The 72,089-nt window shown below is 36.9% G+C and overlaps 2 protein-coding genes across 4 annotated transcripts in view; both read left to right on the forward strand.

Annotated features, from left to right (window-relative positions):
• Window positions 1-30,546: 30,546 nt before the first annotated feature.
• On the forward strand, window positions 30,547-51,924 carry LOC107800937 (uncharacterized). Of its 2 annotated transcripts, none has more exons than XM_016624209.2 (9): window positions 30,547-30,825; window positions 47,220-47,344; window positions 47,462-47,499; window positions 48,151-48,261; window positions 48,368-48,447; window positions 49,170-49,206; window positions 50,281-50,322; window positions 51,259-51,398; window positions 51,492-51,924. In XM_016624209.2, exons 1-8 carry the CDS (start codon window positions 30,586-30,588, stop codon window positions 51,327-51,329), a joined length of 744 nt encoding a protein of 247 aa, XP_016479695.1. In that variant the 5' UTR covers window positions 30,547-30,585; the 3' UTR covers window positions 51,330-51,398; window positions 51,492-51,924. The 2 variants fall into 2 exon arrangements, with proteins under 2 accessions (XP_016479695.1, XP_016479693.1); XM_016624207.2 differs by having other exon boundaries at window positions 30,550-30,825; window positions 51,551-51,924.
• Window positions 51,925-61,251: 9,327 nt separating this feature from the next.
• Window positions 61,252-72,089, forward strand: part of LOC107800936 (uncharacterized) — an 11,205-nt gene continuing 367 nt past the window's right edge. The window contains exons 1-14 of one of the 2 annotated variants that reach the window (XM_016624206.2): window positions 61,252-61,516; window positions 62,032-62,065; window positions 62,169-62,384; window positions 62,498-62,634; window positions 62,772-62,921; window positions 64,574-64,675; window positions 67,202-67,366; window positions 67,455-67,565; window positions 68,927-69,024; window positions 69,328-69,451; window positions 69,621-69,710; window positions 70,345-70,389; window positions 71,097-71,420; window positions 72,088-72,089. The exon at window positions 72,088-72,089 is cut by the window's right edge and continues 367 nt beyond it. In XM_016624206.2, coding sequence (XP_016479692.1) covers window positions 61,481-61,516; window positions 62,032-62,065; window positions 62,169-62,384; window positions 62,498-62,634; window positions 62,772-62,921; window positions 64,574-64,675; window positions 67,202-67,366; window positions 67,455-67,565; window positions 68,927-69,024; window positions 69,328-69,451; window positions 69,621-69,710; window positions 70,345-70,389; window positions 71,097-71,420; window positions 72,088-72,089 — 1,634 coding nt within the window. In that variant the 5' untranslated portion in view covers window positions 61,252-61,480. Of the gene's footprint in view, window positions 61,517-62,031; window positions 62,066-62,150; window positions 62,385-62,497; window positions 62,635-62,771; window positions 62,922-64,573; window positions 64,676-67,201; window positions 67,367-67,454; window positions 67,566-68,926; window positions 69,025-69,327; window positions 69,452-69,620; window positions 69,711-70,344; window positions 70,390-71,096; window positions 71,421-72,087 lie in introns of both variants that reach the window. The other variant, XM_016624205.2, reaches the window with a different exon arrangement.

Here is a 72,089-nt window from a genome sequence, read left to right on the forward strand (position 1 = left end):
ATATTACACATCCTGTCGTAACATGACAAATATGGCGTTTCGGCACTGGATTCATCCGGATCTATTATTTTTTATACGAAAGATAAATTTTTAATGTGAAATTCATAAAGATTTTTAATCTAACCCTTATTTTTAAAATTACAATGAGATTAGTGTTAAAATACCTTAGAGGTCAAACCCATGAAATTAAAATTTTATATCCGTCTCAGCCACTGTACCCACAATGGCCACCCTTTCTTTGTAATTCTAAAAGCCTATTTTGTAATTGTACATTTTTTTTACGTTAATGAAATGGTATTTGTGTTGAATAAACGCAATGAAGTTAGTGAAAGCCTTGTCCTTTTCATTGTTTCCGAATATCAAATTATTCCTTAAATTTAAAGTGTGGGATTTGCTCGTATCAACTTTATTTATTTTTATCTGTGTACATAAAATTGTGACACTTACTATATATAATGACATAAAATATAGAGGTCAACCATATACTATATATTGACTAATCTCGTTGAAGAATTTGAGGGAGTCTAAAGGTAAGATGTTCAACGAACAGAAAAATAAAGAAAACAAATATAAACATGCCAACTACTTACATATAGAAAACCATTTTATACTATATTTTATTACATTTTCTTTGTTGTTCAATCAATTCAAAATCAGCAGAACATTCTTTCCATCCATAAAAATAATTCTAGTACATTTTAGTATGTCATTCTTAAATGATGAAAGTACACAAAAAGATTTTCATTTTTAAACATGCCAGCGACTAAACATTTTATTTTTTTCTTTTGCCAATTATAAAAATAAAATAAATATACCGACCACTCAATTCAAAATAAGGCAAATTGTTAGGCACAATGGCTCCCATTTAAAAAAAAGGCAAAAAGTAGACAAGTAAGAATACTAAAGTCTCATCATATTTTTCAGCTTCACTCGTAAAACTTGAAAAATACTAAAATACTCTCTTCATATTCAAAATTTCTATTAGAAAGTAAATTTTATATTGTATTTAATCAATATGAGATTTTATATTGTTCGGGGAATCTCATATGTTATCGGAGTAAAAAGTTTAAACAAGGATGTTCTATCTTTATTCAAGACTTATATCTTTTGTCACTAGATGAAGTGTAGAACATATTTTAAAAAACAATTTATAGTAACGTTTTTTTGGAAGTAAAGAAAAACAATAGAAAACTTCTTGCATAAGATTAGTGAAGGCTACCTTTAATTTGTTAATTAATTAATGCGAATGTAACTGAATAAAGGATGTTTCATATCCATTGGGTTTATAATTTTTAAGTATTACACAAATTTAAGTGAAATCCATTAAAACATTCTAATATTTTCATTTTTATATAATACACTAACACTATAAAAAGAGGGTTGCAAGTTTTGTTCTCCCTCAACAATTTATATACGTTTGGTTAATTAATGCAAATGTAACTGAATCAATGAACTTTCAAAAATAAATAAGAAAAACAACCACATAATTTTATCACTTTATACATCATTTAATCACAAAATATGGCAAGGGTTTGTGGCTTTTCAGCCATGGTGGCGGTGGTGATTATCAGCGGGGCTGTCATGGTCGGCCGTGTCCGTTGCCACGACAGTCCCGTCTCACCACTCAACCACCACCGTCGTCTTTACGGCAAAAATATCGTCGCCCCGGCGGAATGTATCTCAAGGGATTATCTCAAAAGTCTAAAGATTTTGTAGATAATTGTACTAACAACATTTCACAACCTTGTGCTCAAGAGATTGTTAAATCTCTATTTAATTATAAGAATATCACTACTAATTGTTGCCATGAGCTTGTTAAGAGTGGTCTTGAATGCCATACTACTTTGGTTAAACTTCTCGTTCGATTGCCACAGTTTAAGGAGAAATCTAACTTAATTTTGGCCAATAGTATACGTGTTTTTGGCACGTGTGTAGATACAGTTATGAAATTAATTCTCAATCAAACAATAATTTAGTTTTTTCTTTTCTTTTCCTATCATCTTTTCTTCTTTTGAGTTTCTTATTCACGATAATCATACGTGAAGGACCGTAGATCGATTGATAAAGCTTTATTAATATTATACGAATATTTCTCTCTACATTAGTTCTTTTTAAGCCTAGATTATAGTCATTTACTGTGGTAGTTTGTGTCAGATTTTGTTTCCTCAATTCTTGTTTTTTCTTTTTCAAGAAGATGTGGTACATAGTAGGAGCCATACTTTTTTCATTTAGCAAAATCGTGGATATTTTTTTTTTGGGGGTGTTCTATTTTGACTACTTTTATATATCTTTGAATAACATAGTTTGCTCTGACATGTAAAGATCTTTCTTTATATTTTACTAGTTAAGGCCTTCGATCATCTATAGGTGAGGTTGATCGAAAAAGTGAAAGCTAGCTCCCTCGGCAAATTGGGATAAAGTTAAGTCAAAATGGTTCGAATCTAAATTGATTTTCGGCTGTACACCTAATTTTTTTGGGATTGTAGTTCAATCGGTTAGAGCACTGCCCTGTCAAGGCGGAAGTTGCGGGTTCGAGCCTCGTCAGTCCCGACGGATTCAATAAATATATCAATTTAGTTTGCTCTGACATGTTTTTTTAATGAAATTATAAATCGTTTTAAAAACATATTTTGTTTGTGATCATAACATAAGTACAGTATAATTCTAGCGTTATGATGAACAACGGTAATTACATAATTATGTACTGTTTTAATATAAAATTAAATATATAGGAGCAACAAAATAGCAGTAGTACTGTTTAAGGAGGAATTTCTATTTAATAAGAAATAAAAAAAATAAAGTTGAAAAGTCACATTTGAGATGTAATTAGCCAAAAGTTTGGTATTTTAGTGAAGAAGTTATCAGCCACTCGAATAACTCAAATTTTCATGTAAAACTATTATTCATAGCAGGTTCAAAATATAATTTAGACATGCTTGGTTTTCGAGGTATTACATGTCTACTGTTCATAGAATTAACAAAGTTTAATCTTAAGCCTTCCAATTTTCTATTTAAATGTTGTTAACTTGGAAATAGGATACATAATTAGCTTGAGCTTGTGAGTTATTGGCGAGTCGTATACATTTTCTTTAGCTACTTGTGGGAAACTAAAATAACGTAATGAATTTTTAAGTTCGACAGAATCAATTCGAATTTTTAAAACACAAGAGAAGACGGTATTTTTGATAAATAAGTAAGAAGATTAATTTAAAAAATATATATTTACCATATATAATTTACACTCCTCATTCCTCAAAGTAGGATAGGAGGTCACTTTCTTAATAATTCAAATAAATAGTTCTGCTCGCATCAATTAAGATTCTTTATTAATTGAGTAGCTCATTGGTTCACCTTTGGCTCTAGTCTCTCATTTAACTCGTTACTTCGTCAATATTTCGGTCTCTTGTAAGTGTGACACACGCCTTTGCATTTTTTCCTTTCAATATAGTGAACAGAGCAAGAGACTCCAAGAAAGCAAACTGTATCATAAATACGAAAGTTTCCTTACAATAAGGGCTGGCAATTGCCAAGCTACACTAACAGTTAATTTACTTATAGTCGCAAAAGTTTTCCTACAAAGGGGCTGGCTTCACAACCCATAAGGGACGACTTGCCAAGCTACACAACTCAGAAAACTTTTGTACTATAACCAACTTTAGTTGTTATAACTCAAAAGACTTTCGTACTATAATAAGCTAACTTTCTTAGAGTATTCTTACTCTATTTTCATACATGGACCGGCCTTTCCATCCATTCGAAAGAAAGAACAAGAGGGAGATTTAGAAGGAACTCATATGTAATATATCACAAAGGTTTACAAAGGTTACAAGAATATGTAATCTGTTTAATAAAAAATAAATCTTTTGGCCAAAATCTAATTTTAGAAGAAAACGGGTTACTAATAACCAAGTTTTACTTCACTTTCACAATGATATCAAAGGAAATTAATAAGAATAACTTAGGAAATAATTGATGGACAAATTGCAAATGCAAGGTAGAGAATTTCCGGAAAGCAGAAAAGTAAAGAGTATATTTCAATATTGCCTATGATATGTCTCTACAAATAGAATTATGTGTCCTTATATAAGAATATACAATAGTAACGGTTTTACTCACATAATTTGGGTTGATTATGGGCATTAATGATATTGATTGCCCATTATCTCGGATATCTATAATTGGCGTATTTATTGCTATAAATGCCTCATATCTGTTCCGATTCCCCTTCCTTATTTATTTCCGGTTCATGTACCTTTCCTTCTTCTTATTCTTTATTCATTTCGTCCTCATTTATTCTTTGCCAACTGTTAGGCCCAATTCTTTTTTTTTTTGTACCGTCTTGTGGGTATTTCCTCCCGTGCCTTTTCTTCTTTATCAATTAAGAAAATTACTTGTTTCCATATCATTGTTCCACGTACCATGCCATGTTAGGATTCCAATATTCCACATGTAACGTTCTTTCACCACCAATACAGATAGTCCCCCCACTTTACGGAATATTCTCTACTCAATATTCGGGGAAGTGGAAAGTTTTTATGGCAGGAATTTTCTGCCGCCGTTTTTTCAAATGCAATCATACCTCCTTCTGAACCAATGCGACGCATATCACTTCCATTTAATAATCGTGCCACATGGCTTTTGCTAATTGCTTCTTCAGTTCCTCAGCGCCTTTTAATTTCCTGAAGCTTTTCTTCCATTGTCTTCTTGTCTTACACTTTTCTGTATTTTTTACTTACTCTTCTTTAGATAATTATGTCTTCAACTCATCCTCACAAAGTTGTAATTATTGACGAGTTTGTTTCTTTCAATGCCCCTACTAGAAGTAGAAGGGGTGGCAGGTTGCGTAGCCTTGGTTCTATTTCTAGACGTGGTTTCCCTTCTCAAAGTAGTGTTGCCAATCCGTCTTCTTCTAGACCTAGGGCTCCTATAATCCCAAGATCTTTTTCTAGAGATAAAGATTCAACTGAAGCTTTACGTGAATCCACTGTCGATGAAATTGTTCCTAAAGAGTTTTCCTTTGAAACTGATCGTGAATCCATGAAGAGTCAAGTTTCTTCCATGGGTTCCCTTGATCGTGTTGACTGTTACCCTACTTTGATTACTACCGGTCTTCTCGCTCTCGTTTGAAGAGAATGTTATTGGAAACCTGACTTCCCAATTTTAGTTCCTGGTGTCGACCAGAGAATAACTTCATATCAGACTGGTTATTCCTTCGTATACACATATCCCTTTACCCTAGGCTTTAAACCTCCTATTGATCCGGTGATCATTGAATTCTGCCGTTACTTCAATGTGTGCTTAGAACAAATTTATCCTATTATTTGGAGAGCTGTTGCATGCCTCCGTTATTTGACGAACTTGGCTTCTATATCTTTTACTTCCCGTCATCTGCTTCATCTTTACTCCCCTAAATTATTTCGTGAAGGAGTTTTTTCCCTTGTGGCTAGAAGTAAGAGAATATTAGTTAGCCCTGAAGATGACAGAGATCGTGACTGGTATGCCCGCTTCGTTGCTGCTCCCACTAATGCTTTGGTGGGTGAAGAAATCATGTCTTTTCCAGAAAAATGGAATTTTGCACGTAAGTACTTCTACCTTGTCTTTTTCCTTTCTCAAAGTAGATACTCATGTACTCTCGTGCCTACTTTTTCAGCAATCATGAAAGTTTTTGAGGAGATTCCTAACTTCCGTGCTTGGGTAGAGAAGTTACTATTTGTTGCCCCTATGGAGAAAAGATCTTGGAAATATCTCTCACAGAGATTCGGCTAGAAAGTTAAGACACACGATACTTTTTTCCTCTTAGTCTTTTCCTTTCCATCTTTTGCTAACTAAAAAGTTTCATACCATGCCTTTTTCCCTTTGCTAGGAATTCCTATTCGTGGCGTCAGTTTTGCTTCTGTTTTATCCACAAGACTTACAGTGAGTCTTGCTCAAGAAAGAATTTTGAGCTCTTCTTCAAAAAGAAAGGTTGATGGAGCCCGTGGCTCTGAGGGTGAAGAAGAACCAGATGAGGGTTCTTTAGTTTGCAGGCCCCTAGTCAGGAGACGCGTTATTTCCGATGATGAAGTTACCCCTCCATCAAGCTCAGTTCTCTCTAGACATTTGGACGAGCCAAAGAGTGCCCCGTTATTGATCTCTGATGAAGAAGTGAATGATCCCCCCTTGCTTCTGCTGATGGCTTCGGATGTGAGAAAGCCTTTCAACCTGTTTGAGGAGTTGCCCCTTACCTCTTTTCCAGTGTCAGTCCCGGATTATCCTCGAGTTACCTTACCTGAAGTTGCTGCTGATGCTCCCTCCGTGACTGCTTTTACTTCATATGCTATTTCAGCTGCTACTACTTCTCACATAGAAGTTGATCCTTCCATTAGCAAGAAGGTGACAAAGAAAATTGTTGTCGAGGTTCCTGAAGGTGGGAACTTATTGAAGAAGTCGGGTCAAGCCGACGTATGGTTGAAGCCTTTGCTCGGTCATATGGAGAAGGAGAATTTGGAGATTCATAGTTCGTTGACTTGGATGAACGATATTGTTCATTCATCTCTGAAGGTTCGAATTTGACTATACTCCTTCTTTCTTCTCTTTTCGTTTTATCCATAACCCCTTTTTTTATAGATCAATTTGATAGGTACTGAACTAATGAAAAGGATCATCCATGCTGACCAACAAATTATTGATTACCGCACCGAGGTTGACAATTAGAAAGAGCAATTTGAAGGTCTTCAACTAGAGAAGGAAGTGTTGGCTGAGGAGAAGGATGCCTTAGAGCAATAAATGCAAATGATCGCTGCTGAGGTAGATATTGATAAGGCTTCTTCAAGTCAAGTTGGTAAAGATAAGGATATCCTTGAGTCCTCATTTGTTGAGCAGCTTTCGAAGGCAACCGAAGAGATAAGGAGTTTGAGGGAACTCCTTAACCAGAAAGAGACTTATGCAGGAGAGTTGGTTCAAACACTTACTCAAACTCAAGAAGATCTTCGTGCCTCTACTGATAAGATTAAATTCTTGGAAAGTTCCCTTGCCCCTTTGAATATAGCTTTTGATGCTCCCAAAATAGAGAAGGAGGAGTTGATAACCGAAATTGATCAGTGGGAGAAAGACTATGAAGATCTCGAGGATAAGCTGTCACTTGACGTGAGCAGGGCTTTTTTGAATACTCGCCTCGAGACTCAAACGGAAGCCAGCCAGGAGAGTTTTGACCTTCACGCTGAGATTGCTAAAGCAAAAGAGGCAATTGAAAAAACTCAGCAAAGTCAAAGCTTTCCTTCACCTGAAGGTGAAGTTCCCGAAGATGATGGACTTGCTGGTGAAGCTAATATTCAAGCCTCTTCTTCTCAAGATGACCCCCCTCTACTCCCGTCAATGATGCTCCCGTTGCTAATGTTCCAGTAGATGATGCCTCGTAATATTTTTCGTTACTTGATTGCTTTGCTTAGAACTTTTTGGTGGGAAGTTTTTTTTTTTTGGAATGGTTGCTAGTTTACCCCTATCTTGTTCTGGGGCTTGATGACAAACAAAGACTTTGTTTTTACAAAGTTTAATATATAAATCTCGGCTTTCTTTTCCACCTATTTTGATGTCTGAGTTTTTGTTCCACTCTTTGACGTTCAATCTTGCACTAAAAAATGCTTTAACAGTTAACAAAAATTTTATAAAAGAGGGCCCTTTTATAAGCAACACGGATGAAGATGACGTCTCATCTTCATATTGGTGTAAATATATAAAAAAAAAGTAGAAAAAGAAATAATTTAAGGAAGTTTTATGCTTTGAACTTTCAAATTTTGTACATCATTCTTCATTTATGCAATACAACATTTACAACTCTTTCACAACTGCTTTATTTGTAACAAGTTTCAAAATTCTGGGTCTATTGTCCCGTAACTAATTATTGACCTTAACCTAAAAACTCATAAGAACTTGGAGTATATCTTGTATCCATCTTGTGTCCTTTTTGCGAGTTTTACACCTTCTCAAGGTTACTTCAAAGGTTTTTGATTCAGGCTTGATTTTTGGCTCTTAGGCTGATTCAGGCTTGAATTCTGACTTTTGTCTTCTTTGCCTTTTCATATATATATATATATCCCAGTGTTAGAGATCTAGTCCCCCCCAGTGTTAGAGATTTGATGTATGAAATCTCGTGCACTGGATTGTTTCTTCCTTTTGGTCCATTCCCTGAAAAGGAAATTACACACGGGACTCAGAAGTATTCATTTAGATAATTACTGCTTAACCTTTTTTCTCCATCAGAAAGGTTGTAACCTAGATCGGGAATAATTCAGTATTCCTCGTGTCTTTCGGGTCTAATATCATCATTTGGTACGGGCTAGCTTTTTGCGTATCATCTAAAATGGTTAGTATAATTAAAAAGATTAAATAAAATCATATTTGAATGTTACCTGACCATGGGTACTTCTTTTGCATATAAGTAATACTTCTTTTGCCTAGAAGTAATACTTTAAATGAATAGCATTCCAATTTGATGGTAGTACTTTGCCTTCCATGGTTTCCAACTCATATGCTCCCTTTCCAGCAATGCTTCGAATTCTATAGGGGTCCTTCCCAATTTAGACTCAATTTTCCTACATTAGTTGCTTTCGTTGATTGAAAAAACTTTTTGAGGATGAAGTCCACAATCTTGAAGTATCTAAGATGAGCTTTCTGGTTGTAGTATCGCTCGATAATTTATTTCTGAGCCGCCATTCTTATTAGAGCCGCTTCTCTCCTTTCTTCAAGTAAATCTAAATTCATTCGCATCTCTTCCTCGTTTGATTCCTCGGTTGCTTGTATATATCTTGTACTTGGTTCACCTACTTCAACTGGAATTAAGGCTTCAGCACCATAAACAAGTGAAAACTGAGTCTCTCCCGTACCTGTCTTTGCTGTCGTTCGATAAGCCCATAAGACTCCTGGTAACACTTCATGCCACTTGCCTTTTGACTCCTCTAGTCTTTTCTTCAAGTTATTAATAATAACTTTATTTGTTGATTCGGCTTGTTCATTGTCCACAAAGTGGTACGGTGTGGAAGTTATCCTTTTAATCTGCCAACTCTGAAAAACTTATGTGATTTTGTGCCTATGAATTGCCGTCCATTATCACATATGATTTCTTTTGGAACTCCGAACTGGCATATAATGTTTCGCCAAATAAAGTCCATGACTTCTTTCTCCCGCACATGTTTGAAGGCTCATGCTTTTACCTATTTGGAAAAATAATCTGGTAATACTAATAAAAACCGTACCTTTCCTTTAGCTAGTGGCAGTGGTCCCATGATATCCATCCCCCACTTCATAAAAAGCCATGGTGAAATAACCGGATGTAATAGCTCCGCTAGGCGATGCATGCTATTGCCAAATCGTTGGAATTTGTCAAACTTGGCCACAAAACTTTCCGCATCTTTGTGATGATCCAAAAATATCATCTTTAAATTTAATAAGTAATTATGTGTTCTAAGATCTCGAAAAGTACCATTTATCATTCCTCAAATTGCGTGCGTAGTCCGTAAAATTTTCTAGAAAGTTCTCATGTGAAAAATGAATTAAAAATGTAAAATAGAGCTTTAAAACTCAAGTGAGTTGACTTTGATCAATATTTTTAGCAAACGGAACCGGATCAGTGTTTGGACAGTTCCGGTAGCTCCTATCGGGATTTGAGACTTGGACGTATGTCCGGAATTTAATTTGGAGGTCCCTAGCTCAAGTTATGACCATTTAACGGAACTAGCAATTTAAAGGCTAAAGATTTTCAAGTTTGACCACGAGGTTGACTTTTTAATATAGGAGCCAGAATCCGATTCTGGAAATTTGAACAGGTCCGTTATGTCACTTATGACTTATGTGCCAAATTTTAAGTCATTCCGGATTCATTTAATATGTTTAGGCACGAGATTTGCAAATTGAAATTTTAAAACTCAAATTTCGAATCGGGGTGTGAATTGTAATTTGGATGTTGTTTGACGTGAATTGAAACCCCGAGTAAGTCCGTATTATGTTTCTGGACTTGTTGGAATATTCGAACGAGGTCCCGAGTGATTCGGATGAGTTTCGGACGAGCCACAGAGCAATTGGCACCTACTGCCCAGTGTTGGTTCTGATGTGTCGCACATGCGACATTTTGTGCGCAGGTGCATGGCCGCTCCTGCGGAATACCAGTCGCTTCTGCGACATTGGACAGCCTTGCCAATCTCTGCTTCTGCGAAGAAATGAGCGCATGTGCGAAACCGCATCCGCGATAGACAAGCCGCTTCTGCGAGGACGACCGCTTCTCCAGTCACTTGTGCGCTTCTGCGATGTCGCAGGTGCGACATTTTTGGGCGCAGATACGACCACTGGTCAAGCTGCCCTGTTCCGCAAACGCGAGCTTTGTCTCACAAATGCGAGACTGCAGGTGCGAAAATCTAGGCCGCATATGCGAAAATGCTGGGCAGAATACATAAAATCGAGTCTTAGCCATTTTTACTCATTTTTGAGTTTTAACTCTCGGATTTTGGCGATTCCAAAGGGTTATTTCACGACTTTGAATTGAGTAAGTGTTTTATAATCAAAAGTGATTATATTTTACGAATCCATGTCTATATTCATCATTTATTTCGGATTTAGATGGAAGAAATTAGATTTTTTGTAAAACTTTCCAAAAACGAAAAAATTAGATTTGAAGGTCCATTTGATATCGGAATTGAATAATTTTTATATGGTTGAACTCGTAGAGGAACGGGTGTTCGAATTTCGCGAGTTTTTCCGGGATTTAAGATGTGGGTCTCACTGTTGAATATTTTAATAAATTTCGGATTTTTATCCGGAAAATTTATAAATTCATATGGAATTAATTCCTATGGTTAGTATTGAATATATCGAATAGTTTGTGAATAGATTTGAAGCTTTCGGAGACAAATTTAAAAGGAAAAGTTGTGGTTGAATAATTGATTGAAATTTGCAATGCGAGGTAAGCGTCGTGGTTAACCTTGACTTGAGGGAATAAAACTCTTAAATTATTTGTTATGTGAGATACATGTGAACGACGTATAGGCGGGGTGACGAGTGTCTATACGTCGTCAAATTAATTGTTTGCCTGCTTACTTGAAAAATCATAAATTATTTTAAATCATAAATTAATTAATATAATAATTATTTCTCTCATATTCTTTGTCAAATATTAATTCTTGAATTTCTGCATTAATTGTTATATGCTATTTGAATTATGTGTTTCAATTGTTATTTGACATTTAGCATATTAAATATTAAACTACCTATTTTCTCTATGATTTTCATAATAAATTGTTATTTGTCATTGTTTGGTTCATAAATAAATTATAATTATTGTGTGCCTTGATGCTTAATAATTTCTCATTGGACGTGGTATTTATTGGAGTAAGTTTTATTACATTTATGAGTTGTTTAAAATTATATTGGGGGAACGGGTTGCACGCCGCAACGGAAATGAAAGTCAATATTAGGGGATCGGATTGCACGCCGCAATAGACTTATTTAAAAGTCAATATTATATATATTGGGGGATCGGATTGCACGCCGCAACAGACTTATTTAAAAGTCTAATATTTGGGGATCGGATTGCACGCCGCATCAAACTTATTTAAAAGTCTATATATATACTTGATTGAAATAAATATATGACATACTTGATTAAAATGAATATATTGGAGGAGCGGGTTGCACGCCGCAACAGAACTGAATGTGAATATATTGTGAGAGCGGGTTGCACGCTGCAACAAAACTGAATGTGAATATATTGTGAGAGCGGGTTGCACGCTGCAACAGAATTGAATGTGAATATATTGTGAGAATGGGTTACACACTGCAACAGAATTGATAGAAATGATAATTGGTTAGGACTGTTGAGTTGGCTTCAATTATTATAAATAAGTTACCTGATTTATTTCTATTATTATTGTTGTTGTTACTAATATTGCATACATGTAATGTAAGTGACCTGCCTTAGCATCGTCACTACTTCGTCGAGGTTAGACTCAGCACTTACCAGTAAATGGGGTCGGTTGTAGTGATACTACACTCTGCACTTCTTGTGCAGATTTCGGAGTTGGTCCCAGCGGCGTGCCATAGACTTGCTCGGATTTCGGCTACTCAGAGGAGACTTGAGGTATAACTGCATAGCGTCCGCAGTTCTGAATTCCCCGTCTATTTTACTTTAGCTGTGTGTTTATTTTCAGACAGCTTTATTCAGACCTTTATTTGTATTGTTCTAGAAGCTCGTGCACTTGTGACACTAATTCTGGGATGGTATTTAGACACCGTTGTTTTTATGGATTATTCACTATATTTTAAACTTTACTTCCGTATTTGTTCTTTGATTATTAATAAATTTAAAAATTATTTTAAAAATAGATAATATTATTCTAACGTTGGCTTGCCTAGCAAGTGAAATGTTAGGCGTCATCACGGTCCGAATGTGGGAATTTCAGGTCGTGACATTCTTCTTCCACTTTTGGCTAATAGTATCCTGCTCCTATTAGAGTTTTTACCAAGGACCTTCCTCCTGCGTGATTTTCACAATGTCCCTCATGGACTTCTCTCATCACATATTCTGTTTGAGAAGGTCCGAGACATCTTGCTAAAGCTCCTCCAAATATCTTTCGATAAAGGTTTCCTCGAACCAAACAGTAACATGAAGCTTTTCGTCGAAGTGACTAAGACCTTTTCTTGTATTCAAGTATAATTTTGTACTGCAGAAATTTAACAAATTCGTTTCTCCAATCCCAAGTTGAATTATTAAAATTTACCTCATTTTTATCTTGGTCGAGTGCCGAATGGAATAAATATATTACGATAGTATTTTCTCCATTCGTAACTTCGGCAACAGATGCGAGATTAGCCAGTGCATCTGCTTCTGCATTTTTCTCCCTGGGTATTTGTACGATTTTCCATGATTGGAACTGCCTGATTAATTCTCGCGCCTTTTCCAAATATTGTTGCATTCATTCCTCTCTTGCTATATAAGTCCCCTACATCTCGCTAACTATTAGCTGCGAATCACTTTTGATTATAATCCGCTCTATCCCAAGTTCTTGTGCCAGTTCCAGTCCTGCAATTATAGCTTCGTACTCTTCTTTATTGTTAGTAATGGCATTTTATTGCTTGCCTTATGATTTCTCCCGAAGGTGGGATTAGAATAATACCTAAGCCCGCTCCTTTAACATTCGAGGAGCCGTCAGTAAATAGGGTCCAAGTACCCGAATTAGATCCAGTGAATACCTGTAGTTCCTTTTCTACTTCAGGAACTATTCCTGCGTTGAAATCTGCCACAAAATCTGCTAAAACTTGAGATTTTATCGCAGTTCTAGGTCTATATACAATATCGTATTCACTAAGTTCAATAGGCCATTTAGCTAACCTACCTGACAGCTCTTGCTTATGCAATATATTTCTTAGGGGATAGGCAGTTACTACAGAGATATAATGGCATTAAAAATAAGGCCTCAACTTTTTAGATGCCATAATTAATGCTAAAGCAAGTTTTTCTAAGTGAGGGTATCGAATTTCAGCATCCAACAAAGATTTGCTAACATAATAAAATGGAGATTGTTTACCTTTATCTTCTCGTACCAGTACTGCATTTACCATTTATGTCACAACGAGATAGATGAGTAGCCTTTCTCCATCCTTTGGTTTAGCAAACAGGGGTGGATTTGACAAATATGCTTTTAAATTTTTAAGAGCTTGCTGACGTTCGTCATTCCACTCAAATTGGTTTTGCTTTTTTAATACTGAAAAGAACTTAAAACGTTTCTCCGAAGATTTTGAAATAAATCGTCCCAAAGTTGCTATCCTACGTGTCAACCTCTACACCTCTTTTTTGCTCGTGAGTATGTCGGGTATCTCCTCAATGGCTTTGATCTGTGTAGGGTTCACTTCAATACCCCGGTTAGAAACAAGAAAACCCAAAAACTTACCTGAAGCCATGCCAAAGGCATATTTTTTTGGATTTAACGTCATATTGAACTTGCGGAGAATCTGAAAAGTGTCCGAAAAATGCTGGATATGATCTCTTGCCTGTGCAGATTTGACTAGCATATCATCAATGTAGACTTCCATAGACTTTCCCATATGTTCTTAAATCATTTTTGTTACCAATATTTGGTACGTGGCTAACATTTTTTAGTCCGAAAGACATGACTTTATAATAGTAAGTCCTCATTTTTGTGATAAAAGAAGCTTTTTCTTCATCTAAAGGGTCCATCTTTATCTGCTTATATCCTGAATAGGCATCTAAAAAACTTAATAACTCATGTCCTGCAGTAGAATCAATTAATTGATCTATGTGCGGTAAAGGGAATGAATCTTTAGGACAAGCCTTATTTAAGTCAGTATAATCTACACAAACTCGCCATTTCCCATTTTTTTTGTACTACTACAATATTAGCTAGCCACTTAGGATATTTTACCTCTCGTATTTATCCAATTTTTAAAAGTTTTTGTACCTCATCCCGGATCACTTGATTTTTGAAGGATCCCTGCTTCCTTTTCTTCTGTTTGACAGGTGGATATGAAGGATCTTCATTCAGCTTGTGGGTCATCATCTCCGGTGGTATACATGTCATATCTGAATGTGATCAAGCAAAGCAATCTGCGTTAGCTTGTAAAAATTTGACAAGTTTACCTTTCATTCCCGGGCTTAGCTTTATTCCAACATAAACTTTTCTATCTGGCCACTGCTCGGAAAATGTGATAACCTCGAGTTCTTCAGTTGTTGTTTTGATGTTTTCATTCTTTTCTGGATCTTGAATGACATCAAGTCTTGAATCTACATTCGTCTGTCTTTAACCGTTTTCAGTTGAGGGTTGTGTATTTATGTCCTTAACTGAATTCTGTAGTTGCTATTTCTTATTTGCATCATCGTTCACTATGCCTGAATCCGCAACTGAATTGATATTTTTAGAAGCCTGTTGATCTCCACGGATTTGTAGAATCCCTCATTGCGAAGAAAACTTAATAATTTGATGTAAAGTAGATGGTACAACATCCATATCATGAATCCATGGCTTGCCAAGAATCATATTATAAGCCATCAACGTATCTATCACCTAGAATTTTGTATCCTTGACAACTCTTTTTGCAAATGTGGTAAGCATTATTTCCCCCTTTGTGACAATGCTTGAATTATCGAATCTAGATAAGGTACGTGCTTTCGGCAATATCTTGTCACCAGCTTGCATCTCATTTACCACTCTCAGAAGAATAATATTTACGGAGCTACCTGGATCAATCAAAACTCATTTAACATTAGTATCATGTACAGGTAAAGATATTACCAGTGCCTCATTGTGCGGGATTATCAAGCCATTTGTATCTGCATCATCAAACATTATACCGTCTTCCTCCAAAACTAGGCGAACTCGCTTCCCATGGGTGACCGTGACTTTCGATGTCTTCTTTGCAGCCACATATGTCACATCGTTGACCTCTTCTCTCCTGGTTATCACGTTAACCGTTCTTTTTGGTGACGGAGGTTTCAAAGGCTCTTGTCTATTCTTCATATAAGATTGTTTACCTTTCTCACTGAACAAGTCAGTTAAATAACCTTGTTTTTATAAATGCTCTACTTCACATTGTAATAATCTGCAATCTGTTATTTTGTGGCCATGGTCATTATGAAACTCGCACAAGAAATCTGGATTTCTTCTACTAAGGTTTGATCTCATTTCTTTAGGCCACCACACCTTATCTCCCATACTCCTTAGAAAAACTATCAACTCAGAAGTGCTACTATTGAAACTGTAATTACCAATCCTTGCATTTGTATTAGCATTACTGTCTCGAGTATCTCGCCCTTTTACGAACTTGGATGATGAACCTGCATCTCTATGCCTTGATCTAGAATCATACCGTACGTTTTCTTGTTTGGACCGTGAATCTCGTCCTGCAGGTCCCATGTAAGGTTCGTACCTATTTTTACCGAACCTTTTTTTAGATTCTGGTCGTCTCGAACTTGTTCTTTCATCACCCCTTGCCTGAGTGATCGTGTCTTCTTCTATCCGCAACTTCATGTTGTACCTATTGTACACATCATTCCATGTTGTAGCAGGGAATTCTCGTAAGCTTTCCTTAAGTCTCATCGTGGCTTCTGAGCTTTTTTCATTTAAGTTACTTGCAAATGCCATGGCTGCCCAATTATCAGGTACTCGCTGTAACATCATCCTTTCACGTTGAAATCTATCCACAAATTCCCTGAGTAGTTCAGTATCCCCTTGTTTTATTTTAAAGATGTCTTCCATCCTCTTCTCAACTTTTTGAGCTCCCGAATGTGCTTTTAAAAATGAATCTGTAAGCTCAGCAAAAGAATCAATAGAGTTTTCAGGTAAGAGAGAATACCATGTTAGTGCTCCTTTCGTGAGTGTTTCGCCAAATGTTTTGACCAACACTGATTCAATTTCTTACTTGGTTAAATCGTTGCCTTTCACGCCAGTTGTAAACGCGGTTATGTGTTCTCGTGGGTTGGTTGTTCCATCATATTTTGAAATATCAGGCATTTTAAACTTCTTAGGAATCGGCAAAGGTGCTGCACTTGGCTTCCAGGGCGATTGTGAATATTTATCAATATCCACTCCTTTAATCACGGGTGGTACGCCAGGTATTTATTCTATGCGATCATTCTGCTCTTTTAGTTGTTTCTGCAAAGTTAGTACCAAACTTTGTAAATCAAAATTATTTGGTGTACTTGACCTTCCATCCCGAGATTCACTGGGAGTTCCTCCGCTTCCTGAATTAACAAGTCCCGAGCGTGGGTTTTCTATAGTCGCAGTATTGTTTGGAGGAGGAGTTGGTGGCGTAGTTGGCAATCCACTAACAAAAGTTTGAAGGGCGTTGTTGACGTGTTCTGCGATTAATTATTTTAATGCGTCCTGTTCGGCAGTCTACTCGTCCCCTTGTTGATCATTCGTATGTGATGTTGATCTTTGAGGTGTTCCCTCTCGGGACCGTAGATGAGATTCTTGTGTTGAAGGGATTGGTGGAGTTCCTCCCTCCTGTTGGTGTCACACCCCTTTTATACCCCCAAATGATATATGTTTGTTATGGATGGTGGGTTAAAGAGTTTCTCCAATTAAAGTGACAAACTTGAATAGGGATTATTTTTATTTATAGAGCCGCCACTTGGAATTGATTTTTTGGGTGTTCCAAGTCACCTTTTATTCGAATCCCTAGTCAAAGGAAGATTTGACTCTTTAATTATTGGTCTGCAAAATGAAGTCCGAGTAAGGAATTCTGTTGACCGGGGAGAAGGTGTAAGGCATTCTCCGAGTCCCGTGGTTCTAGTACGGTCGCTTTATTGACTTAAACTTGACTTGAATATCTAAATTATTACATGTTTTAGAACCTTTTATACATTACCGCTTTTATACCGCTTTTATTATTTATGAAATTTGTCTGAACAAGTCGCGATGTCGCGCACTCGTTTGTTTTTGTGCACATTGCGAATAGCGCCACGTGAAACGCACCCGCGATTTACAACATATTTATTTTATTATTATTCAAAGTTATGGTCAGGTCACATGAAATGCACACCCGAATTTGAATTTATGTATCGCTACTATGCCACGGGAACCGTACCCATAGTCACGAGGATTTATTATTAACCGCGCCTAAAGCACACTACGGCATTCAAAGTTGTTTAATATAAACTAATTTGAGGTTATTGTGAATGGGTCAACATTAAATGTTTTTGAGATGCATAACACTCCAACACAAAAGAGATGCAAAATAACTAAAAAGAAATATTCATTGAACTAACAGAGACAAAGTAAATAAAAACAACTAGAAATGGACCTAAATACTCAAATGATCTAAACAACAAACTATAACCAACGAAACATACAAGATTTGGAAAGTATTTCCTTTACAAAAAAAAGGTAAAAATAATATATTCAAATTATGCTTTCTTTTTTACTTAAGCAAAAGAAACTACGTATTTCTATAGTGCTTTGGAAATGAAAAAGAAAGATCTGGAGAGTTTTCTAGCTTCAAATACTATATGACAAGTGTGCGATACATGAGAGTTTAAAGCTCCCATACCATCTTTTTAATACACTCACTACCATTCATATGAAACAATCAGGCTTGCTATAAACAATTTACAATCACTAAAAGACATTCATTTGATGGAAGAGACCAATAAAATATTTAATCAAAGCATAAAAAAAAGATGCATGCTAACAGAGATGCCAAGAATTAAGCAAAAAATATTAAACCTCCACCAACACAATAAAGCTATGGAATAAACTAAAGGTGAGAAAAGGACCTTTCTACTTTGGATTAAAGAAGAAAACTCAGGAAGAGTACATTGAAGAAGAGAGAACCGATATAACTCGAACGCTAACAAAGCCGTCAACCAAAGACCACAGATGGAAACCTCGAACCGGCGACCTCGAAACTCGCCGGAGAACTCGAACTAAACCAGGAGAATGAAATCGACAAACTCCATGACAGGGAATGGCGATTTGGAGTTTGTTTCCGGTTGGTGATAACCTCTCCTATGCTTTTTTGGTTTGTTCCCCTTTTCTTTGTTTCTATTTTATTTTGTATTTTTCTCTGTTCTTGTAACTTTCCCCCATCCCTACTCGTTGCTGCTCCCCCTCTCTTTTCTAAAGTGTTGTCTCTATTTGTTTCGTTCTTCTCCCCTATTCCTCCCCTGTTTTTGCCTCTTTTTTCTTTTGCAGGTTGCGGCTGTCAGGAGTCTTTGTGGAGGGGGGGTGCGTCTGCTGGTTTTCAAAACGGGGGAGGGTTCTTTGATGCTCTCCCTTTCTTTGTGTGTTATGTTTGTGTTTTATAGCTGAAAATGGGGTATTGGGTTTGTGATAGGGGACAAATATGGGGGACAAGGAGTGGGGAACAATGTAGAGTGGAGTGGGGAACAAAGTGTGGGGGGACAAGCATGGGGGACAAAGTATGGGGGACAAGCATGAGGGACAAAGTATTGGGGACAAGCATGGGGGACAAAGGAAAGTGGAGTGGGGACACGCCTGGGAAGATGGGAGCGAAAAATATTCAAACACGGTAAAAAATTAGGTGCTTACAGCATACCCCTCTTTGCTTGGAAACATTAAAAGTTTTCAGGCAAAGATAAAATTAGCCGTGTGACTAAGTTTTGACCATATCGTTACTCAAAAGAGGAAGAAAATAAAAGAAAAAGGTGCAACCGAGTCCTGGTTTTGGACTGCCTACATATCCCGGGTTATAAGGGAATCAGGTCGCGTGTAGTTCAAGGATAGTGATGGAATGATGAGCTGGAGTGTCGAGTGAGGTTCCGTCGAGGCTCCGGTCTGTGGTCTTGCTATTACATCAAAATTGAAAGAAACTAAACAAGCCTATAAACTATGAGTTACAAGATTCCTATCTATAAGTCTTTTGAAGCTTGATCTTGAATCTTGACTGGTTGTTCATGCAAACTCTGATCTGAACCTTGATGCTTGCTAGTTGTAAATGCTAGTTCATTCTTCTACGACTTCTTCTGAGCAAAACAGGAAATGTGAAGCTCGTAACTTCAGTCATGTCTTGAATAGTCCGTATCCTTTCTATCTGCTTCTGCATTTGGATTCACTTTCTTTTCCTTTTCTTTTCTTTATTTTGGATTGAGACTTTTCTTTTGTTCATCTCGAACACTGTGCCTCGAGGTAAAACCTGCTCAGACATCACAACAAACAAACGAACGAAATTTTTCTGCCCCAGTTTTCACTAGGAAAATTTCATGAGTTATTGTAACAAAATTCTAAACTACTTGTTTATTAAAAATAAAAGAACAGGAATGGTGTACCCTGAAAAGGTCATGATCCCAAAAGAATGTCTCAACTAAGTATTGGTGTACCTTATGTTGGGAAAATATGGCAAGGAAATGGGATACCCTATATTGGCAATGATATCAGGGAGTGGTGTACCATGCATTTAAGCTCAAATCAACTAGGGAATGAAGTATCCAATATTGGAGAACACAACTAGGGATTGGTGTAACCTATACTGGTAAGGAGATCAGGGATTGGTGTACCCTATACTGGTAAGGAGATCAGGGATTGGTGTACCCTATGCTGGTAAGGAAATATAATCAGGGGATTGGTGTACCCTGTATTATTGAGAAGAAAAAATGTAACCAGAAGTTAGCGCCCTGTATTACTGAAAAGGAAATGTAACCAGGGGTTGGCGCCCTGTATTACTGAAAAGCAAGTGTAACCAGTGGTTGGGGCCCTGTATTACTAAAAAAAAAATATAACCAGGGGTTGGCGCCCTGTATTACTGAAAAGAAAATGTAACCAGGGGTTGGTGCCCTGTATTACTGAAAAGGAAATGTAACCAAGGGTTGACGCCCTATATTACTGGGAAAAAGAATGTTGAATCCCCTTGGCGAAAAAGTTCTACCCGGGTTAAACTATGAAAAACAAGACTGGACAAAGAGTACTTCTACCCGGATTAAACCAAATTAAGCAAACCTGGGCGAAGAGTACTTCTACCTGGAAATATGAGATGGATCCCCCAGGCGTAAAAGTTCTACCTGGGTTAAGTTACGTAAAATATCCTGAGCAAAGAGTACTTCTACCCGGAACTATGAACTGGATCCCCCTAGGCGAAAAAGGTTCTACCTGGGTTAAGCTACGAAAAGCAACCTGAGCGAAGAGTACTTCTACCCGGAACTATGAGCTGGATCCCCCTAGGCGAAAAGGTTCTACCTGAGTTAAGCTACGAAAAGCAACCTGAGCGAAGAGTACTTCTACCCGGAACTATGAGCTGGATCCCTCTAGGCGAAATGGTTCTACCTGAGTTAAGCTACGTACAACATCCTGAGCGAAGAGTACTTCTACCCGGAACTATGAGCTGGATCCCCCTAGGCGAAAATGTTCTACCTGGGTTAAGCTACGAAAAACAAGCCTGGGCGAAGAGTACTTCTACCCGGAACTATGAGCTGGATCCCCCTAGACGAAAAGGTTCTACCTGGGTTAAGCTACGAAAAACAAGCCTGGGCGAAGAGTACCTCTACCCGGAACTATGAGCTGGATCCCCCTAGCCGAAAAGGTTCTACTTGGGTTAAGCTACGAAAAACAACCTGGGCGAAGAGTACTTCTACTCGGAACTGTGAGCTGGATCCCCCTGGCGAAAAGGTTCTACCTGGGCTAAGCTACGAAAAATGAGAGGTATGAACAGTAGTGATGCATGCTAAAAATAAAGGAAAATTGGAGATTTTAAGGAAACTCACCTTTGGTGACATCGTCCTTTAGGAATAACCATTCCGTACTGCTTTGTTCCTGCTTCAAACAAAGAAAGATTGTGAGTTTTTTTAAAAAAAAATGGTGGTCTGTGTGTGGCCTTGATGTCTTTGGCAGCTTGGCTTTGTGCCCATCTTCTTTTGATGATGATTTCAACCTGCCACTAGATGTTTCCTGAATACCACTAGCATGTCTGGCCTCAGAGAGCCTTTGACTTTTCAAACTTTTATATGACGGTTGGTCGCGTGGGACTTAACCTTTTCAACTTTGTTTTGCCTTTGTGGAATTTCACTTTCGACTTCTTTCCTCCGAAACTTTCAATTTCTGAGAATTGGGGAACCTTTAGCTTTTCAAACTTTGCCAAAACGGTTAGCCACTTGGGACTTAACCTATTCAACTTCATTTTGCCTTGTAGGCACTTTCAATTTGATTTCCTTTTTACAAGAGTTTTTGATTTCTAAGCATCAGCCGCCATGGCCAGTCGGGGTCGACTTGATGTCGCTGCCGAGTCTGGGTACCTTTTTTGCATATTAGCTTGTATCAAACGAAAGCCCTGTAAATTAGTCTTGCTATCCCTTCTTTGCCTTAGTTTTGGAACAGAGTTAGACCAAAATGGATTCGAAGAAAAACAAATAATGGAATGGACAATGAATTTAGACAAGAGGTATCCCTTTCGAGGAAGGAAAGAAGGACTTATCTGGATTACATGCAGACTTCAATGAACATGACATGCCTTGGACTGGACGCCCGATCCTTGTAAACCGTCTGACCCTTAAATATTAATCACAACTGTTGCTTCAAAATCGAGAAACCTTGCTTGGGATTGTGTCGATGCTAGTGACTGGGAGGATCCTCTTTTCGATCAGTAGTGCCCTTTGCGGGTTTTCACCAGCTGACCTCTCTCATTTCACTTCTCAGCATCGCCTTGTAGTGCACTTTGCGAGTTTTCACTACAAGACTCTCATTTTCATTTTCTCTGCTCGTCATCGCCCTATGGTGCCCGTGAGAGTTTTCACCAATAAGACTCTCTCATTTTATTTCTCTCATTTTGGTTGCATCAGATCCAAATGACTGTATCCTCCAATTCTTTAACATTCTCATTGATTGATCGAAAGGACTTGAAAAGGATTTGGGTAAAAAGGATTTGGATTGAATTACAACTTTGGAACCTTTCAGGCGAAACCACCGGTAAACCATTGTAACATCTGCCCCAGTTTCAAATTTGTTTTTTTTTTTTAGGAATGTGGATTTATATTTTGGTGTGACTGAACCCTAGAGAGAGGCTGCCTACGTATCCTTTCGGAATCAAGTCGAACGTAGTTCAAGGTAACATGAACTATTTTTTTTTTCTTTTCTTTTCAATAACTCCTTCAGGTTCCAAAGAGGGTAATCAAAGAAAGGTAACCGGCTCAATGGGTTGGCAAAAAGGGTTAATGGTGTTTGGGTAGGGAGAATGAAAGCCTTCGTCATCCCAATCAAAGAGCATTAAAGGTGCGTGAAGGGTCAAACATAGTACCTTTTTGACTGCATCAATTTCCTTTAGCTTCTTCATGATGCGGGAGGATACATCTCACAACGAGTTGCCGCACTTCAAATTTCCTAAGCCATATTTTTTTGTTGTAGGCACTAGCCATTCTTTGTTGGTACAACTGCCCGTGACAAACTGCGGCCAATCGTTTTTCATCAATTAGTGTCAATTGTTCCAATCGATTCTTGACCCAATATTTATCCTCAATCTCGGCTTCAAGAATGATCAGAAGAGAGGGAATTTCAACTTCTTCTGATTTCATTCGGACTTGGCCTAGGCCTACTATTCCAATTCTTTGTTTATTTTCTCACAAACCTTATCTTCAACACATTCTGCTTCTTGATTCATTATTTCGAGGGCTGACAACATTTTAGGATCTAAGCATGAAGTCCGCAAGCATGTCATGTCATTAAAATCTGCATTGACAGAACTGAAAAGAGAATAAGAAAGGTGACGAGATTAAGAAAAGAAACATTCAACGAAATATTAATTTCATTTGATTTGATTTTTTTTTTTTTAAAAAAAAAAATTAAAGATAGAAGGGTTTACATCAGAAAGTAAGACAATAAAGTAAAATATCCGGATCACACCCTAAGATAAATCCGAACACAGAAAGGATAGTAAGATTGGCTACCGAGACTCCCGTCTGATGGGGGACTTTCAGGCTTGGCGACCATTTTTTTGGCTTTTCTTCTATCTCGGCAATGGTTGCAATGGCCTTCAGTGTCAGATCAAATTCATCATCTTCACAGATCATTCCGACTATTAGCCCATTGGTATGAGTAGGCAGAAGATTGTTCATCATATTAGGGGCTTCTTCATCCCTAAGCATTATTGTTTTGACCTCGATGAGGTCTTCCACTGCTCTCTTAAGAGTCCAACAGTCTTCCGTATCATGTCCCACTACTCCAGAGTGGTATTCACATCTAGCATTAGCCGGTGCGAGGGGGACTCAGAGATTGGCCGGTTCAGGGCTATTGGTTGCAGTAGACCTAGCCTGACTAGTTTTAGAACAAACTTGAGTATGATTCACCAACATGGGAGAACTGATTCCATCTCGGGGGGCTTTCTTTTTTTCTTTTTCTTTTTTTCTTTTCTTTTTTTTTGAATTTGTTTTTTGATTTTTTTTCTTTCTCTTTTTGTAGTTTTTCGCTCTTTGTTTTTCTCTGTTATTTTTTGTCACACTTTTCTTTTTCACTCAATTTTTTTTTTGTTCTTTTTTTCAATTTATTTTTTCACTCAATTTATTTATGGCTATGATCGAATCCGATGGGGATTGCCTACGTATCATGACACCGCATGAATCAGATTATTACATAGTTCAGGAATACCGGGAACAAAGTACATCAGCTAACTCTTTTTTTTTCTTGTTGAAAGAAAACTTCTAAAGACAGTTTTTTTTTGTTTTGCTTTTTTTTTTGGAATCTTCGAAAGAAATACTTTTTAAAAAAAGAAAGAAAATATTTTGATTTTTTTTTGGTAATTTTAAAAAGACAGAAAATATTTTTTTGAATTTTGATTTTTTTTTTTTTTGGGAGAAAGACTTTTTTTTAAAAAAAAGGAAAAAAAATATTATTGAAATTTTGGATTTGGCGTCTCAAAGAAAGACTTCTAAAGAAGGAATTAAATAAATTTTGTTTTTTTTTTGGATTTTTTGAAAATTGGGGTCTGGAACCGATGAGGTTTGCCTATGTATCTCACATCCAGTGAGAATTAGACCAGCGTAGTTCGGTGGATCAGAAATAAAATAGATAAACTAACTCTTTTTCATGTACAATTAATCCGACAAAATTTCCTATCAAAGAAAATATTTTTAATTTTTTTTTGGATTGTTTTTTTTTTTTGAATTGGTGAAAGAAAAACTTCTAAAGAAGAAAAAAAAATATTTTTGGATTTTAATTTTTTTTTTTAAATTTCAAAAGAAAGAAAATATTTTTTTTTAGATTTTGGGAGAAATACTTTTTAAAAAAAAGGAAGAAAATATTTTTGGATTTTTAGTCTCAAAAAAAGAAACTTCTAAAGAAGTAATTAAAGGAAAATATCTTTTTGAATTTTAAAAAATTGGGGGCCGGAACCGATGAGGTTTGCCTACGTATCTCACATCTAGTGAGAATCAGACCCGCGTAGTTCGGTGAAAATTGACTATGTTTTTTTTTTAATATGAAAATTAATCTTTAAAAACCATATGCACTAAACCACATCATTTTTTCTCTCTTCGTTTAACCGATATATGCTAAAGTCGGTCGACATGCAAGCCTCCCAAATAATGCAACAAGTAGTACATAACATGACATAATGGTCTCAATAAGGTACCTGTCCTAAAACAGAACTCGGCCCATGAGTCGAGCGCTGCTAAGTCAAATGCACATGATGCAAATAAAGCGTAGTCTACTATGGATATTCATTGCTTGTGGCTTGTTCTTGTAAGTTTGTAAATCCTAAAGGAGATAGTATCTAGACCTGGCTTACCCGGGCGGACAACCCGAGCCGAGGAGCATCAAGCATTACCAGTAGTAGAACAGCACTGGCTAGCTAACGGCTCTCCCGCCTAAACATGTGTGACTAAATCCTTCACCAGAATCTGATAGGCTAACTGGCTTTATCTCAAGACAGAAATTTTGTGATGCTGGTAGGCAAACACAACATAACTAATTATCAGAAGACTCAGTGGGATGCGAGAGAGGATACAATTTATATGTACAGTTCAACAATATCAAGACACTAAAAAGTGAAAAAGTAGCACATTAGTCCCAAATAAATCACAATATATACAAAAATTAATAAAGCCAAATAAAATCAATGTACAAGCTCGAATTCTTGAAATCTCCAGCAGAGTCGCCAGAGCTGTCACACCCCTTTTATATCCCCAAATGATATATGTTTGTTATAGATGGTGGGTTAAAGAGTTTCTCCAATTAAAGTGACAAACTTGAATAGGGATTATTTTTATTTACAGAGCCGCCACTTGGAATTGATTTTTTGGGTGTTCCAAGTCACCTTTTGTTTGAATTCCTAGTCAAAGGAAGATTTGACTCTTTTATTATTGGTCTGCAAAATGAAGTCCGGGTAAGGAATTCTGTTAACCGGGGAGAAGGTGTAAGGCATTCCCTGAGTCCCGTGGTTCTAGCACGGTCGCTTTATTGACTTAAACTTGACTTGAATATCTGAATTATTATATGTTTTAGAACCTTTTATACATTACCGCTTTTATACCGCTTTTATTATTTATGAAATTTGTTTGAACAAGTCGCGATGTCGCGCACTCGTTTATTTTTGTGCACATTGCGAATAGCGCCACGTGAAACGCACCCGCGATTTACAACATGTTTATTTTATTATTATTCGAAGTTATGGTCGGGTCACATGAAATGCACACCCGAATTTAAATTTATGTATCGCTACTATGCCACAGGAACCGTACCCATAGTCGCGAGGATTTATTATTAACCGCACCTAAAGCAAACTACGGGATTCAAAGTTGTTTAATATAAACTAATTTGAGGTTATTGTGAATGGGTCAACATTAAATGTTTTTGAGATGCATAACACTCCAACACAGAAGAGATGCAAAATAACTAAAAAGAAATATTCATTGAACTAACAGAGACAAAGTAAATAAAAACACCTAGAAATGGACCTAAATACTCAAATGATCTAAACAACAAACTATAACCAACGAAACATACAAGATTTGGAAAGTATTTCCTTTACAGAAAAAAGGTAAAAATAACATATTCAAATTATGCTTTCTTTTTTACTTAAGCAAAAGAAACTACGTATTTCTATAGTGCTTTGGAAATAAACAAGAAAGATCTGGAGAGTTTTTCAGCTTAAGATACTATATGACAAGTGTGCGATACATGAGAGTTTAAAGCTCTCATACCATCTTTTTAATACACTCACTACCATTCATATGAAACAATCGGGCTTGCTATAAACAATTTACAATCACTAAAAGACATTCATTTGATGGAAGAGACCAATAAAATATTTAATCAAAGCATAAAAAAAAGATACATGCTAACAGAGATGCCAAGAATTAAGCAAAAAATATTAAATCTCCACCAACACAATAAAGCTATGGAATAAACTAAAGGTGAGAAAAGGACCTTTCTGCTTTGGATTAAAGAAGAAAACTCAGAAAGAGTACATTGAAGAAGAGAGAACCGATATAACTCGAACGCTAACAAAGCTGTCAACCAAAGACCACAGACGGAAACCTCGAACCGGCGACCTCGAAACTCGCCGGAGAACTCGAACTAAACCAGGAGAACGAAATCGACAAACTCCATGACAGGGAATGGCGATTTGGAGTTTGTTTCCGGTTGGTGATAACCTCTCCTCTGCTTTTTTGGTTTGTTTCCCTTTTCTTTGTTTCTATTTTATTTTGTATTTTTCTCTGTTCTTGTAACTTTCCCCCATCCCTACTCGTTGCTGCTCCCCCTCTCTTTTCTAAAGTGTTGTCTCTATTTGTTTTGTTCTTCTCCCCTATTCCTCCCTTGTTTTTGCCTCTTTTTTCTTTTGCAGGTTGCGGCTGTCAGGAGTCTTTGTGGAGGGGGGGTGCGTTTTTCAAAACGGGGGAGGGTTCTGTGATCCTCTCCCTTTCTTTGTGTGTTTTGTGTGTGTTTTATGGCTGAAAATGGGGTATTGGGTTTGTGATAGGGGACAAGGAGTGGGGAACAATGTAGAGTGGAGTGGGGAGCAAAGTGTGGGGGGACAAGCATGGGGGACAAAGTATGAGGGACAAGCATGGGGGACAAAGTATTGGGGACAAGCATGGGGGACAAAGGAAAGTAGAGTGGGGACACGCCTGGGAAGATGGGAGCGGAAAATATTCAAACACGGTAAAAAATTAGGTGCTCACAGTTGGTTCAGTTGGTTATTGTCGTTGGCAGTTGACATGATTGTTTGTTAGAAAAGTGAATTTGGAAGGTGAAAAGATTATCAGATTCCCGGCAACGGAACCAATTTGTTTAACCAAAAATAAGTCTTTTGGCCAAAATCTAATTTTAGAAAAAAACGGGTTACTAATAACCAAGTTTTACTTCACTTTCACAATGATATCAAAAGAAATTAATAAGAATAACTTAGGAAATAATTGATGGACAAATTGCAAAGTCAAAGTAGAGAATTTCCGAAAAGCATAAAAGTAAAGAGTATATTTCAATATTGCCTCTGATTTATCTCTACAAATAGAATTATGTGTCCTTATATAGGAATATACAATAGTAACGTTTTTACTCACTTAATTTGGGTTGATTATGGGCATTAATGATATTGATTGCCCATTATCTCGGATATCTATAACTGGCGTATTTATTGCTATAAATACCTCATATCTGTTCCAATTCCCCTTCCTTATTTACTTCCGGTTCATGTACCTTTCCTTCTTTTTATTCTTTATTCATTTCGAATTCATTTATTTTTTGCCTAACTGTTAGGCCCGATTCTCTTTTTTTTTTTGTTACCGTCTCGTGGGTATTTTCTTCCGTGCCTTCTCTTCTTTATCAATTAAGAAAATCATTTGTGGCTATATCATTGTTCCACGTACTATGCCATGTCAGGATTCCAATATTCCACGTGTAATGTTCTTTCACCACCAATACAGAATTGTCTACTCATATTAAATGACGATACTAACGATTTGTCTAGTGAAAATGAAACAATTAGTAGCGAAATTAGCCAGTTTTAATGCTTAACCACATGCTCACCATCAATGTTTTTAATTGAGGACTCTCTTCAATTACCTATAGTTGAGCCAATACCACATAATTAAAGACGAAAAAATTACTAACATGCACTGATAAGTCACTTAAACCTATTGTAGTAATTGTAACATGTTATTTATATTATTTTCAGTATTATTAAGTCATATATAATAAGAACTTAAGTCATATGCACTTGTATTACAAAACAATTTTACAATATTAGTTCAATTTAGTCGGCTACCTTAGGTTATTGTCCTATTTTTCATATTATTATATCAAACTTATTATGAAAAGTTATGTTGTATACTTACCATATTAAGTTATGTTGAATACTTACCATATTAAAGGTCAAATTTTTCTGATGGTATAAAGAATATACATTTGTCAATGCACGAGACTTAAACTCTTACTTACATACTCACTAGTAGTTGGATTTAAGGCGATTTTTTTTATAACCATGGTGTTCGGGTCAACTTGTGTGCATCTCGACTAATTTCACGGGGTACCTGTCACCTCTTACCAGCAACAAGTACCAGATAACTTTGTCCACAAAGGTTCGGATAAATAGGAAGAAATTACCTAGTATTAAGATGATTTAATGTACAAAATTCTTTAAAATATCATTATATAACGCTCATATTCAATCTTTTTACATTTACATGTCTCTTTTTAGTTTTCATTTCTTTTTTCCGCACTAGGAGGAGGGAGTGAACTAATTAATAACATCATTAAATTTAAGAGAGAAGTATTTTTGACATTAAATTGTAAGTTAATTAATTCATCAATAAGCAAACGTTACTCAAAGAAATACATTGAAAGTTGAAACAGAAAAATAAATCTCATCAATCACTCTGTATAAAATCATGCTTATATAAACACCTTCATATCAAGATCAATAAGCATCAAATCAACAAGTACAAAACATTAAAGAAAAAATGGCAAAACTCAATATTCTCTTTTCTTTTGTAGCCATTTTGATAATTTCTAGTGCAATTCCTGCCTTTTGCAAATCTAACCATCACAAAAAACATCCATCACCTCCACAAGAAGAAGATGAACATGATAAATACATCAATAGCTTACCAAAAGATTTCTTAAAATTCGTCGAAAATTGTACCAAGGAATTCCCAGTTAAATGTGGCGAAAAAGTCATAAATGCTACAAATGAAAAAGGAAATGTTGACAAAAAATGTTGTCATGATCTTGTTAAAATGGGACTCAAGTGTCACAAAGCATTAATCAAGGTTTATATTGGTTTGCCTGAGGTTAAGGACAAGATTGATCCTAAGGTTGTAAAACACAATGCTAACAAGGTTTTCAAGAAGTGTGTTGCCCTTGATAAGAAGAAGCACCATCATTCTTCCCATCCACCTTCAATTCTACCTTGAATTTTAAGCGGAGGCGACGATCAGATTTAAAATTACTGGTTCAGAGTGGACGTGATCTATTATATATTAATATTTTTAAATTTTTGTTTTGTTTTGCATATGTATAAGTTGAGCTTACTAAACTCAATCTAAATAAGTTTTTTATTTTAAAGAAAGAAACTTTTGTTGTTTATGAGTAATAAATCCACAATGAGTTGAATTATTCACATCCTAGATTGTGTAAAATTTTGAGCATTATACAATAAAAGTAATGTTTTTTTTTATCATTTGAAATTTACATGGAGAATTATCTTTATCTACAGCGAGTGACGAGTTGCATATCGAGAGAATTACTACCAACTAAGGGTGTCACATTCTAAAAACACTATTATTAATTATAATAATAATAATATTATTATTATTGTTGTTGTTGTTGGGGAAAAGGCGGACATTGGGGATTTTTGAATTTTTAGTTTGATTTTCTCATTGCAATTCAATGCTTGATTCTAGCTTTTGAAAACTTAAAATGTCGATTTCGATTTCAAAAGTACAAATAATCTTTTAGTTATATGTGAATTTTTTAGTTATATGATTCTTTCACAAGTGATCGATAAAATATATAGTAATACAAAATATCGAAAATAATATAAATACAAAAAATCTATGAGGATTTTTTTTTTTAAAATGCAAATAGAAAAGAAAATGGGCAAATCACTTGGCTAATAGTATAAAACAGAGAATCGGAAAGAAAAAACGGAAACAAAAAACAAGAGAAAATGAGCCGAGTGCTTTGTAAATCTACCTCCGCACTTATTCCTTCATTAGCTTCTTCTGCTTCTGCTCATTTCAGATTCAAACACTTTCGAACTTCTTCTTCTTCTTCTTCTTCTTCATCTTCATTTTCTCCTAGGGTTTCTCGTATGGCTACCGAAGCTTCTTCGTCTTCGTCTTCGTCATCTGCATCTCCTTCTCCTTCGTCCGCCATCGATTTTCTAACTCTTTGTCACCGCCTCAAGGTACGCACTCCGGTCTCCATTTTTTTAGTGAATTTTTTTAATGCATATGAAGTTATGATATATGTAGGATCATAGGTTGTTGTTTCCATAGAGTTGTACTCTGTGCATCAGGCGCTGTACTACGCTCTACTTGAATTATCTATTTGCTTCATATTTGCATTTGCACTATTTCAGCTATTTTAGTATGTAATCGTAGCTACTATAGTATATGCATTTGCATTTGCACAGTTATTTTAGAGTGTTGTTTACGTATCATTGTACTCTATGCTATACTTGTTGTACTGCGCTGAATGTAATCCATGCCTATTTGCTTTGAAATTGCGTTGCGCTAATTGAGTTAGTTTACTATGTAATGCAGAGGTGTTGTTATCTATGTAACACTAAGTGGGCGTTTGGACATACGAATTGTAAAATTCCGGAAAAAAGTGAAAAAATTAAGTGAAAATGGTATTTGAAAATTAGAGTTGTGTTTGGATATGAATATAATTTTGGGTTGTTTTTGAATTCTTGTGAGTGATCTGAGTGAAAATTTTGAAAAATAACCTTTTGGAGTTTTTCAAATTTTCGAAAAATTACAAAATTCATATTTAAATGAAAATTAAAAATTTTATTGCCAAACACTGATTTCGAAAAAAAGTGAAAAAAATTTCATGGCCAAATAGGCTCTTGTACCGCGCTGAATGAATGTGTTTTTAATGCATATGAAGGTATGGTATACGAGGATCATAGAGTGTTGTTTACATAGAGTTCTACTCTGTGCATCACGCGTTGTACTATGCTTTACTTGAGCTATCTTTTTTACTTCATATTTGCATTTGCACTATTTAAGTTATTTTAGTATGTAATCGTAGCAGCGTTGCACTCTATGCACTTCTTGTACCGTAGTGAATATAATCCATGTCTATTTACTTTGAAATTGCGTTACGCTAATAGAGTTATTTTAGTATGTAATTGTTGCTTCCAAATGCACACGCAAGTATACGTGGTCGTACAAGTAATAAAATGATAAGTCAAGTGTCGAACCCATAGAGACTTGTGTAACTATCCACTAGTTTCACCAAGATTATTATTCAATCAAGTATTTCAGAGTTCAAAAGTGTGATTATACTAATCAATAATTCTAACAAGTAACTAAATTATCAAGCAGCAAAATAGTTGTTGTGTATTCAGTAGAGACGAATATTCCAGAGTTATGATCGATTCACCGAATCCTATTGTGTTCTAATTAACTCTCCCTATCATACAATTCACTCATGGTTGCTAATTAATCGAATAATTGATCTCGTAGTATTCTCCCGAATTCCTACTCGCCTATTCAAAATAGATTAACGCCTATATTCCTATGGAATCAATATATTAAGAACGCATTAAGATTACAATGTTTAATTAAGCACGATGACTAGGTATATTCTTATCCCAACCACAAATCTGTCCCTACTCAGAGTTAAGATCATGCTTTCTTCATTCCTTCTCTAATCTAAACGTAGCTTTCCCAAGCATAGCATAGATAGTAAATAGAACCTAACTGTTTGTCAGACAGTTAAGCAATTAATCACATAATTGAAGAAACAATAATATATTGGTGAATTATAATCAAGGTTAAGTCAATTTTAAACAACAATATTCATGGCTAAATCACAACCCCAAAACTATGGGTTTTAGCCACTCACAATAATATCAAAACAAATTCATAAGTGTTGAATAATTGGAAATACTAAGAAAAGATGAAGAAAACTGATATATCCTCGCTCCCGGATGTTCCTCGTGTGTATTTTCCCTTCAAAGTAGCGTCTTCTCTCCCAAAATAGGCTTAGTCTTGCTTTTATACGCGTTGGGTAGGGTCTTGGGCCAAAATAACCTTCTCCCGGGCAAAGTAAGAGATGTTTCCCGTCACCAGCACCCAGGGCAGCGTGGGGAGCTAGCCCTGGTTAATTTCATAATCTGCAAAGTTCGCCACAGGTAGTGCCCCACGTTGCCTGTGGCGCTACAAACGGCCCATTTCCCAATTTTTCTCCTTTTTGGCTCTAATATCGCACCTTTCGCCCCATATTGCCTCCGGATGATTCCTACATATAAAAACATAACGAATTAGCATAAATCAATACATTTCACCTCCGAAATCCACAAAACACGAGTAAAATATGAGGCGATATACATATAAATATATATACTTTAAGCCAAATATCAACACCCCACACTTAAACTCTTGCTCGCCCTCGAACAATGTGACTATCAACCACACCCCAACAACGTACACATCTCAACTAGAGAGGAGCACTTCAATTTTTAACCATACACTCTACCCTTGACTATGACTGATACCGGCAATCAAGCATGAACATACAAATTTCACATTCTTCCCGTTTTAAACATGCCCAAGTATGACATTTCAATTCAATCAATTCAAACAACCTATCTGTCACCACCCTACCTCAAGAGCCGACTCGTTACCACTAAGCACCCTCAACTCGCACACTCACCCAACAAAAGAAGTTTATAACATTACCAATCCTTCATGAGACCATGTGCCCTCACCAACAAACAAAAGAGTGAATATAGAATAGTCCACACATTCAAGTAAGCCTTTGAACATAATTTAAGGACATCACACAATTGAACAAAATTCGCGCACTCTCACAAAGAATTTATGTGCATCCCGTGGTCACACCATAAGCTTGCCCGTAGTGTACATCTCTACTAATCTAAGCCATCCAATTCTAGGATCAATTAGGACTTTAAGGTTGTAATGTAGGCTAAGGGACAGGTAGGATATATTTAGGACTAGTAACTAACCCTCCTAAGCACTTTAATACACTACACTCACAAATTGAGCACATATTCTTCTCAACCAATTCACTCGCCACAAACCATATACAACATAACCCTTTTCCAATTAAGCACTTCTATATTCCCACTAGCACGCATTAGTAAGATTAGGAGGTGTGTGTTTCTTTACATTATTTGAACTACTAATTTTTTCCTTTTTGCAATTTTTTTTCTTTTTTTCTTTATTTTTTTTTACACACACTCCATACATTAAGGTTCATCGGCTAGTGACCCTTTTTTCACAACTTTAGTGCATCTTATGGGCCATTCCATAGTTCTACTCGAAAGCTACTCCCCAATCTTTCACCTTACTTCTTTTAGCGACTAAGTGCCTTAAGGGGTAAAGGTTCAACAATCTCAAATTAAGAACAAAGTAGGGGTACGACTTGCAATGTGGGTGCCAAAGAAAAGGTCTATAGGCTCAAAGGGGCTAGCAACGAAAATTTTATTTTTAAGTGACAAGCACATCTATGATCAAGCAAGAAACACCTACGTCATCTCCTAGACTAGCACAACTTAATGATTTCGCTTCGATTAACACACGGGGCAAATTCTAGACTGTTAAATGGATATTGGGCCTAACTCAACCCCAAAAGCTAGCTCAAGAGGTGAGGATTGCCCAAGTACATATAAGGAGACCACCCATCCCCTTCATTGTCGATGTGGGACTCAACACCCCCTCTCACGCCCAGGACTGGACATCTGGAGCGTGGACAATTATAGGGGCCCAACATCGAAAAATTGGGATGGATCCTGCTCTGATACCATGTTAAATGGACATTGGGCCTAACTCAACCTCAAAAGTTAGCTCAAGAGGTGAGGATTACTCAAGTATATACTAGCACAACTTAATGATTTTGTTTCGATTAACACACGCGGAAAGTTCTAGACTACACAGGATAGCACAGAAAATTACAAATCCTCACACACACATTGCACATGACTCAATCGAGACGGTTCTGTTCAACTCTTAAGTCAAGCAAGCACATATAATTGAGAATTTTTAAGCAATATTGCACTATGTGGCATACAAGTCAAACAACTGAGAAAATACGTCATAGAATAGGCTATTTATTTTACTCGAGCATCACAATTCAATTCAAATGTATGGGAAGACAGAGCGCATGCCCTAGCCTAATGTGTCAGCACCAAATACGCCAATAGGTATCTCAGAGCAACTCAATTTCTTCCTAACCTACTCTTAAAATATAAAGTATCTGGTTCGAGCTACACCCTTGGAAAAGAACCGGCGCTAAAAAAAAATCAAGGGATACTACCTAACTATCCTAAAATGAAAAACTTTTTGGTGTTTTTAATCGGACTTTAATCCCTCAAGAAAATGAAAAAAATTCTTTTTTATTTTTCGTTTTTGTTTTGTATTATTAGGTTAATACCCATACCCATAAAACCCGACCCATATACCCATCTATCCTAACATTATAACCCATACCCATTCCCACCACAAATTAAAATATAACTCAAATTTCCCAAAAACCCAAATACCCGTTACACTCTATCTCTCTCACGCTCTCTTTCTGCCACGATTCCCTTCCCACCTCTCTCAAGTTTTTCAAGTTTTTCTTGCTTGCTTTCGGTCTCAATCATCAAGGTACGTTCCCTCTTCTCCATTAATTTTTTTTTGTGAGTAAGTTCCCCATTTCCCCTCCAAACGCCCCAAACCCCAAGTCCCCATTAGTGTTTCTTTGGAGTTTTTTGCTATGGTGGGTGACCCTATTGTGCAATGAAATTGGTTGTGACAACTTTGTTATTGTGTTGTATACGGAGTAGTAAACTAGAATTCCCTCAACTTCGTTGAAATTTGGGAGGGCCACCATGTTCCACCATTGCTAAACTAAGTTGCACACACTTCACGCCCACAATGTGTTTGATAAAATGTTTGAATGAGTACTTTGTGCACCGGTGAAGTCTGAGTAACCGAGTGTAGTTGTATGTGATATCGAGCTAAGTGTGGGGTGTTTGGGGATGGTTGTACATAATTCGGAGTTTGGCTTTGATGTGCACATGTCGCCCACACCATGTATCTTGTATTATGTATGTTGTAGCACTTTGTAGAATTAGCTAATGTAGTGTAGCAATTGTAGAGATTAAGTACCATAGGCCACTTGCTTGCATTAAGGCTAAATCACTTCGCCATGATCGACCATTTGAATTGTGTGGCATAGTTCGTGAGTTATAATTGTGCGGCATGGGGAAGTCTTGAGTACCCGTTGCCTTGTGGTGCAACACTTGTGCGTTTTTAAACCACGATTGTGAGTATAGTACATTGAGCCTTCGGTTTTAAGTGTGAGTATAGCACATTGAGCCTTCTAGTTTTATAAAGAAAAAGAAAAAAAAATCAGAAAAATCTCGGGCTTTTCCCGATTAAAATCACCTAACTATCCTAAAATGAAAAATCATTTTGGTGTTTTTAGTCGGACTTTAATCCCTTAAGAAAATTGTCCAAAAGATCCATCATCGGGAAAAGTCCAAGCTTTTTCTGATTTTTTTTCTTTTTCTTTATAAAACTAGACCAAGTAAAAAACTACTAACAAAAAAAAATTATACAATTTATACAATTTGCATCACAAGAAGTAGTTCTCCCACCCGACACTTAGCATATGCATAATCTCCTATGCATGAAAAAAATGTAAAGCAAAGTAGGGTGAAAAGAAAACTCCATGCTAGTCGGATTCCTCCTCAGCATGCCCGCCATCCGCATCTTCGGCCTCATCATCATGATCAGCTCCCAGGGGCACCAAAGCTATGTGCCCCGTGACGTCATCACCAATCTCATCCTCCGTGTCAGAGCTTTGTAAGTGTTTACGTCCTCCGACGGGTTAACGGGACTGCCGGGTGCAATCCCCAACATCTCTTCGGAAGAACTAGACAAATCATTGCGTAGATGCATACGCTCTTCGTCTGATACCCCCATCCTGCTCATGATCACATTTAAGGAGTTATAGAGATACCTGTTGAAGTTCTCGTCCCTCTCATTCCATGCTGTCTGGGTAAGCTTAGACGTAGTCTCCAACAAAGATGTGATGTCCATCAACCCCTTAGGAGCCTCCACAACCTCATCATACACGGGGAATTCAGGCACCTCCCGGGAAAGCATATACTGCATGAGCAAGTTGCCAAAGAAGAATCTCTTGATCTGTCGCCCAAATCGTGTGTGGGCCATCTTCCCAAGCATGATCTCACCCACATTGATGGGTTGCCCAGTTATCAGAAAAATATCACGCACCCTCGAGCTCGAGTGCATTCGTTGTTGTGTTCAACTAGCATGAGTCGGGCCTGCACGAAATTATGCCAGACCTTGGCGGTCTTGTTGAAATCGAAGTGGACCATCTCAAGATGGGCATCGCCCTTAGTTCTAGTCCACTAGGCATTCGAATCAACGCCACAAAGAGTGACGTATCGCCTTATAGCTTGGTCTTTTGACAAATTTGTGTAGCCTCCGCGGGTTAGAGTTCTCAACCCCCAAAAATTCAAATAAGTCCGCCTATCCATTGGCACCTCCTTTCCACGAACACATGACATGAACAAGTCCGCATTCCAATTGGCATACAGTTCTCGCACCATGCTCAAATTTGCATGGCCGGGGCACTCGAGGAACTTATCCATCCTCATTTCTTGCAACCGGGCAAGCACGTCCGGGAAGTTCTTTTCCAAAGCTTTCATATTAATGCCCATCTCGGAGACGTACGACACAAAGATATTATGCCATTGGATGGCATCATCATGAACTAGATCCAAACGAGGCCTTGGTCTCAATGGAGCCGTCGTCGATCCGTCGGCAACTTGTTTCCCTTTCGCTTGCCTAGATGATCCTTCCCCCTGCTTGCGCTTTTGGGAGTGGGAGCAGTGGTTGAGGACTTCCCTACTCCCTTGCCCTTGTTTGCACTATCACGAGCCATATCAACCTATAACACACATAATCATGAGTGTGAGAAGGAATCAAGAAATCCGTCTTAGGTTATCGTGAGGGGCAAAGATGACCCCATGCCTAAAACCGAAGGCTCAATGTACTATACTCACAATCGTGGTTTAAAATCGCAAAGTGTTGCACTACAAGGCAATGGGTACTCAAGACTTTCCATGCCGCACAATTATAACTCACGAACTATGCCACACAATTCAAGTGGTCGATCATGGCGAAGTGATTTAGCCTTAATGCAAGCAAGTGACCTATGGTATTTAATCTCTACAATTGCTACACTACATTAGCTAATTCTACAAAGTGCTACAACATACATAATACAAGATACATGGTGTGGGTGACATGTGCACATTAAAGCCAAGCTCCGAATTATGTACAACAATCATCCCCAAACACCCCACACTTAGCTCGATATCATATACAACTACACTCGGTTACTCAGACTTCACCGGTGCACAAAGTACTCATTCAAACATTTTGTCAAACACATTGTGGGCATGAAGTGTGTGCAACTTAGTTTAGCAATGGTGGCCATCCCAAATTTCAACGAAGTGGAAGGAATTCTAGTTTACTACTCCGTATACAGCACAACAACAAAGTTGTCACAACCAATTTCATTGCACAATAGGGTCACCCACCATAGAAAGAAACACTAATGGGGTTTGGGGCGTTTGGAGGGGGAATGGGGAACTTACTCACAAAATAAAATTTATGGAGAAGAGTGAACCTACCTTGATGATTGAGGACGAAAGCAAGCAAGAAAAACTTGAGAGAGGGGGGAAGGGAATCGCGGCAGAAAGAGAGCGTGAGAGATAGAGTGTAACGGGTATTTGGGAAATTTGAGTTATGCTTTAATTTGTGGTGGGTATGGGTTATAATGTTAGGATAGATGGGTCGAGTTTTATGGGTATGTGTATTAACCTAATAAAACGAAAAAAAATTAATACTTACCTCCCAACGCCCCAAGCTAGGCCTGGCGTTGGGGGCTTCGAGTATTCTGTAGGCGCTGTTTTGGCAATTTATCAGTTTTTTTTTAATAGATCCCCCAAGCACTTTATATATCCAATTTACATGCCCACACCATTCTACCTATAATTTCTATGTCTACAAAGAAAATACAAGCTCTAGTCTAATCTAACTAAAAATTTAAAAAGCTAAACTATGAAAGCAATAAAAATTGAGTTGCCTTCCAACAAGCGCATGATTTAACATCGCAGCACGATGCAAGACCTCGCTTACTCATCAACGAGTACTACTTTGGTCTTCTCACGATCAATGATTCCTCCCCAATAGAGCTCGACTCTGTGTCCATTCACTAAAAAAAAATTTTCACCATTTAAAGCGCGCAGCTCAGTTGCATCATAAGGAGTGACTCTCACCACCTCAAATGGACCTGAACACCTCGATTTTAACTTCACAGGAAACAACTTGAGTCTAGAATTGAACAATTGTACCTGTTGGCCCGGTTCGAAGTGGCGTAGCTTGATACGCTTGTCATGACATCTTTTCGTTTTCTCTTTGTAAAGCTTAGCATTTTCATAAGCGTGCAGCCTGAACTCATTCAACTGCATGAGTTTCTTCTCCCCCGCGGCTTCAAAGTCCATATTCAACTTTTTAATGGCCCAGTACGCCTTGTGTTCAAGTTCAACATGCAAGTGACATGCCTTCCCATAAACAAGCTTATACGGCGACGCCGCAATTGGTATTTTGTATGCAGTTCTATATGCCCACAAGGCATCATCTAACTTTGCAGCCCAATCCTTCCTATTCACACTCATTGTCTTCTCTAATATTTGTTTTATTTCTCTGTTGGACACCTCAACTTGTCCACTTGTTTGCGGATGATATGCCGTGGCAATTCTATGGCGGACTCCATATTTAGCTAAAAGGTTATTCAACAACCGATTGCAAAAATATATCCTTTCATCACTAATCAAAGCGCGTGGAGTCCCAAACCTCAAGAATATGTTCTTCACAAAAGCAGCTACCACCTTGGCATCATTGATTGGCAATGTGATCGCCTCTACCCATTTCGACACGTAGTCAACTGCTAGCAAGATATATTTGTTTCCTCTGGACAATGGGAACGATCCTATAAATTCTATCCCACACATAAAAAATCTCTACCTCCTAGATGTTATTCAACGTCATCTCATGCCTCTTTGTGATTGTCCCTGTTCTTTGACACTGGTCACACTTCTTAACAAATGCATGGGCATCCTTAAACAATGTTGGCCAAAAGAACCCAAATTGTAGCACCTTTGCAGCTGTCCTATCGCCTCCATGATGGCCCCCATAAGGCGAGGCGTGGCAATCATACTACACTAATTCCACCTCCTTTTCTGGAATGCACCTCTTCATCAATTGATCAGCACACTGTTTGTACATGAATGGCTTATCTCAGTAGTAGAAGTTTACTTCATGTAGAAACCTCTTTCTAGCTTCAGATCCAATTTCAGGGGGAAGTACCCCACTCTCCCCCCACTCACAAGATAATTCACATAGTCCTCGTACCATGGGGATGGTCTTGGGTGATAGCAAAAAGTTGCTTATCAGGGAATGCCTCCTTAATTTGTCCACCTTCCTCCGTATGCTTATGATTTTCCAACCTTGATAGATGGTCAGCTACTTGGTTTTTTGTGCTCTTTCGATTTCGTATTTCTATGTCAAATTCCTGCAACAACAAAACACAGCGCATCAATCTAGCCTTGGATTCTTTTTTGTAAATAGATACTTGATTGCTGCATGATCGGTATGGACTATGACTTTTGTTCCCACCAAGTATGCCCAAAATTTCTCAAAGGCCCACAACGGCCAACAACTCATTTTCCGCAGTGATGTAATTCAGCTGTGCATCATCAAGAGTCTTACTCGCATAGTAGATGGATTGTCCTTCCTTTGGCCTAGCACTGCCCCAATAGCATGGTCACTTGCATCGCACATAAGTTCAAATGGTAAGGATCAATCTGGTGCTGCAATGATGGGGGCAACCACCAACTTCCTTTTTAGCTCTTCGAATGCCTTCAGGCAGGTTTCATCAAAATTGAAGGTTACATCCTTTTCAAGCAACCTGCACAAAAGAGTAGCAATTTTTGAAAAATCTTTAATAAAGCGTCTATAGAATCCCGCATGTCCCAAGAACTCCGGACACCCTTCACAGAAATGTGTGGAGGTAATTTTTCAACCGCCTCTACCTTCGCCTTATCAACTTCAATGCCACTCCTTGACACTCTGTGGCCCAACACGATGCCTTCTTGTACCATAAAATGACATTCTTCCCAATTTAACACCAAATTTGTTTCTTCACATCGGGCCAGCACCTTGCTCAAATTCTTCAAACAATCATCATAAGAAGACCCAAATGCTGAAAAATCATTCATGAAGACTTCCACAGATTTTTCCACCATATTAGTGAAAATAGCCAGCATGCACCTCTGGAAAGTGGCCGGTGCATTACAAAAACCAAACGGCATTCGCTTGAAAGCGAAAGTACCATAAGGACAAGTAAAAGTGGTCTTCTCCTGATCCTCTGGGCATATGGCAATCTGGTTGTACCCCGAATAACCGTCAAGGAAGTAATAATATTCATGCCCCGCCCATCTGTCCAACATTTGGTCAATGAATGGAAGTGGGAAGTGGTCCTTGCGGGTTGCTTTGTTGAGCCTTCTGTAGTCAATACAAACTCTCCACCCCGTCACGGTGCGATTCATTTTTCTCATTCTCTACCACAGTTATCCCCCCTTTTTGGGCACACATTGCATTTGGCTTACCCAGTTGCTGCAAGAGTTAAGAAAGATGATACATTCATCGAGCCACTTAATTACTTCCTTGCTCACGACCTCTTTCATAATGGGATTTAATCTCCTTTGTTGCTCAACATTGGGGTGGTGTCCATCTTCCAGAAAGATTTTATGCATGCAAAATGATGGACTGATTCCTTTGATGTCAGTAATTGTCCACCCAATAGCCTTTTTATGCTCACGAAGTACTCTGAGCAATTTTTCTTCTTGCACATCGGTCAAGCTGGATGAGATAATCACTGGCAATGTCTCATAGTTCCCCAAATAAGCATAGCACAGATGCGCTGGAAAGGGCTTAAGCTCTAGCTTTGGAGCTTCTTCAATAGATGGCTTAGGAGGGGTCAGAGTAATAGGTTTGTCTAACTCCTCAAATCTCCAAAACCCATGGACATAACTGCAAGACATGTTTAGTACTTGCTCAATTTCTTCTATCATCTCATATTCAGTGTCTTCTTCATCCCCAATCAAGGCTCGTTCAAGAGGATCTTTGGGGCTCATATAAGGCACCAATGACGTCACATCACTTTCCACCATAGAAATCATGGATAGCTCTTCACAGTGGGCTGGCAATCTGAGTGCTTTATACACATTGAATACCTCCACTTGGTCACTCACTCTCATCGTCTTCTTTCCTTCGCATACATCAATAATAGCTCGCCCGTGGCTAGGAACGGACGCCCCAAAATAAATGGGACTTGCTGATCAGGCCTATAGTCCAAGATAATAAAATCCGCAGGGAATATGAAAGAACTAACACATCTTCAATCACTCCTTCAGGATGAACAAGGGAGCGATCAACCAACAACAACAACATACCCAGTATTGTCAACCTCTCACACCTCCTCACCGGGGCGTTTGTGCTCATCCTCCTCCTTACATGACTAAACCACCTAAGCAGCGCTTCCCGTATCTTGTCCTCAACAGGGGCCACATCCACCTTGTCGCGAATAACCTCATTCCTAATCTTATCTAACCTAGTGTGCCCGCACATCCATTTCAACATCCTCATCTCTGCTACCTTCATCTTCTGGACATGAGCGATTTTGACTGGCTAACACTCCGCCCCATACAACATAGTCGCTCTGACCACCACTCTATAGAACTTACATTTAAGTTTCGGTGGCACCTTCTTGTCACACAAAACACTGGAAACGAGTCTCTATTTCATCCATTCCGCCACAATACGATGTGTGACATCTTCATCAATCTCCCTATCCCCCTGAATAATAGACCTAAGGTACTTAAAACTTAATCTCTTAGGGATGACCTACGAAGCTAGCCTCACCTTCCTGAGTCTCACCACTGAATTTACACTCCAAGTATTCTATCTTGGTCCTGCTCAACTTGAAACCTTTAGACTGGGTCTGCCTCCATACCTCTAACTGCGCGTTCACACCGCCTCGTGTTTCGTCAATCAATACAATATCATCTGCAAATAGCATGCACCACGACACCTTCCCTTGGATGTGGCGCGTCAGTACATCCATTGCCGGGGTAAACAAAAAAGGGCTGAGTGTCGACCCCTGATGCAACCCCATCATGACCGGAAAATGGTCCGAGTCCCCACCCACCGTCCTCACTCGGGTCTTTTCTCCATCGTACATGTCCGTAATCACCTTAACATAGGCAACAAGTACTCCTCTAGCCTCCAAACATTTCCACAAAACCTCCATCAGGACTTTATCGTACGCCTTTTCTAAGTTGATGAACACCATATGCAAGTCCTTCTTCCTCTCCCTATACTGCTCCATCAATTTCCTAACAAGGTGGATGGCTTTGGAAGTCAAACGCCCCGGCATAAACCCGAACTGGTTCTCGGAAATAGAAGGGAGCGATCAACCAACTGTAAAATTAACGTGGTTGGGCGCGGCTCACCCAACCCTAATTGTCTGAACACCGATAGCGGTATCAAATTGATGCTTGCCCCAAGATCACACAAAGTTCACCCGACTGCGTGCTTACCAATCGAGATTTGGATAGTGAAACTACCCGGATCCTTCAGTTTCTGAGGTAGTTTGCTTTGAATTCTTGAGCTACATTCTTCAGTGAGTGCCACGGTCTCGAACTCTGTCAACCTCCTTTTATTTGCCACTATGTCCTTGATGTATTTGGCATATTTGGGCACTTCTTGCAAAATGTCTACCAGCGGAATATTGATCTGCACCTGCTTCAAAATATCAAGAACCCTTTTATAGGCTGCATTATCCTTCACTTTCTACAATCTCTAAGGGAATGGAGATGGTGGCCTCGCAACTGATAGTGGGGGTTGCTTAGCCACCGCCTATTCAGTTGGCTTCTTTGACTCATTTGCTTTTTCTAATTCTGCTTCTATGGTTGATGGTTTCTCAGGAAAGGTCACTTGCTTCCTCTTTTTCGACGGGATTTTTTCTAATTGTCTCCCATTCCTCAATGACACAATATTAATAGATGCCTTAGGATTAGCCTCAGTGTCGCTTGGAAGAGCCCAGTTGGTCGATTATTTTGAGCACTTGCAAGTTGCCCCACTTGTCTCTCCAAATTTTGAATCGCTGCTGCCTGAGCCTGCTGATCAACCATTAATTTCTTTAGCATCTCCTCAAGGTGACTCGTCGGGTTTGTAGGTTGTTCAGCCTGAGGTGGTCTATATTGCTGTTGAGGAGCTTGTGACCTGTATTGATTCTGAGCACCTTGGGTTCCACCCCAAGAAAATTTTGGGTGGTTCCTCCGGTTAGGATTGTAAGTGTTCCCATACTGATTTGTATGGCCCTTATTTGCATTACCCACAAAACAGACAGACTCTGGATTAATTGGGCATAAGTGGCTCGTGTGACCCTCTCCACATACTTCACAAAATATTTGAACCTGTTGCATTGTCTGGGCTTGTTGCTTGTTAATAACCAAGGTCATCTGATTGACTTGGTTGGCCAATGTGACAATATGCGTTGATAATGCAGAGACGACATCTAACTCGAGAACCCCTGCAGATTTTTGTACTGTGTGTCTGCCCATCTCTCCTTGCCAATCAGGATTGCTTTTGGAGAATTTGTTCAATAATGCATATATCTCATCGAAGCTTTTCTCCCGCACTTGACCTCCCGCAGCAGCATCCACCACAATCTTTGTCTCGGGATGTAGCCCTTCTATGAAAGTGTGAGCTAACACTTCATTTGCCTGATTGTGATGAGGACAGTCTCTGAGCAGCCCCTTGAACCTTTTCCAAGCTGAGTATAAAGACTCCCCCGATTTCTGTTTGAAGGCGACTATTTGCAGTTTTACCTGAAGGAAAGAACCTTGCCAAAAGTTTCCTCGCCAGATCATTCCATGATGTTATAGAATTGGCTGGTTCCGCCTTCAACCATCGCTTTGCTTCGCCCAACAGAGAGAATAGGAACAGTGTGAGCCTCACATAGTCTGGAGTGACTGTTAGTGATATAAGTATCACTAATCTCCAAGAAGTTCAGGATGTGCTGTTGTGGATCCTCGTGTGAAAGACCCATAAACTGCCCATTCGCATGTAGCAGCTGGATCATGCTCTGTTTCAGCTCAAAGTGCCCAGTGATTTTGGGCTTCACGATGCTGGAGGTGATATTAGCAATGTTGGGCATCGCCACCTCCTGAACAACCATATGTTGCTCCTTTGCCATGTCCACAGGAAATTGAACAAGTGCCTGAAGATTATTTGTGTCCCTTGCTTCCCTCAACCTCCTGTGAAATGTTCTCTCAGGTTCAGGGTTAAAGCGTTGAAGTCAACCTCCTGGCTTCCTGAGAGCAGAGCAACCAATAAGAAATGTTAGACTTGACGAAATAAACAACTAAAGTAAAAACTAGAAAGTAGTCAATATTCAAGTCCCCGACAACGGCGCCAAAAACTTGTTGCTCCCAAACGCACATGCAAGTATACGTGGTCGTACAAGTACTAAAATGATAAGTCGAGTGTCGAACCCATAGAGACTTGTGTAACTACCCACTAGTTTCACCAAGATTATTATTCAATCAAGTATTTCAGAGTTCAAAAGTGTGGTTATACTAAGCAATAATTCTAACAAGTAACTAAATTATCAAGCAGCAAAAATAGTTGTGTATTCAGTAGAGATGAATATTCTAGAGTTGTGATCGATTCACCAATCCTATTTTGTTCTAATTAACTCTCCCTATCATACAATTCACTCATGGTTGCTAATTAATCGAACAATTGCTCTCATAGTATTCTCCCGAATTCCTACTCGCCTATTCAAAATAGATTAACGCCTATATTCCTATGGAATCAATATATTAAGAACGCATTAAGATTACGATGTTTAATTAAGCACGGTGATTATGTATATTCATATCCTAACCACAAATTCTCCCCCCTCAAAGTTAAGATCATGCTCTCTTCAATTCTTCTCTAATCTAAACGTAGCTTTCCCAAGCATAACATAGATAGTAAATAGAACCTAACTGATGGCCAGAAAATTAAGCAATTAATCACAGAATTGAAGAAACAACCATTTATTGGTGAATTGTAATCAAGGTTAAGTCAACTTTAAACAACAATATTCATGGCTAAATCACAACCCCAGAACTATGGGTTTTAGCCACTCATGATAATATCAAAACAAGTTCTCAAGTGTTGAATAATTGAAAATACTAAGAAAAGATGAAAAAAACTGAAATATCCTCGTTCCCGGATGTTCCTCGTGTGTATTTTTCCTTCAAAGTGGCGTCTCCTCTCCCAAAATAGGCTTATTCTTGCTTTTATATGCGTTGGGTAGGTCTTGGGCCGAAATAATCTTGTCCCGGGCAAAGTAGGAGATTTTTCCAGTCACCAACTCCCAGGGTAGCGTGGCGCGCTAACCCTAGCGTGGGTTAATTTCATAATTTGCAAACTGTGTCGCAGGTAGCGCCCCACGCTGCCTGTGGCGCTACAAACGGCCTCTTTCCCAATTTTTCTCCTTTTTGGCTCTAATCTCGCACCTTTCGTCCTATATTGCATCCGAATGATTCCTACATATAAATATACCACGAATTAGCATAAATCAATACATTTCAGATCCAAAATCCACGAAACACGAGTAAAATATGAGGCGATATACATATAAATATATATATACTTTAAGCCAAATATCAGTAATGCAAAGGTGTTGAACTCTATGTGACACTTATTGTTCCGCGCTGAATGAATGTGTTTAGGTTCCATGAAATGACGGTGTAAAATATAATACTTTAAAGGTAATTGCACGTAACTCTATTTAATAATAACATTGTGAAGGTGTAAACTATATTTACACGATCATGTCACTTTAAATGTAATTGCATGTAATTCTATTTAATAACATTGATTAGTAACCTTGAATAAAGTGACATGTCACTTTAAATGTAATTGCATGTAATTCTATTTAATAACATTGATTGGTAACCTTGAATAAATGGTAAGTACTGTTTTAAATTGTACTGATGGTATAAACAAAATTGTTACACTATCGGTGTATATAACTCAAATGCTAAATGTAATCCTTGTCATGTCTATTAGGGTTTGAAAGATTATACCAGTAACTAATCCATTTTATGCTGTCTAGTTTATGCTTTGTTTATATTTTTAGAATTATGCTAATGTGTAAAGTATGCTTTTGCTTACAAGCCAATGTCATTTGTGGTGAAGCTCTTTAATTATTGAACTGCTTAGTATTTTTTAAGGTAGTGTATGTATATCTCTTAAAATATATGACAGCGTTGTGCTAATAGCCTATAGTAGCTCTTTTATATTCACAACTTCATGTAACCATTCTTTTCACGCTGTTATCTTATCCCTTTCCATGTGATCTTTTGTGTATTCTGAGCTAAACTTTCGTGTTTGGAATCGTGATCAGACGACAAAGAGGGAAGGTTGGGTACGTAGAGGGGTTAATGCTCCAGAGTCTATAGCTGATCACATGTACCGTATGGGAGTGATGGCTCTTATTGCTGCTGACCTTCCTGGTGTTGATCGTGACAAGTAAGCGGTTTTAATAATAATCATTTGTTTTATCAGTACAACATTCCTGTATTTGTGTTTCCACCAAATGTGTGGATTGTTTTAGAGGATGATGCATGCTTTTTCTTCCAAATTTAGGTGTGTAAAGATGGCAATTGTGCATGACATTGCAGAAGGTGAGGCTCTCGTTTATGATTGTTCATTTCTATTTTCTTTGCTTTTATGGCTATGACATGAAATAGGCTGATAGCATCTTGTAGCATCTTTCCATGAAAAATTGTTTTTTCTTTTTGGGATTCTTCTCTTATTTAATTGTGACATGTGTCATTAATTATTTCGTGCTATTACGAGCTTTCTGATACAAGATTTAATTAAGAATCGAAGGTAGGGTATAAGAAATGGAGGATTACTTATAAACGCATAAGCTTGTCAACTCTTATACTCTGGAACTGGAAGAATATTTCAAGTTTGCCCTTTGATATTACTTCCTTGGATAATGACATTGACTATTGATCTACAAGTTTTATTAAATGGGAAGAAAGAAACCATTAGAACATGAACATCGAATTTTGTCTGTATTTGCATCATCAATCGTTTTCACTTAAATATTTTTCTCGTGTAACCCTGTGAAAATGAGGTTAAACTTTCAGAAGACATTGTTCACTTTCATCCAATGATCTTCCTACTAACAATGTCTTGTATAGACTTGGCAACACAATCGTCTATCTCTTGGGTCTTCTAATCCTATGGGCCTTTGATTTGGAAAATTTGGTAGCTTCTTATTTAACATTCTTTGTCAAATATTTTCTTGTGTTTCTACTGAACAGCAATTGTTGGAGATATTACTCCTGCTGATGGAATTTCAAAAGATGAAAAGAGCAGACGAGAGCGAGCAGCACTAGAAGACATGTGTAAACTTTTAGGTGGAGGACCCCGAGGTATTGCTTCTCTTCTCCATTGAGTTTTTTGCCAACTAGCTCGTGCATCTAAAGATTGAGCTTTCATCTATTCTCTTGTTTATTATTTACCGTTGGGCAATTGCAGCCAAGGAGATCAGTGACTTGTGGATGGAATATGAAGAAAATTCTTCTTTAGAAGCCAAAGTTGTAAAGGATTTTGATAAGGTATTGTATGTTACCAAAGTTTGAATATGTCCCATCTATATGGGTGTTTATGCTGACGTGTTTCACTTTATTTTACATGGGGATAAACATATAAGTTTACTCATCATTGTATCTTGTCTTCCTCTCTTAACGCCTTGTTCGTCACTGCATCTTGTTTTCCAATATGCACAGAAAATGTTCAGGGCAAACTCAATTAGCACCCAAACGTGATTTGGTAAACATATAAGTTAACTCATTGTTGTATCTTGTCTTTCTTTTTTAACGCCATGCCTGTCACTACATCTTGTTTGCCAATATGCATAAAAGATGTTCAGGACAAACTCAATTAGCATTCGGGCTTTTTTTTTTTGACTGATACTCTGATAGTCTGTTAGCATTCAGACTTGATTGTTTAGTAAGAGTCTTGTTCATGATAACAGAGTTGCTATGCACGGTTGACTGTTTATTGTTTAAACACCTAGTAGAACTCTTCACATTTTTCCTTTCTCAAGTAGCACACTTCTTCTCTATAAAAAACTTTATAGTGCCAGACTTTTCTCTAGTATTTCAGCCTCCAAGAAGCTTAAAGCTAGTTTTGGAATACCCATCCTCTTACCTTATTTAAAAAAGAAAAAGAGGATATTCATTCTGTTTCCATGAGGTGATGCTATCCATGGAGAGTGATCACTTTTGTCAGCTTAATGCACTGCTCTCTGTTAGACTGATATGTCGTTTTCTTTCAGGTGGAGATGATACTTCAGGCATTGGAATATGAAAATGGTAACTTCCTGTTTCTCTCTTTTCCTCCTTGGATTTCGGATGTATACGTGATATATAGTACTCCTTCTGTCTATTTTATATGAAACTCTTCTTTTTGGTCTCTCCGAAAGAGAATGATACCTTTCTATATTTTGTAGCTCCTTAACTTTAAACTTAAAATTTTCCATTTTACCCTTAGTAGCATGCTCGTATAGCCATAGAAATGTCATGGAATATATAAGACGGCAAATTTTAGGGTACTTTTGGTATGTGCTAGAAGTCTTCCTTTCTTTCTTAACCTCTGTGTTCAGCCAAACACCACTATATAAAATTAAATGGAGGGAGTAATATATATGTCTACATCCCCCCCCCCCCCCAAACCACCAACACAACCAAAAAAAAAAAAAAAAAAAAAGTCCCATATTATACAGGTTTTGAGGAAAAATCAATCAATATCGACAGTCACATTTCTCAAAATTCTCCTAGTTTGTGTATTTTTTGTATTTCCTGAACTTAGTTTTCATACTGCATCCTTCTGCATGAGAAATATACACATCACAGTGATATCCTTGGCATTTAGTGATTGTGCTATTAAATTGTAAGAGCTCTCTTGAGAATTAAATCAAAACACACAGATCCTAACATTCGGATAATTTCAATTTATTTTCTAGTTTATATATACCTAGGGGTGGCTCTAATGTTATAGATAATAAGGCATGTGCCTTAGGCCCCCAAATTTGAGGGGCCTATTTTCTAGAAATAACCGGTTTATAGGTATTTCTTTTAAAAATACAAAAGTAGATTTTTTCCATATAAAAGGTAAGAAATGTTTTAGGTATGTGAAAATTTAGGCCTCACAGTAAGCTTTAGCTTTAGGCCACATATGTGCTCAAGCTGCCTTTGTATGTACCTGATGCAATTTATACTCTTTAAGATGTGCATTACTAATCTTTCAAAAAAATACAAGGTGTTCACATTTGTAATAAATACAGACTGATGTGTGGCTGCGTAAGCTGTTTGTCTCTTGACATCTGGACTAATCCCTCTGCCATGAGAAGTTGCCTTCAAACTAATGCTACTTTTTCTGTCATGCAGAGCAAGGAAAGGATTTGGAGGAATTTTTCCAGTCAACTGCAGGTGCCATGTTTAACATTTTTATTATTTAACTGCAGTTCCAGTCTGAGTTTTAAATTCTAGTCATTCTATTTTTTGTGCTGCCGTGTGTGTACTTTAGACCTAGACCCTTTCCCATCATAACCTACTATTGTCTTTCCATTCTGACCTGATCATGCATCCTGTCTTAGATTTGCCAAATCAGTGGTTAACTATTGAGCTTGGAATTCAGAATACCATTCAATTGTCTGAACTCTGGACATTTACATCTGAATTTGTTAGATGATTAGTGAATGACATAATATTGCCATTTTATTGGAACATTCAAGTTGTTCGAAGTTGGTATTGAAGTTTTATGGATAGTCCCCCCTCCTTCCCCTCCTGAATATGAGTATCTTGTAACTAGATTTGAATTCTGTTCCTTGGAGAATTTAAGTTCGTAGAGTTTGCATATGCAGTAGAGTTGTCTGCACCGGTGGATTTAGGTTCTCTTGGAAAGGATTGTCTGATAACCAAAAGATTGAGGAGACCTATGTAGCATAGATTTGCAAAATAAAATTTCTCAAAAAGAGGCATGAAAGATATACTCATTATATTCTCTTGTTTTCAGTCAGATTGTGTATATATATATATATGGTATGTCTTTGTGTGTACTTGGTCCCTCTGATGAATTGAGTCACTTGTGCTATGCTAGGGTTTAATCAGGTTACCTTTTTACTGTAACCACATTTAACTTGAGTAGTTACAAGAGAAAAATTTAAATCCAGAAAATTGGTAGTCGAAAGTCATCGTAATGATGATGTTACTAGTTTAATAAAGTGGAGAATTTCCTTGCTTTGAGACTTGAAGCTGTTATATTCTTCTTCTTATTCTTCTTTTGTATCGATCGATTTTGATAATAGCCCGTGCTTACCTTTGGTAAAAAGATGCAATCTTTGACAACGCATAACATGTCTGCAGGAAAGTTCCAAACGGACGTGGGCAAAGCTTGGGCTGCAGAGGTAGCATCAAGAAGAAAGAAATCCAACTGAAATGATGTGGTAGTCAACTGGATTACAATTTGCACCAGCTCTATTGCTGATGACCCAAATTCTAACTAGGTAGGTGGAATGATCAGTGCTTATTTCTTGTCTTGTCATGTTGAAAATTAAAACATATATTTGACGTATCAGTCCAAATGGTTCCAACTACAGGATCACTGAATCACTATGCAGAAACTGACATTGAAATGGTTCTCTACAATTTGCAACAGGAACACTGAGCCCCATGGTGTATAGGGCTGGACATCATCTTACATGCTATAAGAAGAGTTTGCATACTTGTTCTTTTGCTTAAAAAGGTTCCGCGATAGGGAAATCCTAAACTTGGTGATATTTGTTCAATTTTGTTATTTTGAATTCCTCTATTTCGATTTCCAGTAAATATGCTAGATGCTAAAACTGAAACTTGGAAGATGATTTGATCGTAGGTGGACAAGAATTTCATCCTAGAAGTAATAACTTTAACCGGATATGCGATGAAAATATAATAATGCTAGAAAGCTTCAAAGTTTTCTGCTATATTGTGACAAAAATGTATTAAAACAGTATATTGTAATCCAAGCAGTTATGATGCATGTTTGAACGTGATGTATTACATTCTAGCACTCGACACTGAAAGGTGAGTCAAATACTTTGAGAATCTAGGTCCAATGTACTGTAAATTATTTTAAATTTACAAACTTGTTTCCCATAGGTCAAATGTGACTAATATCCTTTCTCAAAAAATTGGACTGTAATATCAGTATATTGGTAAATTATTTCTTATTTAATTAAAAGTCAACAGAGAAAGGTGCGCCAAGAAAACTACAGAATTATATGATGTCCACAAACGGATGGGGTCCAATGCAATCGTACCGTGATTATATGATTATAGTTGAATAAGCCTAACCAGGGCCGGCCTAATGGCCAAGAAGTAAAGCGGTTGCTTAGGTCCCTTATTTGTAGGAGTCCCAAAATTTTCTAACAGTTAATGTGTTTGTCCATTTTTTTTAACAATATTAAGTATTTGAAAAGAAAAAAAAATACAAGTTTCAAGAAAAGGGAGCTGTTGGAGAACAATTGAAAAAGGAATATATTTTTGGGATTCATTTCTTATTTACGTGTGAACATTTCACAATCTTGCCTCATTTATGTGGGGAATTTGCAGTCGTACCCTGTATTTGTGCCATATTTTAACTTGTACCATATTTTTTAAAATTCTTGATTTGGTAGCCATCTCACAAAAAATCGTAATAATATGACAATTACATCCCTGACAAAAGATATAAAACGATGTCCTCATCTCCTCTCAGCAACTTTATAAAAAAATCAGAAACTTGTCCAGATTCATCTTCAGAATCACACTTGCACGAATTTGTTTCACCTTGAAGCTAAAACTTCATGCTAATGTAGCATGAAGTTGTTCACCTTGAAACTAAAACTTCATGCTAATATAGCATGAAGTTGTTTCATATTGAAGCTAAAATTTCATGCTAATGCATGCTGAAGTTATTTATCCTGCAGTCTATAGTTTTGTCATGAACTTTATCCGAAACTTCAGTCTAAACATGCTGAAGTTATTTAGTTCATTTGCTAAAATTTTAGACTAAACATGCTTAAGTTATTTAGTTCATTTGCTAAAACTTCAGACTAAACATGCTTAAGTTATTTAGTTCATTTGCTAAAATTTCAGACTAAACATGCTTAAGTTTTTTAGTTCATTTGCTAAAACTTCAGACTAAACATGCTTAAGTTTTTATCTTGTAGTATGTAATTTTCTAATGAGTTTTTGCTAATGCATGCTGAAGTTACTTAGTTCATTTGCTAAACTTCAGACAAAACATGCTGAAGTTATTTAGTTCATTTGCTAAATTTCAGACAAAACATGCTGAAGTTATTTAGTTCATTTGCTAAAACTTCAAACTAAACATGCTTAAGTTTTTGTCTTGCAGTATGTAATTTTCTAAAGAATTTTTGCTAATGCATGCTGAAGTTATTTAGTTCATTTGCTAAAACTTCATACCAAAACATGCTGAAATTTTGTAACGCAGTCTACAGTTTTGTCCTAAGTTTTATCCGAAACTTCAGTTTAAACAAGCTGAAGTTTTTTAGTTTATTTACTAAAATTTCAGTCTAAACATGCTTAAATTTTTGTCATGCAGTTTGTCAATAGTCTTTTATTAAAGAAGGGCAAAATCATCTTTTTAAAACGCTTTTAACAAAAAAAAAAAGGGTACGGATGCAAATGGAAAAATAAAATGGGTATACGTTAAAAAGGAGCGACCAAATAGGGCGCCCCATGCAATTTTTACCATTTATATACCATCATTATTATAAATGGGCCCACATTCTTTTTATCTCTTTTTATCTTTCTCTGCAAAAGTCTCTCCGTTTCAATTTAGATGGGGTAGTTTGACTCGGTACGGAGTTTAAGACAAAAAAAAAGATTTTTAAAACTTGTGATTTTAAAAGTTTAAGGGGTAAAAGCTTTGTAGGACCATGATATTTGTGTGGTTATAAAAGCTTCTCATTAAGGGTATAATGGGTAAAATGAAGAGTTTAAAGTTGAATTATTTCCAATTATAGAAATGTGTCATTCTTTTTGGAACGGACTAATAAGGAAAGTATGTCATCTAAATTGAAACAGAGGGAGTAAATTTTACTCTTCTATTGTTCCTTTGGCCTTCTCTACATTCCAATCTCATTGAGTCACTATCACAAAATAAAAGAGCAGAACACAAGTACCATATGTTTTATTTGTTCTCAAGTATTTTGGCGTTACATCAAGAATTTTGAAGTAGCAAAAGCTTATGATTGTTCTATATTTTATTATTTGCATCTACTTTTTATTTTTTTTGGATATATTTTCTTTGTAATAATATATTATCTTTTTAGTTATTTATTAGAGTTTTAAAATGTCAACTAGAAAATATGAATCCGGATGTTCAAAACGTCAAAAAAGTAAAAGAATTGAAACCCTAATACAATCCCAAAAGGAGCACTTGATAAATTTGTAGCGAATAGTAAAAATACCAAATCAAAAAATGTGGAAGATTTTATGATAGATGAACAAATCACTAGTATAATTGAGATAGATAATAATAAAATTCAAGAAGAAAAGGAAGGAGGAGAAGTTGGCGAGAAACCTAACATATATCCTCAAGAAAAATAAAAAGTTCTAAATAAGTTGGATAGTTATACTCCTAGGAACATATATGATCATAGTCAATGGACTAGTATAGATACAAAATTAAGAGATCTATTGATATTGATTAGTAAACATATTCTTTATCAATTGAAAAAAAATTATTAGAAGAAATCGATTATAAATAAATTATTAATAACTTCGCATTTCAAAAAGCTAGAAAAATAAATTCAAATAAAATTATGAGTTTTCTTGTACAACAAAAATCTTAGGGCCCCTTATTAAAGTTTGGCTTTAGGCCACAAATATCATTGAGCCGCCCCTGAGCCTAACTTGAAGCCTTAGGGGTCGTTAGTTTTGAAAGCAAATTATGCATGGATTAATTATGTTGGGGTTAATTATCCTGATATTATTTCTTATTGACGGTTAGGTATGTTGTACTAATCCTGAAATTGTCAATTTTATGACTTTATCCTGGGATTACCATTCTACCATCTGACAAGTATAAGTTATCCCTGTACTATTTTTACTTCTGGGATGACTTATCCCAGGATTAGTAACCAAATAAGGAATAAGGCGATACTAAATTTTTATCCTAGAATTTTACTTATCCATCATACCAAACAGCCCCTTAAGCTTCTTTTTTTTTTTGCTCAAGCTTGTTAAGGATAACAACTTGAGTTAATTACACTACTTAAAAAAGGGTAACTCAGTACATGAAATATCCTATGTTCACTTAGGGTCGGGAAAGGGAGCTACCTGTATCAGTGATTAATTTCATAGTTCGAATTCACAACTTTACCGTTGCTCCAAAGCTTCCAATTGCACCACTGTATGAGAGAAAATGACAAAAATATTCTCTTATGTTTGAGGATAGATTCAAAAAAAATCTCTTAAATGTATATATTGTTATAAATACATTATATTATGGATATTTATTTAGTACTCCGTTGTAAATAAGCTTCCTGAAAAAGCTTATCCATGTGAGACTCCGCCGTAAATATGTTTATCTATTTAGTACTCTATTGGAAATAAGCCTCGTGAAAAAGCTTATCCTTTCGGTACTCCGTTATGGATAAATATTACCCATGGTAGAAGATTATCTATATCTGGCACAACAGCTTAGAGTATTAGCTTACAAGCAGCTTACACAGCAACTTGCAGCAGCGGCTTACAAGCAGCTTGCAGTAGCAGCTTATACAGCAACTTCCTTTCTTCTATAAATAGAGGAGAATTCAGTTCGTTATGTACATAAGTTTGAAGTTTGAACAATATATCAGTTTCTCTCTATACTTATCTTTACTTTACAGTTTTTATTTTATAACACGTTATCAGCACGAGACTCTGTCATCTCGAGAAAATACTTTGAAAGTATGAGAGATACGAACTTTCTTTTTCTAAATAATGTCAAATTTTTCTAAACTTGAGTTCGTAGCCCTAGATATATCAGGCAAAAGCTACATGTCTTGGGTGCTTGATGCTGAAATTCATCTTGATGTGATGGATCTGGCAGATACCATCAAAGATAAAAATCAGGCATCAAACCAAGACCGTGCCAAAGCAATGATATTCCTACGCCATCACCTTGATGAGAGTTTGAAAATGGAATATCTTACTGTTAAAGATCCAGTCATACTGTGAAATAATTTGAAAGATAGATATGACAACCTGAAGATGGTCGTTCTTCTACAGGCACGTTATGATTGGACTCATATAAGGCTACAAGATTTTAAATCTATCAATGAGTATAATTCTGCTATGTTCAGAATTATTTCCCAATTGAAACTATGTGGTGACAATATTACTGATCATGATATGTTGGAGAAAACTTTCACCACTTTTCATGTCTCGAATATGCTCCTGCAGCAGCAATATCGAGAGATGGAATTCAAAAAGTATTCTGAACTTATCTCACATCTTCTTGTAGCCAAGCAACATAATGGTTATTAATGAAAAACCATGAAAGCCGACCTACTAGTTTTTGTCCATTCCCTGAAGTGAATGAGACGAACTTCCACCAAGCTAAGCGTGAAAGAGGACGTGGCCCCAGTCGTGGTCATGGCCGTGGTCGGGGAGGAAACTCTAATCGTGGTAATAACAATGCACCAAAGAACCTTTCTCACCACCAGCAGTGGAAAAGGAAGGAACAAAAGCATGAAGCGGTGCAAGAAGCAAAGCCAGAAAATACATGCTATAGATGTGGAGGAAAAGTGCATTGGTCACGTATATGTCGTACGCCAAAGTACCTGGTTGAGCTGTATCAAGCCTCCCTAAAGAAGACAGAGAAAAATGCTGAAGCAAATTTTATTTCTGAAGATAATTTAGACTTCATGCATTTGGATGTAGCTGATTATTTTGCACTCCCAGAAGGAGAAACAAGTCATGTGATCGGTAATGAATCTGTAGAAATGTAAATATTTTAATTTTTGTTGTTTGTAGTAGATAGTATGGTTATGTAATTGTTGTACATAAATAAAAGTTATGCTTTGAAAATAATGTTTACTATCATATTTTTTTTATGTCATTTTGAAGAATATGGATAATCCTCAAATTATGTTTGGATCAAAAACCAATCATGAAGATATTTGTGTAATTGATAGTGGAACAACTCATGCCATATTCAAAGATCAGAAATACTTTTCTTATTTGCATAAGGAAAAAGCAAATGTTTCAACAATTTCTGGTAATATAAGTTTGATTGAAGGCTCCAGAAGAGCTACTGTATTTCTGTCTAAGGGAACAAAACTTATTATCGACAATGCATTGTTCTCCTCCAAGTCCCGAAGAAACTTGTTGAGTTTTATAGATATCCGCCGAAATGGGTATCATGTTGAGACAATAGATGAAATGAACGTGGAATATCTTTGTATTACAAAGAATATTTCTGGCCAGAAATGCGTTGTAGAAAAGTTATCAACTTTATCTTCTGGCTTATACTATTCAAAGATTAGTACAGTTGAAGCACACTCTATCGTAATCCAGAAGTTTACTCATTCAAATACTTTTGTGCTTTAACATGGCCGTTTGGGCCATCCTGGATCAATAATGATGAGACAAATTACTGAAAATTCGAGTGGGTATCCATTAAAGAACCTGAAGATTCTTACAAATGATGAATTTTCTTGTGATGCTTGTTATCAAGGCAAAATGATCGCTAGACCATCACCAATAAAGGTTAGTATTGAGTCCTCTGCCTTTTTAGAATGTATACATGGGGATATATGTGGACCTATTTACCCACCAAGTGGGTTGTTTAGATATTTTATGGTCCTAATAGATGCATCTTCAAGATGGTCTCATGTGTGCCTACTATCATCTCGCAACCTGGCGTTTGCAAAGTTATTAGCCCAAATAATTCGATTATGGGCACAATTCCCAGATTATCCTATAAAGGTTATTCGCCTTGATAATGCTGGAGAATTCTCATCTCAAGCTTTTGATAATTACTGTCTATCGGTTGGAATAAAGGTTGAACATCATGTAGCTTATGTTCATACTCAAAATGGCCTTACAGAGTCATTTATTAAACGACTGCAATTGATAGCAAGACCACTACTTATGAAAATAAAATTGCCCACTACTGTTTGGGGCCATGCTATCTTGCACGTAGCATCACTTATCCATCTCAGACCAACACATTATAATAAATATTCTCCATCACAATTAGTTTTTGGTCATGAATCAAATATTTTCCATCTGCAAATTTTTGGATGTGCTGTATATGTGCCAGTAGCACCACCACAACGCAGTAAAATGGCCCCCCAAAGAAGGTTAGGAATATATATTGGGTTTGAATCACCCTCTATTATTCTTTATCTTGAACCATTGACGGGAGATTTATTTACTGCTCGATTTGCAGGTTGTCGATTTGATGAAACAAATTTTCCACAATTAGGGGGAGAGAAAAAGAAAATCAAAAGAGAAATTGTGTGGAAAGTTTCATCATTATCTCACTTTGATCCACGTACCCCTATATGGAATCAGGAGGTCCAGAAGATCATCCATTTATAGAATATAGCAAATCAAATGCCAGACACATTTCCTGATTTGAAAAGAATAACTAAGTCGCATATCCTTACAGAGAATGTGCCTATCCGAATTGATGTCCCAGCAGGACCATCTACTAGCATGAGAGTTAGTGAACCTAAAGCACGCCTGAAGCGTGGTAGACCTTTGGGTTCTAAGGATCGAAATCCTAGGAAAAAAATTTAGACAAATGATCAAAATAATATTATGAAGGGATCTCCTAAAGAGACTCAAGATCTAATTAGTTTTGAGATTCCTGAAGAAATCAATGAACCCGAGACTGAAGTGAGTGAGAAACTTTTAATAAGTTCTACTGGTGATGGGATTAATTTAAATCGATCTGAAATAGTGGTGGATCATATTTTTGCATATAATATTGCACTTAACATTATGCAAGATAGTGAAAATCTTGAACCCCGATCTGTCGAAGAATGTCGACAAAGATCTGATTGGCCAAAATGGCAAGAGTCAATTCAATCGGAATTAAAGTCACTTACTAAAAGAGAGGTCTTTGGACCAGTAGTCCAAAACACATCATGGTATAAAGCCAGTTGGTCATAAATGGGTTTTTGTGCGAAAAAAGAATGATAAAAATGAAGTTGAAAGATACAAGGCTCGCCTTGTTGCACAAGGATTCTCACAACGATCTGGAGTCGATTATGAAGAAACATATTCACCAGTTATGGATGCCATAACATTTCGATATCTCATCAGTTTAGCCTTACGTGAAAGGCTTGAAATACATCTAATGGATGTGGTTACAGCTTATCTGTACGGGTCACTTGATAATGAAATTTACATGAAAATCCCTGAAGCATATTCAAAATATCAGGAAATGTACTCAATCAGATTACAAAGATCTTTGTACGGTTTAAAGCAATCTGGGCGCATGTGGTATAATCGCCTCAGTGAATATTTGCTGAAAGAGGGTTATACAAATGATGTTATTTGTCCATGTATTTTTATAAAGAAAAATGGCTTCAGAATTTGTTATACTTGCTGTTTATGTTGATGACATAAATCTTGTTGGAACTTCAGAAGAGCTCCAAAAGGCAATTGAATATCTTAAGAAAGAATTTGAGATGAAAGATCTTGGAAAGACAAAACTTTGTCTTGGTCTGCAAATTGAACATTTAGCATACGAGATCTTTATCCATCAATCTGCCTATACAGAAAGGGTCTTAAAATGCTTTTACATGGACAAAGCGCACCCATTGAGTACACCAATGGTTGTTCGATCACTTGAAGTGAATAAAGATTTGTTCCGACATCCAGAAGAGGACGAGAAATTCCTTGGTCCCGAAGTACCCTATCTCAGTTCAATTGATGCACTAATGTATCTTGCTAATGCTACAAGGCCTGACATAGCATTTTCTGTTAATTTACTAGCAAAAATAAAGTTCTTCTCCTACATGGAGACATTGGAACGGGATTAAGCATATATTGCGATATTTAAAGGGAACTTTTGATATGAGTTTGTTTTATGCTAACAAAGATAGTGCATATCTTGTTAGTTATGCAGATGTAGGTTATTTATCGGATCCCCATAAAACTAGATCTCAAACCGGGTACGTTTTTACATGTGGAGGTACTATCATATCATGGCGTTCCACAAAGCAGTCTATTGTTGCTACTTCTTCAAATCATGCTGAAATAATAGCTATTCATGAAGCAAGTAGGGAATGCGTATGGTTAAGATCAATAATTCATTTTATTCGAGAAAAATGTGGTTTGAAATGTGAGAAAAGACCCACAATTTTATACGAAGACAATGCTGCATGCATAGCCCAATTGAAGGGAGGATTTATAAAAGGAGATAGAACGAAACACATTTCACCAAAATTATTCTACACACACGATCTTCAGAAAAATTGTGAGATTGATGTGCAGCAAATCCGTTCAAGTAACAATCCGGCAGATTTATTCACTAAATCTTTACCAACTTCAACTTTTGAGAAGATGGTATACAAGATTGAAATGCAGAGACTTAAATATTTGAAACAAGGTTTTCATCAGGGGGAGTAAAATACGCGATGTACTCTTTTTTCCTTACTAAGGTTTTTTTCCACAGGGTTTTCCTTATAAAGTTTTTAATGAGGCAGCTAGCAATGCATATTACTAAATATGTGTACTCTTTTTCCTTCACTATGATTTTTTCCCACAAGTTTTTTTCCTAGTAAGGTTTTAATGAGGCATATTATCTTTTAATGAATATCCAAGGGGGAGTGTTATAAATATATTATATTATGGATGTTCATTTAGTACTCCGTTGTAAATAAGCTTCCTGAAGAAGCTTATCCATATGAGACTCCGCCGTAAATATGTTTATCTATTTAGTACTCTATTGGAAATAAGCCTCATGAAAAAGCTTATCCTTTCGGTACTCCGTTATGGATAAATATTACCCATGGTAGAAGATTATCTATATCTGGCACAATAACTTACAAGCAGCTTGGAGCAACAGCTTAGAAGCAGCTTACAAGCAGCTTGCAGTAGCAGCTTACACAACAGCTTACACAGCAGCTTGCATTAACAACTTACACAATAACTTTCTTTCTTCTATAAATAGAGGAGAATTCAGTTCATTATGTACATAAGTTTAAAGTTTGAACAATATATCAGTTTCTCTCTATACTTGTTTAATCTTTTATTTTTATGATTGAACACTTTAAACAAATCAGGATAAATCTATAACAAAGGAAAAAGATCCCCTCCCACCTCTACAAAAAGGGAATTTGTTTTTTCAAATTTCCAATTACTAGCACTTGTGCAAGGTTTGTAGTTGGCACCCGACTTTTCAGCACTACTAGAAAAAAAAGAAAGACGAACCTAGAGAAACGTGATTTTGCTTAGTACAGTCAACATACCCGTGTCCTTAATTGTACCGTGGAGGCCTACTATAGTATACTTACTATTCAATTAAAAAATACCATCAATTTCCCACAATTCATTTTCTCAATTTCCATCTTCTGCTGAAGGCGCCATCTTTGCAATGGCATGCCTTCGCAGGCTCCGTTCTTCTCTTCTTGTAAGCTTTCTTTTACCTCTCTTTTCTATGTATTGTTCCTGGGTTTTGTATATTTTCTTTAATGGCCTTTTTTTTTGTTTAAAATCAGCATTTCGGTCATAGATATGAGTACCCTTTTTTTCCCTTGGTTATTGCAATGGACGAGCTTTATACATGTCTTGTTTATAATTTATTTATGTGGGTTTGTGTTAAAAAAAAGCTTACTTATAAACATATGCACTTCATAGGACTTCATACCCCCGTAATCTTGTGTAACTAGGTTTTCTTTTGTGGTTTAATTGTGCGTAATGAGAGGACAAGAATACCCTTTTGATAGGTATTATTTATGGTAGCATATTTTTCTTTTTTGCTTCAGTTTTATATTGTGTCGCTTAAGGTGGCAAATTCTATTGCTGAGTACCTATTTGAACTTGTGTATGGCATATGTCTCTGTAGGTGTTTGTGTATTATCATTTGGATCATAGATATGAATATCATTTTGATAGTGTCGCTGATAGTAGCAAATTTTGCTGCAGAGGACAAGTTTTTCTCATTATGGATGTAAAGAAGGTACTTGTTTTCTCCTCTGTTGTGTTCTTGTTTAAAGATCTTTTGTGTTGGATTTGTAAGTAGCTCTGCTGTAATGCGGTTGCAGTTTTTCTTGGAAATGCAGGGTTTGGAGGAGGCAGTTATCATCGATATAGTAATTTAGCGTCGTCAGAGCAGAAAATATTGAAGTCGGTGGACCAAGAAAACTTGTTAGTAAATGCCAATGATCCACTTTCCGAGGAAGAAATTGTGAAAATTAGGGTAGAATACAATGCTGCAAAGGAGAGGTTTCTAAAGATTCCTGATGCGCTGAAACAAATGCCCAAAATGAATCCTAAAGGTTACCCGCGTTTTCTCCTCTCATTCTGTAGTACATTTAACCTTCTATGCGAACTTCTACTACTATTTGAGGATTGGATTGAATTTAGGTGGCTGATAACGTTTTACTTTTAGGTGTATACGTCAATAAGAACGTGCGGCTGGATAGCATAGAAGTCTATGGATTCGACTATGATTACACGTTGGCGCATTACTCCTCCAATTTACAGAGCTTGATTTATGATCTTGCAAAACAACATCTAGTTAGCGAGGTTTGTTCTTGTACTCTTTCCTTGTGGTAACTATTTCCAAAAATAATCTTAAAAAAAAGTACATATTGGATTATGTTTGTGGAGAGTAAACTACCTGGTTGATGATGGATTACTCTCTTGTTCATTTTGTGCTTCAGTTCAAATATCCTGATACTTGCTTGGGATTTAAGTATGATCCTAGTTTTCCCATCAGAGGGTTATACTATGACAAATCGAGGGGGTGTCTTATGAAGTTGGACTTTTTCGGGTCAATTGAGCTTGACGGATGCTACTATGGCAGGTGCAAGGTGAAGTTCAACAAGCTCCTGTTGTTGTTGTTGTGCTTTTGATTTATTTCATGGAAAACATTGGGAATACCTTATCTATCTAGTTATTTATTTCATTAAATGGATAAAATCATAAAATAATTGTATTCTTTGGCGATGACTAGTATTTGGTAGTGAGAAGCTGAATGGCATCATTTTCATGGGAATGAAGTATTTTATTGATGTTGTGGGGAAAAAGCGCCGCATACAATAGGTATTCCAAAAAGTATAGAATCCACATAAAATATATGATTCTCTACCCAAAAAAAAAATGAATTGCAATCATCTATACGAATAGGAAAAAAGAAAATCTATACGAATAGGAATCATCTGGGTGCCTCAAAACTTTAAAAAGAAAAACGGAAAATTAATCTTCATCCATGTATACAGGAGGCTGAAGAGCATCATTGATAGGAAGACTTTGCATGCAGGGGTGCGAGTAAGGAGGGGCAGGTCTTAAAATTTTTAATTTTAATATTCTCGTTTAGGCCTTAGGGATTTGGTCTAGTGGTAAGAGCGCAGTTCATGATGTGTTGGTCTGCACTGGTTGAACCTTGTGCAGGGAAGAGTTTGGGGTTTAAATGGAGAAGGGTAGAGGGGCGGGCTCATTATCCACCGAGTTTCGAACCATGTGCCACAACCCTTGGGAATTTCTCCGTTATCAAAAAAAAAAAAAAAAGAAAGAAAAATATTCCCATTTCAGTTCCTTATAACATCCTAATTTTTCTTTATATATATATATTATAATTGATTAGTATTTGTTTAGTAGATTATTTTTTTCCTTCATATGTTAGATTAACATGTGACAGAATAGCGATATTATCTTTGATAACAGGTGAAATAGAAATATTATTATTATTGATATTACGAAAAATTAATTTAGAAGATGTGATAAAAGCAACGGAAATGATGAACAAATTGAAAAAGCCTTGAAAATAAATATGGCACAAAAGAGCAAAAAGTACATAATGGGAAAGGGCGGCATGACATAAGGTGAGGTAAGACGGGCAGGCGTAGCTGGAGAGAAAGCTATTAAGAATGTATGCTCTTAAAACTGAGTAAACTGATTTGATGAGAGCATCCATGGGTGGGTCTTTCCATTAGCTCCACAAAGATAGTTTATCAAGACTATTAAATTTACCTCATCAAAAATCAAGATTGTTACATATCTTACATCTATATTTCTGTGATAGGTAGATAGTTGGCTAAGTGTTTAGTATTCTAATGCACTCTCTTGTCGTGTATCGAGAGCGGCTTGGTGCAGTAGTAGTAAAATAAATTTGAATTATAAAAACAAAGAGGAAAAGAAGAAGAAAAGGAATATAACATCTATGCTGTTGAGAACAGACATTCTTTTTCTTAAAGCCCATCTACACTTGTCCATCCAAAGGCCAAAAAATAGGCTGCTTGAACTATGGGCCAGGAAGGATTGGAGTATATCGTGGTTTTTTTTTTTGGGGGGGGGGGGGGGTTGCATAAACCCCCAAGAGATGTGGATGCCTTCTTCAATATTGGGTTGCTATTGGAAGTTGGATGCCTTGCTAGTTGATTTGTCCTATGTATCAGAAATTTGTTAACACCGGAAACAATCTAATAGTTGATAATCTGACGCTCAATGATGTTAAATTTTGCAGCTCAGCCGGGAGGAAATTGATGAGATGTATGGTACAAGACATATTGGCCGTGATCAGGCGCGGGAACTAGTCTGTTTGATGGATTTCTTCTGCTTTAGTGAGGTTAGTTTATTAGTTTATTGATCTCTAATATGTGTTAGGCGTTTGACAGTTTTCCTTTTAATATTGGCTTTTTAACGCTTTAAGAACTCATTTGATATCAATAACGAGATTGCACTCATTGGGCATGTATATGTATTATGTGTAGTTGCATGGGTCTTCGAATCATGAAAAATATTGGTGACAAATGATTAAGAAATTAAGAGAACATCATTTAGACACTAGCTATACAGTATGGCAATACGACTATTTGCTGTAAGTTGCAGCAACCATGTGCAAACTTGTTGCTTTCCTCTTGAACTGATTGAATCAAATCATTTCTTACTACAATTGATAGTCAAATGCATTACCAAAAAAAAGAAAGAAAAAAAAAAAGAAATAGTCATGCTCAAGAGCAAATTCTTAAGTCGGGTGGTACAGGTAGATATTGCCGTCTTCTTGTACTCCATGTTCCCCTCCAAAACCAACTTGGTTGTTTTCCAATTGGATAGTTTAAAACTGTCTTTAGTGCTCATAGGTCAGCTCTTTGATTTGGTTTAGGCTCTCTGATGTATCTGTTAGTTGGACGATCAGCTGACTTTTATTAAAAGATACCTTTTGTTTTTACATAAAAGAAAAGGGGATAATTTTGTGCTAAATTCATCCCATAACTTTGTAGCTCATTTTTATAATGGATGAAACGTCACGTATTTATGGTTAATTTGATTCCAAGACTCCATTTTTTATGAGATTATTTACAATACATGAACACTTTAAATTTCTCTACATGATTACTTATAAAAGGGCATTATTGATTAACATTTAAAACAAACCTTCCACTTCTCGTGAATTGTGAATTTTGTAAAGAAGCATATTTGGGATGTGGCAATGAAAAGAAAAGAGAAAGATCTGCGTGATCAGAAAAAAAATGAGAGGACGATATGCCTGATCAGGAAATAAGAAAAAGAACGAAGAGAAGAGGACGATATGGGATAGGGGGAAAGAAGAGGAAGATATGGTAGATTCAAGTCTCTCTCTCTCTCTCTTTTAAATTTCTTCACAAAAATAATTGATAATAAGCATACTTTTTCTGTATTTCTGCTCATTGTTCAGCATAGCAGAACCTGTAGGTTTGATCTGATTTTAGTCTGTTCTTCCCTAAACCGAGCCCAAGTAAAATCAGTTGCAAATTTTCTTCCGAAGTCCATAGCAGACTGATCTTCCTTGAAAGTAATACTCCCATCTGTTGCATTCTTTTTGTCTGATCCAAGAAGAATGATACATTTCTATATGTGGGAACTCTTTAACTATAAATTATCCATTTTACCCTTAATGACATTCTCTTATAGCCATAGAAATATCAAGAAATGCTTAAGGCCACAAATTCTAAAAGTACTTTCGCTATGTGCCAAAAGTCTTTCTTTCTTCTTAAAACGGAGGAGTACCACTTTTGGGTTTCTTCTAGCCTTCCATTTGGAGTCTCTGATTTAAGTTCTCAAAAAAGTTTAGCACATCGATAATGTGATAGAGCCTCTAATCTCAATTTCCTGGTTGCTTCTTTACCCTTGTTCTGGCTGCTTTGCTTACTGGTTAAACACCTAAACTAGGCAATGATTGCAGATCTTAAAAAAGAATTTGCACTTGATCTTAGCCAAAAGGCCGAGAAAGGTATCAAAATCTTAAGAAAGAACTACAATAACAAAGTTGCTCAAGTCCAAATGTTTCTCTTACAGGACAAAGGATATGTTTTCTGTGAGGTCCAGATGTCTTAATTTCTATTGGTGTAAGAAGTATTTTTACTGATTTTGAATCTTTATTTGAACTTATATATTTCTTCAATCTTTAGAAGTATTTTCAGTCCTTTCTCTTGTACCATTTTAATACCTTCTTTGTACTCGTTAATAAAGCTACCTTTCTTTTGAAATAAAAAAAGAAGAGAAGAACAAAGTTGCTTAAGTAAGATTGTCAGAATAAGGCGTTTGACTCATTTGCACCTCATAGGCCTTAATTGCCTATGTTAGACTAATATGTACCTGATTGTTCTACAAATGGTGCTATGCCCGTTGTTTTGTTTTTCCTCAAGAGAATGATATCGCATTAGTCAGCAGTTCTTTGGTTCAATCTACTAGTATGTCTGATATGCATCTAAGAACCTTATCTGCTGTCCTTTTTGTTGCGGAGTGGGGTTTGGGCGATGGATCAAGACCCTTCGTAGGTGCAGTTTGAAGATGGCTGAAATTAGTGAATTTAGGATAGAGGAAAATGCTGTATATAATGATAGTGGAAAATGATACAACGATATTTCTGATTTAAAATCTGGTTACAAGATCCAAGATTAGAGCCATTTATCTTGGACACTTGGGTAGTCATACCTTATGGCTTTGTGTTGTAACAAATTAATATTTACAGTGCAATAGGGATGTTGAATGTCTCTATGCTTTAAGAATGTGATCTTTAAATAAAGTAGAAAGATGCAATTAGAGACATAGTTGAAGGTTTTTATTATTGACTTTCTGACCTCTTGGGTTCTCTTTATTTTCTTCTTTGCAGGCATGCCTTATTGCTGACATTGTGCAACATTTTGTTGATGCTAAATTGGAATTTGATGCTCGTTATGTATATGAAGATGTGAATCGAGCGATACAGTATGTTCATAATAGCGGTTTAGTTCACAGAGGGATACTTGCTGATCCCCCCAGATACCTTGTAAAGAATGTAAGTATAACTGTACTTGCTTTGTACATTTAGCAACTTTTTAGAACTTTCAGCGTCTAGACCTAATTTTTGCACTTATCTCTTCCAGGATCAACTACTACGCTTTCTAAGGATGCTGAAGGATAAAGGAAAGAAACTATTCTTGTTGACCAACTCTCCCTTTTATTTTGTGGATGGAGGGATGCGCTTTATGTTGCAGGTATTTTCAAGTGGGAAAAAAATATTATAATTGATTTTGGCTTAATATGGATTGCTCATTTTCTTCATGTGCAATAGTACCTTCCCTGGATAATTTTTATTCAAACCTATACTTTTCTTGGAACTTCATTACCATTTTGGTTTACATGTGACATCAGCAGACTATGTTCATAAGTTTGTGTTTGTCTGTGGAATGTATATAGAGAATATAAGAACACTCTTTGCACTGAAATTTGACCTCAACTAGCTGAAACGTGGTTGTCTTTTACTGGCGATTTAACTCTAGTTGCATAAGTGGACTATGGAGTGCAGAAAAGGAGCTGGGGGTTGGTGGTGGAAATTAGTTAGTGCTGGCATCCTCTTTTTTTCTCTTCTTTTTAATAATTACTTGACACCTAGAAGACCCATAGCAGAAAATCATTTTTTTGTGATCTGCTATTTCCTTTTCTTATTCTCAACTTTCCCTTGAATTCACTGTATACATGTGTAACTCTGTATCTGTGTGATTATTCTACAGGCGTGTGTATATTCTGGTAATGAAGCACCCACACATTCTCTTCATGTATAATTTTTGGTCTAGCCCGTCTGGGAAGTGACAGCGTTATTTGAATATTTTTTTTGGCATTGGTTCAGTCTTTCTTTTCATGCTTCATTCAAGTGCTTTAGACTGTATAATATGTAACTGTTTCTCAATTCTCTTTTTCTGGAGTTACAGATTTGATGAAGCAATTTGCTTTTGTTTGTGACACGAATATATTAGTTCGAAGTATAGTTTAGGTGTGTCAGAATCCCACAACAGTTCTGTTAAGTGTATGAGTTGTAGTCTCTTTTCATCGTCTTGGCTAATTCTCACCATATCAACTAGATTTTGAGGCTGAGTTTGGCCTAAAGTCCATTTTATTAACATGGTTGTGGAGGCGGATCCATCCCTGGTGTTGGGCTAGCCCATGTTGGACCAACCATGTTATGTCATTCCATGCTCCAAATGTTCTGTCCTGACCGTGCTAGAGGGTGTTAATTCAGTTAAGTGTATGGATTATAGTCTCCTTATATGCTCTTGAATAATTCTCACCAATAGCTAGCTTTTGATGTCGAGTTAGACCCAAGTTTTATTTTCTTAACGAAGTGCGCGCTGTATTACCACTTCTTTTAATTTGCAGTTATGGGCATTAACATTATTAGATGAATCAAGATTTTGGTGCTACCGATGAGCCTATCCTCATTTTCCCCTTGGAACATACAGTTTGATATTTGTGTCTTCTCTTTTCGAGTCTGCTTTGATTGTATTTTCATTGTTATTTTGTTCCATCAGTCTGGATTCTCTGATCTGACACCTTTTCTATTTGGTTTGTGTTTCATTAGGATTCATTGGGTCAGCAAGACTCCTGGAGGGAACTTTTTGATGTTGTAATTGCTAAAGCAAACAAGCCAGCCTTTTACAAATCTGACCATCCATTTCGGTTTGGTTCTCTACCATTAAATTTTCTGTCAAGTTTTCCTTGCATATGACATTGGTTCCAACTATGCCATCCCCACCCACCATAAAAAGATACAGCTGTGCTCTCTCTCTCTCTCTCTTTCTCTCTCTCTCTCTCTTTCTCTACCATTAAATTTTCTGTCAAATTTTCCTTGCATGTGACATTGGTTCCAACTATGCCATACCCACCCACCATAAAAAGAACTCAATTCATGCTATATAAAACATTCCATAATACTCTCATATACAGTACTGCCCTCATTGTATTTATTGGATGTTTATGCAGCTGCTATGATGTGGAGAAGGACACGTTGGCTTTTACGAAAGTTGATACTTTTTTTCCCGGTAAAATTTACTACCATGGATGCCTTAAAACATTCTTGCAGATTACAAAGTGGAAAGGTCCAGAGGTACGCCTAACAAAATACTACGGTTTTTTCATGGCAGGGGAACTTTTTATTCTGTTACATGCGAGTTTGATAAGTCAACTTAGGCAGACCATCTTGTTTGTGTGTATTATCCAGTTCATTTTTCTACCTCTTCATTACATTACTGAGATATACTCTCATGAAACTTTAGGTGATATATTTTGGGGATCACCTCTTTAGTGATCTCAGAGGGCCTTCAAAAGCAGGGTGGCGAACTGCTGCCATCATCCATGAATTGAAGGTATGCTTTCTTTTAGTTTTTGTTCTGTTTGTGTTTCACCTATTGTTGTGTTTGTCGTAGTCTCCCATCTGTACCACTTTGTATCATACTATTACTATTTGGGGATTTAAATAATTTTTTCAATCATTCGATAAATAACTTTAATCATTAAAAAGGGTGGCTTGTTGTACTCCTTATATAGCTTCTAAAAATGTAAATTAATATAAATAAACCACCTCTATTTAGCTATAAAGATCATTGGTTTTCCACCCAGAAATCTTTGCCCCTGCCCGTCCATTGCAAATTGTTGAAGTGCAAACTCTTGATTTCAATATGGAGAAATCTGTACATTATAAGTTATTATTATTTTAAACCACTTGTATAGCCCGCCCTAGAACTTGTCCCAAAAATGCCTTTTAAAACACTGGTCTGCACTCACTCATCGACCACTAGGCCACTCCCTTGGGTGCAATTAAATGCTTCAGTTAGTGCTATCTTTATTAACACCTTGTTGCAGAATCTATTTTGTGTGTGTGTGTGTGTGGAGGGGGGGGGGGGGTCGCATGTGTGTTTTTTTTTGTGGTGTCAAATGTCCTATACTCGTCTTATGTTGATCAAAATCTAGTTAATTCTTGTTGTTTTTTGTTGTTTCCAGAATGAGATCGTAATTCAGAATGACAATACATACAGATTTGAACAGGTACAACTTGATAGTCTTTCGTCATTTACTTGAAACTTCATGTTCATTTATAGAATTATATGATATGTGCTGCAAGAAAGGTTCTGATTCTGATTTCATGTTTTATATATGACTTGATTATTTTATTCTCCAATTCCCACATTTCATGATATTGGAAGACCATAGTATGATGCAGTATCATTTTGTGGCTACATTGAATTTTAGAAGGTTTTGAATGTACTTTGGCAGATCTATACGAAATATCCTTACCTTCCTAGAGCATATTCTTATTCCTGTTTCTTCCCTAGTTTGCACTTAGCATCCATGTTCACATTGAAACGCTTATCAATTTAATTTCTCAATATGTGTGTTTCCTTGGGTTAATGTCTCATTAGAGAAATCACCAACTATTTCCATTGATTTGTCTTGGCGATCTTGCACTCTACTTAAATGAACTACGTATTATCTAAGCAGATTGTTCAATTAGAACAGTAAGTTTTCTCCGTAAACTGCTTCAAACTAGTTTAACGTACATTTTTCTCGATGTATTGGTTGACTTACTTTTATTTGGCCATATGTCTCATCAGAAGATGTTGCCAGTAAATAGAATTACATTATCCATGCGTTATATAAACCGTCCTACTTTTATGGCAGATTGTTTCTTCTCGTTTACTATTTCAGTTTTGGTACTAACTAGCCTTGTTCTCTTTTTGTCCCTCCCAATTCAGGCGAAGTTTCACATAATACAAGAACTTCTTGGCAGACTACATGCTACAGTAACTAATAGAGATACAAGTGAAGCATACTACAAGTCTCTCCTTAGGGAACTCAATGAAGAGAGACAGAAGACTCGCTACAAAATGAAGGGAATGTTCAATAAATCATTTGGAGCTACATTCCTCACTGACACTGGTCAGGAGTCTGCCTTTGCTTATCACATACATCAATATGCAGATATCTATACTAGTAAGCCGGAGAACTTTTTGTACTATCCGCCTGAGGCTTGGCTTCACGTGCCCTTTGATATAAAAATCATGCCACACCATCTAAAGGTAAATTTTCTTTCCCTTTAAACGTTTGGTCATGTCCATTATATTACTACTTTAGACAACATGTGCAGAAATTTGCCTCCAGCACTTTCTTGAAGTTTCTATCCGTCTATCTCAATACATATGACTTAGTTTGATTTGTGTGTTATTAAGATTGTAATGCATGAATATAATCATATTGAGTTTCGTAAAGAAATCGTTCAAAAAGTGTTTTGAAATGTGAAAAGATGCTATAAGATTTGAAATATCATAAATAATATCTGTTCATTTTAATTTGAACTGGGGATGGGTTGTGTTGCCCCCCGGGGGGGGGGGATTTTTCCTTTATTTAGGCAGTTTTTTTTTTTCCAGTTGAAATAGTTTTGGCGAAGACCTAGTACTCAGTCATCTAGTTTACAGAACAATGAATCATGAAATTTGGACTGTTCTAGATTATGAATTTTGATCAAGCTGTGAAAGCTGCCACTAATGCTTGCATTAGGGTAGACTGCCTACATTACACCCCTCGGGTGCGGCCCTTCCCCGGACCCTGCGTGAACGGGGAATGCCTTGTGCACCAATCAATATTTTGCCCCTCTGATCCCTTATCCGTAGAATTGATTTCAGTGCCTGAGTTGTATGATATCTCTCTCTTTCGCGGCTCTCCACTGATATGAAGTTTTGTTTACAGGT

This window comes from Nicotiana tabacum, chromosome 18, assembly GCF_000715075.1.
Source record: "Nicotiana tabacum cultivar K326 chromosome 18, ASM71507v2, whole genome shotgun sequence".
Lineage (NCBI taxonomy): Eukaryota > Viridiplantae > Streptophyta > Magnoliopsida > Solanales > Solanaceae > Nicotiana > Nicotiana tabacum.

What these genes read in the sequence shown, in the direction of transcription:
- LOC107800937 (XM_016624209.2), top strand. Translation starts at nt 30,586, where the DNA reads ATGAGCCGAGTGCTTTGTAAATCTACCTCCGCACTTATTCCTTCATTA. An exon ending in TTTAGGTGGAGGACCCCGAG is followed by an intron (nt 48,262 to 48,367) that starts GTATTGCTTCTC and finishes GGGCAATTGCAG; the next exon opens with CCAAGGAGATCAGTGACTTG. An exon ending in TTGTAAAGGATTTTGATAAG is followed by an intron (nt 48,448 to 49,169) that starts GTATTGTATGTT and finishes GTTTTCTTTCAG; the next exon opens with GTGGAGATGATACTTCAGGC.